This window comes from Platalea leucorodia (genome assembly GCF_965183815.1).
Source record: "Platalea leucorodia genome assembly, chromosome: 25".
NCBI lineage: Eukaryota > Metazoa > Chordata > Aves > Pelecaniformes > Threskiornithidae > Platalea > Platalea leucorodia.
This window is the reverse complement of record NC_138847.1, coordinates 2,479,104-2,548,358: the sequence shown is the minus strand read 5'-3', so window position 1 is coordinate 2,548,358 and position 69,255 is coordinate 2,479,104. Positions and strand designations below refer to the sequence as shown.

The 69,255-nt window shown below is 59.3% G+C and overlaps 3 protein-coding genes across 3 annotated transcripts in view; 1 reads left to right on the top strand and 2 right to left on the bottom strand.

Moving 5' to 3' along the window:
- Window positions 1-5,694: 5,694 nt before the first annotated feature.
- LOC309600806 (alpha-tectorin-like) lies at window positions 5,695-10,221 on the bottom strand. The gene is made up of 8 exons (XM_082333394.1): window positions 10,146-10,221; window positions 9,415-9,459; window positions 9,268-9,303; window positions 8,769-8,899; window positions 8,013-8,294; window positions 6,604-6,741; window positions 5,962-6,152; window positions 5,695-5,859 (listed from the first exon to the last, which is right to left on the bottom strand). Exons 2-8 carry the CDS (start codon window positions 9,449-9,451, stop codon window positions 5,856-5,858), a joined length of 819 nt encoding a protein of 272 aa, XP_082189520.1. The 5' UTR covers window positions 9,452-9,459; window positions 10,146-10,221; the 3' UTR covers window positions 5,695-5,855.
- Window positions 10,222-16,503: 6,282 nt separating this feature from the next.
- FCGBP (Fc gamma binding protein) lies at window positions 16,504-43,117 on the top strand (the record flags this gene model as incomplete). The annotated part of the gene is made up of 19 exons (XM_082333390.1): window positions 16,504-17,596; window positions 17,699-18,030; window positions 18,269-18,839; window positions 20,049-20,650; window positions 21,088-21,655; window positions 22,343-22,929; window positions 23,419-23,986; window positions 24,474-24,673; window positions 25,197-25,338; window positions 25,848-26,179; window positions 27,511-28,084; window positions 28,793-29,391; window positions 30,114-30,678; window positions 31,569-32,170; window positions 33,307-33,820; window positions 37,016-37,215; window positions 38,767-39,141; window positions 39,795-40,079; window positions 42,937-43,117. 19 exons carry the CDS (start codon window positions 16,504-16,506, stop codon window positions 42,937-42,939), a joined length of 8,712 nt encoding a protein of 2,903 aa, XP_082189516.1. The 3' UTR covers window positions 42,940-43,117.
- An 18,302-nt stretch (window positions 43,118-61,419) lies between these two features.
- The window catches only part of LOC309600802 (leucine-rich repeat LGI family member 4-like), a gene marked incomplete at both ends in the record, with an annotated part of 11,653 nt that continues 3,817 nt past the window's right edge, over window positions 61,420-69,255 (bottom strand). Inside the window, 7 exon segments of the mRNA XM_082333389.1 lie at window positions 61,420-61,722; window positions 63,340-63,848; window positions 65,620-65,784; window positions 66,757-66,860; window positions 66,862-66,927; window positions 67,765-67,836; window positions 69,205-69,255. The exon segment at window positions 69,205-69,255 is cut by the window's right edge and continues 21 nt beyond it. Coding sequence (XP_082189515.1) covers window positions 61,420-61,722; window positions 63,340-63,848; window positions 65,620-65,784; window positions 66,757-66,860; window positions 66,862-66,927; window positions 67,765-67,836; window positions 69,205-69,255 — 1,270 coding nt within the window.

Sequence of the window (69,255 nt, the reverse complement as noted above, 5' to 3'; positions counted from 1 at the left end):
CTAAATTGTGGTGTGTGTGTGTTGTGTGTGTTGTGTCGTGTCGGAGCGTGGTGTGGGCACAGCGTTTTGGGGGTGTTTGCACTAAATTGTGGTGTGTGTGTGTTGTGTGTGTTGTGTGTTGTGTGTGTTGTGTCGTGTCGGAGCGTGGTGTGGGTGCAACGTCTTGGGGGTGTTTGTGCCAAGTTGTGTGTTGTGGGTGTGTTGTGTGTTGTGGGGGTGTTGTGTGTTGTGTCATGTCGGAGCGTGGTGTGGGCGTAACATTTCGGGGGTGTTTGTGCCAAGTTGTGTGTTGTGGGTGTGTTGTGTGTTGTGGGGGTGTTGTGTGTTGTGGGGGTGTTGTGTGTTGTGGGGGTGTTGTGTCAGAGCGTGGTGTGGGCGAAGTGTTTTGGGGGTGTTTGCCAAGTTGTGTGTTGTGGGGGTGTTGTGTGTTGTGTCGTGTCGGAGCGTGGTGTGGGTGCAACGTCTTGGGGGTGTTTGTGCCAAGTTGTGTGTTGTGGGTGTGTTGTGTGTTGTGGGTGTGTTGTGTGTTGTGGGTGTGTTGTGTGTTGTGGGTGTGTTGTGTCAGAGCGTGGTGTGGGTGCAGCGTTTTGGGGGTGTTTGTGCCAAGTTGTGTGTTGTGGGGGTGTTGTGGGGGTGTTGTGTGTTGTGTCGTGTCGGAGCGTGGTGTGGGCACAACGTTTCGGGGCTGTTTGTGCCAAGTTGTGTGTTGTGGGTGTTGTGTTTGCGCACAGTAGCGTGTGTTGTGCGCACACCCGGGCGTGCGCGCGCGGGTTGTGTCGCTTGCGTTGTGGTTGGCGTTGTGTACGTGTGTTGTGCGCGCACGCGGCGGGTGTTGGGTGTTGTCCTGTGGTGCGTGTAGCGTTGTGTGTTGTGTTGCATTGCACACGTGTGCTGTGCACGGTGTGTGCACACCTAGCGTGTGTTGTGTGTTGCGTTGCACACGTGTTGTGCGTTGTGCACGTTGTGTGCACACCCAGCGCCTGTTGTGTTGCATGTCACACGTGTTGTGTGCTGTGCACGTTGTGTGCACACCTAGCGTGTTGTGTGTTGCGTTGCACACGTGTTGTGCACGTTGTGTGCACACCCAGCGCGTGTTGTGTTGCTGCACACACGTTGTGCGCTGTGCACACCCAGCGCGTGCTGTGTGTTGCGTTACACGCGTGCCGTGCATTGTGCACACCTAGCGCGGGTTGTGTTGCTGCACATGTGTGTTGTGCACTGTGCACGTTGTGTGCATGCCTAGCGTGTGTTGTGTGTTGCGTTGCACACGTGTTGTGCACACCTAACGTGTATTGTGTTGCACTGCACACGTGTTGTGTGTTGTGCACGTTGTGTGCACACCTAGTGTGTTGTGTGTTGCGTTGCACACGTGTGTTGTGTTGCATTGTGTGCACACCTGGCGTGTTGTGTGTTGCGTTGCACACGTGTTGTGCACACGCGTGTTGTGTTGCATTGCACACGTGGTTGTGCACATTGTGTGCATGCCTAGCGTGTGTTGTGTGTTGCGTTGCACGCGCGTTGTGCGTTGTGCACGTTGTGTGCACACCTGGCGTGTTGTGTGTTGCGTTGCACACGTGTGTTGTGTTGCATTGTGTGCACACCTGGCGTGTTGCGTGTTGCGTTGCACACGTGCGTTGTGCACGTTGTGTGCACACCTGGCGTGTTGCGTGTTGCGTTGCACACGTGTCGTGCACACCTGGCGTGCTGAGTGTTGCGTTACACGCGTGTTGTGCACTGTGCACACCCAGCGCGTGTTGTGTTGCTGCACACACATGTTGTGCGCTGTGCACACCCAGCGCGTGTTGTGTGTTGCTGCACGCGTGTGTTGTGCACATTGTGTGCACACCCAGTGCGTGTTGTGTTGCTGCACACGTGTGTTGTGCATTGTGCACGTTGTGTGCACACGTAGCGTGTGTTGTGTGTTGCGTTGCACACGTGTTGTGCACACCTACTGTGTTGTGTTGCATTGCATACGTGGTTGTGCACGTTGTGTGCATGCCTAGCGTGTGTTGTGTGTTGTGTTGCACACGTGTTGTGCACGCCTAACGTGCATTGTGTTGCACTGCACACGTGTTGTGCATTGTGCACATTGTGTGCACACCTAGCGTGTTGTGTGTTGCGTTGCACACGTGTGTTGTGTTGCGTTGTGTGCACACCTGGCGTGTTGTGTGTTGTGTTGCACACGTGTTGTGCATTGTGCACGTTGTGTGCACACCTGGCGTGTTGCGTGTTGCGTTGCACACGTGTGTTGTGTTGCGTTGTGTGCACACCTGGCGTGTTGCGTGTTGCGTTGCACACGTGTTGTGCACACCTGGCGTGCTGAGTGTTGCGTTACACACGTGTTGTGCGCTGTGCACACCCAGCGCCTGTTGTGTTGTGTTACACGCGTGTTGTGCGCTGTGCACACCCAGCGCGTGTTGTGTTGCTGCACACGTGTTGTGCACGTTGTGTGCACACCGAGCGTGTTGCATGTTGCGTTGCACACGTTGCGTGTTGTGCACGTTGTGTGCACACCCAGTGTGTGTTGTGTTGCATTGCACACGTGTTGTGCACGTTGTGTGCACACCTAGCATGTTGTGTGTTGCGTTGCACACGTGTTGTGTGTTGTGCACGTTGTGTGCACACCTAGCCTGTGTTGTGTGTTGCGTTGCACACGTGTTGTGCGTTGTGCACATTGTGTGCACACCTGGCGTGTTGCGTGTTGCGTTGCACACGTGTTGTGCACACCCAGCATGTGTTGAGTGTTGCATTACGCGCGTCATGCGTTGTGCACACCCAGCGTGTTGTGTTGCTGCACACGTGTTGTGCACGTTGTGTGCACACCTAGCCTGTGTTGCGTGTTGCGTTGCACACGTGTTGTGTGTTGTGCACACCCAGCGCCTGTTGTGTTGCAGCACACGCGTGTTGTGCGCTGTGAACGTTGTGCACACCTAGCGTGTTGTGTGTTGCAGCACACGTGTTGTGCGTTGTGCACGTTGTGTGCACACCTAGCGTGTTGCGTGTTCCGTTGCACACGTGTTGTGTGTTGTGCACGTTATGTGCACGCCTAGCGTGTTGCGTGTTGCGTTGCACACGTGTGTTGTGTTGCGTTGTGTGCACACCTAGCATGTTGTGTGTTGCGTTGCACACGTTTTGCGTTGTGCACGTTGTGTGCACCCCCAGTGCGTGTTGCGTGTTGCGTTGCACACGTGTCGTGCACACCTGGCGTGCTGAGTGTTGCGTTGCACACGTGTTGTGCACTGTGCACACCCAGCGCGTGTTGTGTTGCTGCACACGTGTTGTGCATGTTGTGTGCACACCGAGCGTGTTGCATGTTGCGTTGCACACGTTGCGTGTTGTGCACGTTGTGTGCACACCTAGCGTGTGTTGTGTGTTGCGTTGCACACGTGTTGTGCACACCTAACGTGTATTGTGTTGCACTGCACACGTGTTGTGTGTTGTGCACGTTGTGTGCACACCTAGTGTGTTGTGTGTTGCGTTGCACACGTGTGTTGTGTTGCATTGTGTGCACACCTGGCGTGTTGTGTGTTGCGTTGCACACGTGTTGTGCACACGCGTGTTGTGTTGCATTGCACACGTGGTTGTGCACATTGTGTGCATGCCTAGCGTGTGTTGTGTGTTGCGTTGCACGCGCGTTGTGCGTTGTGCACGTTGTGTGCACACCTGGCGTGTTGTGTGTTGCGTTGCACACGTGTGTTGTGTTGCATTGTGTGCACACCTGGCGTGTTGTGTGTTGTGTTGCACACGTGTGTTGTGCACGTTGTGTGCACACCTAGCATGTTGTGTGTTGCGTTGCACACGTGTTGTGCGTTGTGCACGTTGTGTGCACCCCCAGCGCGTGTTGCGTGTTGCGTTGCACACGTGTTGTGCACACCTGGCGTGCTGAGTGTTGCGTTACACACGTGTTGTGCGCTGTGCACACCCAGCGCGTGTTGTGTTGCTGCACACACATGTTGTGCGCTGTGCACACCCAGCGCGTGTCGTGTGTTGTGCACACCCAGCGCCTGTTGTGTTGCAGCACACGTGTGTTGTGCGCTGTGAACGTTGTGCACACCTAGCGTGTTGTGTGTTGCACGTCACACGTGTTGTGTGTTGTGCACGTTGCGTGCACCCCCAGCGCGTGTTGCGTGTTGCGTTGCACACGTGTGTTGTGCGTTGTGCCCGTTGCGTGCACCCCCAGCGCGTGTTGAGCGTTGCGTTGCCCGCCTGTCGCACGGCCCGCGGAGGCGCGTTGCGCGCACAGCGCGGTAGCCCGTAGCCCCGCGCGCGCACGGGTGCTGCTCGCCTGCTGCGCGCCCCCCGCGCGTCGCTGCTCATTTCCCCGCGCAAAACCCTTCTCCTCGGGGAAAAATTCCCCCTTTGTGGCGTTTTTAGGTGATTTTTTTCCCCGAAAAAATGGGATTTTTCCCCAAAATTCATCACTTGGGCTCTTGGCCCAACCCAGACCTCACGGCCCTGGAGGAAAACACCCCAAAAATGGGAAAAAATCCGGGATTACGACAAATAAAACGAGGTCGGCGCATTTAAAACCCATTTTTTGGCATTTTGGGGGTTGGTTTTGGTTGGTTTTTTTCCACCAGAGCCGGGTTTTGTCGCAAAACCACGTGACTTTTTTTGCAGGAAGCCGCGCTTGCGAGCGGAAATTCTCCCTCTGATGCTCCCAGAGCAAAAAAAAATCCTAAATTTCTGCAAAAAAGGGGAAAAACCCCCGCAAGTGCGTGACGTAGAGCACGAGAAATCATAAATTTAAACACGGAGTGCAAAAAAATCACGCACGCGGGGGCAAAAAAAAAAAAAAAATTCATGCACGGAGTGCAAAAAAACCCAGAAATTTGTGCTCATAAAGGGTAAAAAATGAGAAATTTATGCACAGGGAGGGCAAAAATTATAAATTTGTGCACATCGTGCAAAAAAAATCATCACTTCTTGCACGCAGAGGGCGAAAAATCCTAAATTTGTGCAAATGGGACAAAAAAATGTTTGCACGGAGGCTGCAAAAAATTAAAATTCATGCACGGCGACAAAAAAATTAATAAATTTAGGTAGAGAGAAGGCAAAAAATCATCAATTCTTGCACGCAGAGGGCAAAAAATCATGAATTTGTGCACAAAGGCAGCAAACTTTCATAAATTTGTGCGTGCAGAAGGCAAAACTTCATAAATTTGTACAGAGGAAAAAAAAAATTGGAAATTTACAGGCAGAGGGGCGAAAAAATTCATGAATATAGGCACAGAGAATGCAAAACAAATTCGGCCGCCGAGGGCAATAAATCCTAAATTTGCGCACGCAGAAAAAAAGCATAAATGCGCGCGGAGAGGCGTTAAAAAAAATCGCAAATTTGTGCCCGTAGAGTGCAAAAATTCACTAATTCCTGAAGACGCAGGCGAAAAAAATCAGAAATTTAGGCCCGCAGGGGGCAAAATTCAGAAATTCACATCGGGCAGACCAAAAAAATCATAAATTCATGGGTGCGGAGGGCACTAAATCATAAATTCGCGTATACAGACACAAACCCCCCGTATATTTGTGTGCGCGGAGGGTCAAAATTGGTAAATTCATGCAGGCGGAATGCAAAAACCCCACAAATTCATGCACAAAGCGGCCCAAAATTGATGAATTTACGGACGTCTGGTCCCACCGCCCCCCGAAAGCAGACGGACGGACGCGAGGACCGAAGACGCGGGAGCCGCCATGTCTCAGCTGCAATTTTATTGCTCTGGGAGAGGTCGATGGGTCCCGTTGTGCGACCCCGCCCTACGCACGTGACGGGGGGACGACGGGGACGACGGGGACGACGGGGACGATGGGGACGATGGGGACGATGGGGACGGTTCCTCTGCCCCAGACGCCTCGATTTATCTGCGGGAAGGAACCAAGAACTCAAGAGGAGGAAACGGTTTCCCACCTAATTCTCAATTCTCCCTTTTTTCCTAGGTTTTCACCCCAAAAACCCCAACTTACAACCAGCAGTTCTTGCTGTCGACCACCTTGGGCATCTCAGTGGGGACCCCCGTCACCTTAAAGTCATCGACCTGGAAGACCCAACGCCCCGGGACGTTGACGTTGGAGGTCTTGGTGATGTTGATGATGGCTTCGGTCTGGGAACCGGGGATGTTGTAGAAGTTGGTTTCATCTCCGCTGTTGAAGCCGGCCTGGAAAGAGGGGTCAAAATGGAGGATTCGGAGGGATTCATGGAGTGGGACAACCTCCTACTGGTGGGGGGGGGTGTCCCCAAAAAGCTGTGGGCCAACCGCCAACCTTCCTCATCGTTGTCCCCAGAAGATGGTGCGGGACAACCTTCTACCGTGAGTGAACTTGGTGGTTTCCCCCCAAAAACCTTGTGGGCCAACCTCCAACCTTCCTCACCGTTGTCCTGAGAAAATGGTACGGGACAACCTCCTACCGTGAGTGAACGTGGCGTTTTCCCCCCATGGTGGGCCACCATCCTCCACCCTTTGTCTTCTACAAAAACCCCATGGGCCGAAGTCCTACCTTCGGCAAACCTGGTGTTGTCCCAAAAAAAACCCCATTTCGGGTCAACCTTCCTCCCAAATTCCTCAACTCCATCCCATGTCCCTCTGCTTTTCCTGCAGCCCCACGTACGTGGGCCGGGGTGCCTCCGAGCCCCGTTTCGACGTCACCGCCGCTTGCCCCCCCCGTAGTCCACTGGATGTCCCAATAGTTGAGGATGATGAAGGAGGTCTTGGTGTTGGTGGTCAGGGTGGCTTGGAAGGTGTTCCCCTGCGAAAAGGAAAGAGGAGAAGACACCATCGGTGGTGGGATGAGCAGATCTGGATGGGATTTAGCCCTGAGAGCTGCACACGGGTGTAGACTCCTTGCCCAGAGCTGTGCAAGGAAGCCATCTTGGTCAGGCATGGTCCATCCAGGCTGGTTTTTTTGGTGTCTACCTTCAGACGAGTACTTTTGGTGCTCTACCGCAGCCTCTTTCTCTGCGCGAGGTGGCCAGAGGAGCAGCGCGGTGGAAAAGCTGGCTTTCAACCCAGAAAAAAAACCCCCGTAAATTAATTGGGGAGTAAAGGTTTGGATGTGACACCTGCACGTCAGCGCCTAGGGACAGTCGAGGAGCTCCATGGGGTTTTGTGTACCCATCCAGGGCATGGATGGGTCAGGGAGGCCAACGAACGGGTCGTGAAGGCCAGGAACGGAACACGAAGGCCAAGGAAGAGGTCACGAAGGCCAACAAATACATTGTAAGGCCAACAAATGGGTCATGAGGCCAACAAATGGGTTGCAAAGGCCAATGAATGGGTCAGGAAGGCCAATGAGTGGGTCAGGAAGGCCAATGAGTGGGTCAGGAAGGCCAACAAAAGAGTTGCAGGGCCAACAAATGGGTCATGAGGCCAACAAATGGGTCAGGAAGGCCAATGAGTGGGTCAGGAAGGCCAACAAAAGAGTTGCAGGGCCAACAAATGGGTCATGAGGCCAACAAATGGGTCAGGAAGGCCAATGAGTGGGTCAGGAAGGCCAATGAGTGGGTCAGGAAGGCCAGCAAATACATTGTAAGGCCAGCAAATGGGTCATGAGGCCAGCAAATGGGTCATGAGGCCAGCAAATGGGTTGCGAAGGCCAACGAGTGGGTCAGGAAGGCCAACGAATGGGTCAGGAAGGCCAACGAATGGAATGTATGGCCAGCAAATACATTGTAAGGCCAACAAATGGGTCATGAGGCCAACAAATGGGTTGCGAAGGCCCACGAGTGGGTCAGGAAGGCCAACACGTGGGTCGTAAGGCCAACGCGTGGGTGGCGAGAGCGAGTGAAGGGGTTGCGAGGGCCAAGAAATCGAGCACCTGCAGCAGAGCTCTGGCTTTGGCTTGGCTCGATCCTCGGTCCTCAAATCGAGGACGGATTCGAGGCCACGATTTCGTTTTGCTCTCCACAACGCGTTGGCCCGTGGCCGCGCGCTCGTCTCTGCACCGTGTCAGGGTGGGTTAAATTGATTTTCCCCGTGCGTGACCTTATCTGGCCTTCGAGTCCTGACTGTGGACCTTACCTTATTGGTGGTAGAGCCGTAGTAGGCCACGTGGTCCCAGGTAGCCACGAAAGCCCATGTGGCGGTGTAGGGGATCGTGGGGAAGTATTCGTTGATGTTCTTGGTGATGCGTGCCAGCAGGGTCGGGTTGGTGGTCTCTCGGTAGAAGACATCCCCTCCCAGTACATTGTTGACGTCCGCCCAGTACGGGGCCACGAAGGGGCGTCCGTCAGCCAAGGGGAAGGGGTCGGGGGTGTATTGGTTGACTCGGGTGTCGAAGGAAATCACGCCGTTGTTGTTCACCTGTAAAAGACACCGGGTCAACCCCGATACGGCGACAGCCTGTGTCGGAAGCCCTGTCACGGGGTCAACACCTTGACTTGGTGTCACCTGGAGATGGACACGGGATCCAGATGCAGTCTTCCCACCGACTTCTGCATCTCTACGACCATATCGGAGGTGTTTAGGTCACTATTGCATCTACGGCTCTATCAAAAAGAGGGTGGCGATGGGATATAACACCCTAAATTTGGCCACGCACCTCCCAACCGCTGCTCCCGAAGGGTGCAGGTCTCCTCCCAAGCCCCACCAACCGTACGAGGACGCTTTGATGCACCAAAAAAATAAAATCCTATTAAGGCAACCGGGTCAATCCCATGGACGAGGAGATTTTGTTGGGGGGCAGGTGACAAAATGGACTGGAAAAAGGAGCAAAAGGAGGGGAAATCAGAAAACGGAGCGACCCGCAAGGAAGAGACGGAATTTTGGCTCACGTACGTAAAGGGTTTTGTACTCTTTGCTGTAGAAGGTGAAGGTGACGGCGAGGGAGACCTTCTCCGATGACCCATCATCAAGTTTGGGGTTCTTATGGTCATGCTGGTCCGGACCGTAGGGGTAGAGCAGGGATGCTGCAGGAAGGCAGAGGGTGAGGTATCGGGGGGACCCCCCCCAAACCCTCCCGACCGTGCGCATTTTGGGGTGAAACCCACCGGCTTTGGGATTCCTGAGTTTAAACGGGGCCTCTTTGCCCTGGGGTTACCTACAAATGGGGTTGGGGTGTCCAACGCTTGGGGTGAAAGTGGGGCTGAAGGGAATCGCCCCACGGGGTGTACGCAAATTTGAGGACAAACAACGCGAAAATAGAACATCTGATTTCCGTAGGCCCACAATGTAGCCGTGAAGAAGCTCTGCTCCCTCCCCACTTCCCAAACCAAAGCAGAAACCACCCCGTTTTGGGTGGAAATACCGTCTATTAATGCAAGACTCCGCAACCCACCTTTTTCTTGTGTCAGTTGGGCGTCCATCACAGCTCCTGGAGAAGAGACGGGGGGGAAATATGAACCCAGGAACAACCATCACCCCTGACTTTTCCATCTAACAGCATCCTCAGAAGAAAACCGTCTTGGTTTTTTCTTTAACCTACCTAACATCAGGAGCAGGAAAGCGAAGGAGAGCTTCATCCCGGCTCCTGCAAAATCATAAAAATTCCGTAAAAATGAAAAAAACCCCAAACAACAAAGTGATGAAGCAGCTCAGCGATGCTCTGGAGGTGAAAAATTTCTCATTAAAATACCTGCCAGGCTCTTTTCACGGCATTTTTGCCCCATGGTGCGGTGGGGATGAATTATTTTGACCCTTTTGGAAAGAATTGCATGACTGGGAAAGTTTTTCTTTTTACTGTGGACCGAGAGTGGAGAAAAATCAGATTTTCCGAGTGTATTTTAACCCTTTATTCATCCCATTTTGCCCCAACCTGGGGACTGAACCCAGGGGTCCTGCCTATGGGAATCCCCCCGCCTCCTCCCGGAGCAAAGCTAGGCATAAATTGGAGGAGTTTTGGTGAAAAACAACCCCACCGAATTGTTTTCCTGGCTGGAAAGAGAGAAACTGAGGCAGGAGGGAGGATGCACGATGCGAGCGGGGTGATTTGATGAGCACCTACGCGTACGTTTTGCAAAAGAAACTCCGGATCCGGAGCAGCGCGACCCTTTGCACCGAATCGGGTGTTTTTCCAGGAGCGTTTCTGTTCGATTCGTGCAATTTTAAGCCGTTTGAAGAGAGAGCGACTGCCCGAATTCACGCAATTTGAAGCAATTTGGAGAGGGAGGATTTGAAGGAGCGACGGCCGTTCGCGGCGGAAAGAAAAGCTCTTACCTTGATATCTCGCTGCGGGCCGATTTCCCCAGGGAAAGGCAAGAAGAGGAGAAAAGAGGCACCGACACGAGCTCAACCACCAAGAAATGGTTTTGCTGTTGCATCCTGCCCCTTCTTTTAACCCGCGGCCCTCCCGGCCCCCCTCCACCGTGAAAAAAAAAACCCGTAAACACAGTGGAATCCGCCAACTTTCTCCCCCAGCAAAAGCGGCGTGGATCCGTGGTCTTCCGAAGTCTCCGGAGAGGCAAATTTCAGGACACGGGAGACATTTGGCTCCTCCTGATGTTTTCGGAATCCCAGATAAGGTTTTGGCAAGGAGACAGATGGCAGATGCAGGAGGGGGCTTGCAGTTCTCAGGAATTCCCCAAAGAGATTTGACTAATTACTGTCAAAAAAAAAAAAAAAACCACCCGGAGGCAGCGACCAGGGGGTCACTGGGCAAAATGTGCTGCGAGCGCGGCGTTTCCAGCGGTCGGAGGGAATCTGGGGGGAGGTTTCGGCGGTGGGGGGGAAGAGCGAAAGGCTCGGAAGGGTGATGGGGCGCAGCTGGGGACGTCGCGCGTGCGGCGGGGTTTATTCGTCCGAAGGCATTTGCAAAGAAATAGTCAATGAGGTGAGCAGGGATGGCTGGGGGTTCTACACAGGTTGCAATGACCGCTGGGGTCCTACACCCATCGCAACGACCCCCCTGGGGGTCCTACACCCATCGCAATGACCCCTGGGGTCCTACACCCGTCGCAACGACCCCTGGGGTCCCACACCCGTCGCAACGACCCCTGGGGGTCCTACACCCGTCGCAACGACCCCTGGGGGTCCTACACCCGTCGCAACAACCCCTGGGGTCCTACACCCATCGCAATGACCCCTGGGGGTCCTACACCCGTTGCAACGTCCTCTGGGGGTCCTACACACAACACAACAACCCCTGGGGGTCCTACACCCATTGCAACATCTTCTGTGGATCCTGCACCCATCGCAACGTCCCCTGCAGATCCTGCACCCATCGCAACGTCCCCTGCGGATCTAGCACCCACTGTGATGTCCCCTGGGGTCCTACACCCGTCGCAACGACCTCTGGGGGTCCTACACCCGTTGCAACGACCTCTGGGGGTCCTACACCCACTGCAACATCTTCTGTGGATCCTGCACCCATCGCAACGTCCCCTGTGGATCCTGCACCCACTGCAACATCTCCTATGGATCCTGCACCCATCGCAATGTCCCCTGTGGATCCTGCACCCACTGCAACATCTCCTATGGATCCTGCACCCATCACAACGTCCCCTGTGGATCCTGCACCCACTGCAACATCTCCTATGGATCCTGCACCCATCGCAATGTCCCCTGTGGGTCCTGCACCCATCTCAATGTCCCCTGTGGATCCCGCACCCCTCGCAATGTCCCCTGTGGATACTGCACCCGTCACAATGTCCCCTGTGGATCCTGCACCCACTGCAAAGTCCCCTGTGGACCCTGCACCCATCACAACGTCCCCTGTGGATCCTGCACCCACTGCAACATCTCCTATGGATCCTGCACCCATCACAACATCCCCTGTGGATCCTGCACCCACTGCAACATCTCCTACGGATCCTGCACCCATCACAACGTCCCCTGTGGATCCTGCACCCACTGCAACATCTCCTATGGATCCTGCACCCATCACAACGTCCCCTGTGGATCCTGCACCCACTGCAACATCTCCTATGGATCCCGCACCCATCACAACGTCCCCTGTGGATCCTGCACCCATCACAATGTCCCCTGTGGATCCTGCACCCACTGCAACATCTCCTATGGATCCCGCACCCATCACAACGTCCCCTGTGGATCCTGCACCCATCACAATGTCCCCTGTGGATCCTGCACCCACTGCAACATCTCCTATGGATCCTGCACCCATCACAACGTCCCCTGTGGATCCTGCACCCACTGCAACATCTCCTATGGATCCTGCACCCATCTCAATGTCCCCTGTGGATCCCGCACCCCTCGCAATGTCCCCTGTGGATCCTGCACCCACTGCAAAGTCCCCTGTGGATCCAGCACCCGTCACAACGTCCCCTGTGGACCCTGCACCCATCGCAACGTTTCTCGTGGATCCTGCACCCATCGCCCCCTCCTCAGCAGACTTTCTGCGAGGGAACCGCTGCAGGTGAAGGAAAGCAGCTGCACGTTTTCATCTCCTGGCTCCGCCACGCGCACCAGAAACTCCACTTCTCAGGAACTCCGGGGGCAGTTTCGCAACCTGACCTCCTCCGACTGGGCCAGGACTCGGCAGCCCCTACCCCATCCCCTTTCCACGCCATTCTGCTGAATCAGCCCAAATCGGCCCTTTTTGGAGCCAATTCCTTCTCCCGCTGCTCCCAGGGGGGAGCTCTGCGAGGAGCTTCTCAGGAAAACAGAGATAAGCCCCATCTGGTTATAAAAAGCGAGATTTTGGGATCGACCGTGCAGTTTTTTTTCCCCATCCATCCTCACGTGTCCATGGGCTTCGGGGAGAGCAAAGAGAGACGCTGAGGCAGAAAGGAGCCTGCCGGTAAGTGGTGCGGGGCTGGGCTCTTCCGTCGCTTTTTTTTATCCCTTGTATTTTCGAGCTTGAGCCCAGGTTTATCCCATCTGAGCAAACCAAGGTGTCGATGATGCCTTCACCCACCAAGCAGGAGCCCCAGGTGGGTTAAATCGACTATAAAACTATATAAGAAAGGGATTTTTTTTTCTCTCCCAAGCCCAGGTTGAGTTGGTTTTGGGGAAACTCGTGCCGTAAATCTTCTTTGGGTGCAACGATCTGGTTCTTAACCCCAACAGATGTTGAGTGATGGTGGGGGACCAGCATCTCTGAGAACCTCCAGAAGGTGGGAGGGAGGGTTGTCCTAGCCATTCGGTCTTTTTTTTTTTAGACCTGAATTTTGGTAATTTGGGGGGGGGGGATTTCATCCTTGGGAGGTTACCGGGAGGGTTTGATGGAAAAATGGGGGAAGGATGGGGTCTTTGAGGTGGCATCAGGAAGGGCTTGGGGATTTTTGGGGTGCATGGGGACAGATGGGGTGGCATTGGGCCACCGGGGTCGAGCAGAATATAGCCCCAACCCAAAATGAGCTGCGAGAGGTTTCCATGGGGCAGGAAAAAAAGCTTTCGGGACAATTTTGGGCCAATTTTGGGCCAAGAAGGGAAGGACGGGGTCTTCAAGGTGGCATCAGGGAGGATTTGGGGGTTGTTGGGGTGCACGGGGACAGTTGGGGTGGCATTGGGTGGCCGGGGTCGAGCAGAATTCAGCCCCAACCCAAAATCAGCTGCGAGAGGTTTCCATGGGGCAGGAAAAAAAGCTTTGGGGACAATTTTGGGCCAGGTGGGGATGTCTGGGCTCCTCCTCATCCTCGCGTGGCTTTTTTTGCCTCCCAAAAAGTGCATTTTTCATAGTTTTTTGGGGCTTTTTACCCCCAGCGATGGCGACGGGGAGGACGTGGCGGCTCCCAGCCTGGCTTCTTCTCTTCTGTGGTGAGCAACAACCCAACCCCATTCCCTCCCTCCCCCCAAAAATCCCAAATTTCCCAGCTTTGGGGGTTATTTTAGGGTTTTCTGCTGTCAAAAATCCTTATTTCCTCTTGATTTGTTTCTCCGAAAAGTTCCCTTATTCCCTCGTTTTCCCCCGGCAAAAAGATTTGGGGATGGCTTTGCCTTTTCACCAAAAATCTCTCATCCCCTGATTTTTTTTTTGCACCGAAAATCCCTTATCCCCTGCTTTTTTTTTAGCAAAGAGCCCTTCTCACCTTTTTTCCCCCAGAAAAAAAGCCCTTATTTCTTAATTTTTTAAAGAAAAATGCACTTGTTCCCTGTTTGGGTTTTTTTTTAAGGTAAAAAAATTAATTCTTATTACCTGTTTGGGGTTTTTTTCCCAGAAAAAAAAGCCTTTATACACTGGGGCTTGCTTTTAGTGGGGGAAAAAGCCCTTATTACCTTCTTTTTTTAAGGAAAAAGCCCTTTTATTTGGCTTTATTTGAAGAAAAACGTCCTTATTCCTTATTTACCCCTTTGCTTTTTAGCTCAGGGAAAAAAGCCGTTATCTGGTTGGGTTTTTTCGCCGGGAAAAAAGTCTTTATTCCCTATTTCTTTCAGAAAAAAAAGCCCTTACCACCTATATATATATTTTCTCCCCCAAAAAAAGTCATTATTACCTGTTTTCTTTCACTCAATCGCCCCTATTACCACTTTTTCCCCCAAAAAAAGCCCTTATTACCTTTTATTTCCAGAAAAAAAGCGCCCTTATCACAATTTCCTTACAAGAAAAAGCCCTTATCCCCCTTTTTTTAGGCAAGAAATTCCTGGGTTTTCACCAACCCTTGCTCTCACCCCTTTATTTTTCAGCAAAAACCCCCTTATTAGCTATTTTCTTCCCGAAAAAACTCAATTTTGGAGGAAAAAAATCCTGATTACCTGTTTTTATTTCCAGCCAAACCGCATTATTCCCTGTTTTTCACCAAAGCGCCCTCATTCCCTCTTTTCTTTAAGGGGAAAAAAAGGCCTAAATTTCTTGCTTTTCCCCCCCAAAAGCCTTTATTACCTGTTTTTTCCTTAAAAAAACCCCTTATCACCTGTTTTTTTGTTGGTTTTTTGTTTGCTCGGTTGGTTTTATTAAGCAAAAAACCCTTATCACTTCTTTGGGTTTTTTATTTTTCCCAGTAGACCTCTAATTTCTTGATTTTTTCCCCCAAAAAGTCCCTGTTACCTCTTTGGTTTGGAGCATAAAGTTCTTATTCCCAGGTTTTTAAGGAAAAAAAACCTTATTTTCTATGGTTTGGGTGGGGTTTTTCCTTAAAAAAAATACGCTCCTCACCTGTTCGTGACCCAAAATGCCATTTTTTTCCCTTGTTTGGGTTTTTTTTAATTATTATAATGAAAATTAAAGCCTATATTACCTATTCATTTTGCGGGTTTTTTGCCTTTCATAGAAAAAAACCTTTTTAACCTGTTTTTGGTTATGTTTGGGCTTATTTTTTAAGAAAAAGCCCTTAATCCCTCGTGGGTTTATAGCGTTAAAAAGCCTGTAATATCGGGTTTTTTTGGTTTGTGGAATTTGGGTTTTTTAATTACCTTATTACCTATTTTTTCAGAGGAAAAAAAAGCCCTTATCACCTGTTTCTCGCTAAAACCCTAATTATTTTTATTTTCCTTTCAGAAAAAGCCCTTATCACCTGTATTTTTTATGAAAAAAACCTTAATATTTTTTTTTTTAGGAAACAGCCACCACCTGGCTGTGTGTTTTCGGAAAAAAAGAGGGGAAAAAAAGAAAAAAAGAGGGGAAAAAAAGAAAAAAAAAGCCCTTTTAACGTCTTTTTTCCTTGGGTTTGTTGGGTTTTTTAAAGAAAAATCCGTATTTCCTAGGAGTTTTTCATCAAAAAACCCTGAAAATTTGGGGTTTTTTCACCAAAAATCCCTTCTTACTCATTTTCTTTTCGGAAAAAGCCCATATTCCCGGCTTTTTTCCCCGTAAAAAACCTCTTTTTATTTCCCTCAGCAACAAAAGCCCTGAGAACCTGGGGTTTAAACCAAAAACCAATTTATTTTTATTTTTATTGGAGGTTTTTCAGGACATTCTACTGCAATTCCTGCGTCCAAAAAACCCCTTTTCCCCCTTTTTTTTTCCCCTGCAGGTTTCATCTGCAAAATGCCCTTATTCCCGATTTTATTTTGGGGGCTTTTCTATTACAATTTCTGCAATAAAACTCCTTTATTATGTGCTTAAAAAAAAAAAACCACACCAAAAAAACCCCCCAAACCCCCAACCCCATGCTTTCTATTGGAATTTCTGCAGCAAAAAAAGCTTTTATTCCCCGATTTTTAGTTTTCGAGGCTTTCCGACTGTACATTTCCGCAAGAAAAAAACCCAAATTTATTCCCTAATTTCCAATTTTCAGAAATTTCCGTCGCAATTTCCGCAGCAGAATTGATTCCCTCACTTCTTCAACAACTTTCTACAGGGTGATTCTGCAGCAAAAAAACCCGTTATTCCTGATTTTTTAATTTTTTCTAGAATATTCTACGGCAGGTTTTTCTCAGCCAAAAAAACCCCGGCATTCCTTGTTTTTTTGCAAAAATTCGTATCGCAAGTTTCTGTACCAAAAAAAAGCAGCTTTATTTCTCGATTTCGCTTATTTTTTTGGCGGAAATTTCTAATATTTGCCAAAAAAAAAACCCGAAATCCCCTTTTTTCCCCTGCTTTTTCCCAGGTTTTTCCACCGCGACATTCCGCGGCAAGGAATTCTTCACCGTCTTCCTCCAGAACGATGACGAAGGCACCCTCCCCAGCATCCAGCTCCTCATCACCGCTTACTCTGACTCCACCAAGGCGACGGTGACAATGAGCGGTGGCACCTTCACCGAAACCGTCACCCTCGGGAAAGACGAAACGGTTTCTGTCCGCGTTCCCGGGACCTTGCATCTCGTCGGCAGCCGCCGTTCGGATAAAACCATCTTGATTGAGTCCACCAAAGACGTCTCCGTCGTCTCCGTCAACTCCAAAAGTTACACCGTGGGTGCCACCGCCATTTTGCCCGTAGATAAGTTGGGCAACAAATATTACGTGGTGACGCCGGAGGGTAGCAAGAAAGAAGGCTTGAAGGAGTTTGTCGTGGCCGCCGGGAAGACTTCGGCCTCCGTTTCCATCAACGTGAAGGGCAAGTTTTATTACAGAGGGAGGAATTACTCCCCTGGGTCGACGCTCCGCGTCTTATTGGACCCCTACCACAGCTTCCAACTGCAAAGCAGCTACGATTTGTCAGGCACCAAGATCACGTCGGACAACGCCGTCGCCGTCCTCAGCGGGCACACCTGCGTGAAGATGCACACGGGCTGCGACTACGTGGTCGAGCAGCTTCTGCCCGTCGACGCGTGGGGGAAAGCCTACGTCGTCCCCCCCAGCCCCTTGCAGAAGGACGCCAACTTCGTCTACGTCGTGGCGGATGAGGAAGCCTCCATCACCTACAAGAAGGGTAATTCGGCTGCCACTAAGGCCATCGCGGCCGGGGAGGTCCACAAGCTTGAGATCGGTGGAAATTCGCCTTTTTACGTGAGCGCTTCGGCTGTGGTTCAGGTGGTTTACTTCTTCACCGGTGCCAAGAAGGGCTCGCTTCGGCAAGACCCCTTCCTACTCAACGTCCCACCCGTCTCCGCCTACTGCACGTCCTACCGGATCAGCAGCCTGGATGGCTACGAGAACCACATGGTCCTCATTGCCCGAAACGCGGACGCCAGCACCACCACCCTCAACCAGAATGCGGGGAGGACCGTGTCCTGGCAAGCGATTCCCGGCACCGACTTCTCCTGGGCCACCGTCACCATGAGCAAACCGACAGAAATCCAGACCGTCGAGCACCAGCGGACAGCCTTTGGGCTCCTGGTCTTCGGCTTCCAGAACTACGCCGGTTACGGTTTCACCGGTCTTTGCGCCACGCGTAAGTAGGACCAACGCATGGTCGCGTCTTGCCAACGGCCAGGTCTTCTCCGTGGTTGCCATCCATGTTTTGGTTTGGTTTTTTTTTTCCCTTTTTCTGCAGCTTCTGCTCCGTCTTCCCCTGAAGACTCGAGCTGCGAGGAGAAGTGCGAGGTGGTGGACAGCTACAGGACGCGCTTCCAAGGCACCTCGACCTGCTGGGCCACCGGCGATCCCCACTACCAAACCTTCGATGGGAAAACCTTCGATTCCATGGGCACGTGCACCTACACCTTGACCAAGACCTGCGATCCGGATCCGACCCTGCCCATCTTCAGCGTCGAGGCCAAAAACGAACACAGGGGTAACCTGAAAGTCTCCTACATCGGCTCCGTGACCGTCCGCGTCTACGATATTATCATCGCTGTGGGCAGGTCCGAGAACGGGATCGTGAAGGTACGCAAGACAAATAATTATCAATATTATGGTATTTCTCTGGAATAATGTGTTTAATGATGATCTTAAGCATCTTTTCCAACCTAAATGATTCTATGATTTGCTGCGCGTGAGTTGGTGACGCTACTGCACGGTCATCTCTTGCAAGAAGACACCTCAAAGCTCAACAAACTCCATTTTTTTGCCCCATGTTTGGTGTTATTTGTCTGTTTTTTCACGTTTTCTTTCTCTCCTCCAGGTGAACAACCAGCGCTCCCACCTCCCCATCTCCCTCGCCCAAGGGAACCTCCAGCTGCAGCAGAAGGGCAAGTCCGTGCTGATTAAAACCAACTTTGGGCTGAAGATTCTCTACGATTGGGATGACCACGTGGTGGTGGAGCTCCCCGGTACGTTCTCCGGCAAAGTGTGCGGGATGTGCGGCAACAACAACGGCGATCCCCAGGATGATTCCCTCATGCCTGATGGCAACCTGGCGCTGGACGCCGTGGAGCTGGCCCGGAGTTGGAAGGTGGCCGATGAGAGCCATCACTGCTGGGACACCTGCAGCGGGGACTGCGGACGTTGCCAATGGGACGAGGCGGCGAAATATAGGGGGGAGACGTCGTGCGGGTTGCTCACCAAACGCGCGGGACCCTTCGGGCGCTGCCACGCCACCGTCAACCCCAACGTCTACCTGAAAAACTGCATCTACGACGTCTGCGTGAACGATGGGCTCCACATGAAGCTGTGCCAAGCCCTCAAAGCCTACGCGGACAGCTGCCAGGAGGCGGGAATCACCGTTTCTGACTGGAGGACGCTGGCACGTTGTCGTGAGTAGCTCCTGGTTGCCAGAAAATCCTCCTCCTGGGTGGGCAGGGTGCTGCGACTTTAAGGTGGGTGTAATTAAGGTGCGATGGGATGGGACTGAGCAAGAAACAGCCATGGAAGGGAAATTGCACCAACGGGGATGTTTGTCTCTTCTTAGCGCTCTTGATCTCGCAAACGAGAGATCCATGGAGACTCCAGCAAGTTGATGGAAACTCCAGAAAGTCTATGTAGAAAGTCCGGAAAGTCCACGTAGAAAGTCTGTGTAGAAACTCCAGAAAGTCCAAGCCCCAAAATTCCAAGCAGAAAGTCCAAAAAGTCTGTGCAGGCTCCCAAAAGTCTCTGCTGAAAGTCCATACAGGCTCCAGAAGCGTGTCCACGCAGAAGGTCCCGGGAGTCCATGGAGACTCCAAAAACCCAATGCAGAAGGTCCCGGGAGTCCATGGAGACTCCAAAAACCCAATGCAGAAGGTCCCGTGAGTCCATGGAGACTCCAAAAAACGCATGCAGAAGGTCCTGGGAGTCCATGGAGACTCCAAAAACCCAATGCAGAAGGTCCCGTGAGTCCATGGAGACTCCAAAAAACGCATGCAGAAGGTCCTGGGAGTCCATGGAGACTCCCAAAAGTCCTAGTGGATAGTCCCAAAAGTCCAAGTGCCAAAAGTCCATGCAGAAGGTCCGTTCAGGAGGTACAGAGTCCTTGGAGACTCTAAAAAGTCTCTGCTGAAAGTCCAGGGAGTCCATGCAGGCTCCAGAAAGTCTGTGCAGAAAGACCAAGTCCCAAAACCCCATGCAGAAGGTCCCGGGAGTCCATGGAGACTCCAAAAAACCCCATGCAGAAGGTCCTGGGAGCCCATGGAGACTCCAAAAACCCCATGCAGAAGGTCCAGGGAGTCCATGGAGACTTCCAAAAGTCCTAGTAAATAGTCCCGAAAGTCCAAGTCCCAAAAGTCCAAGTCCCAAAAGTCCATGCAGAAGGTCCAGAAAGTCCATGGGGACTCCCAAAAGTCCAGGTAGATAGTCCAGAAAGTCTAGGAAGTCCATGCAGACTTCAGAAGATCCACGTAGAGGGTCTGGAAAGTCCATGGGGACTCTAGAAGGTACATGTAGGACTCCAGAAAGCCCACGCAGGTTTCCTTAGCTCTCTGCTGCGCCTTCTGATGGCCAAGGAGCATTATCCCCACCGTGACCGTGGTGTCCCATCCCTTCGACAGCTCTCTCCTGCCCGAAGAACAGCAATTACACCACGTGCGGCACCGCCTGCCCCGCCACCTGCAACAACGGCGCGATGCCCGCTAACTGCGACGCCTCGGCCTGCGTGGAGACCTGCCAGTGCCAGGAGGGCTTCGTGTTAGACGCCAACGAATGCATCCCCCAGCACGAGTGCGGCTGCGTCTTCGAGGGCCTCCTCCACGGCCTCCACGAGGAATTTTGGGGGGACAGCGTCTGCACCAAACGCTGCGTCTGCGACGCGCAATCCCAGAGCGCCGTATGCCGCTGGGCCAGCTGCCGTGCCGGGGAAGAATGCCGGGTGGAGGACGGCATCCGGGATTGTTATCCCAAGAGCTATGAGACCTGCGCAGCGGTCGGTGCCACCCACTACAAGAGCTTTGATGGCGCGGAGTTCATCTTCCAGGGCACGTGCCAGTACCAGTTCGCTGGGTTGTGCGAGAAGAGCCAAGGTCTGGTGGACTTCCAGGTGCTGGTGCAGAACGGCCGCCAGGACGACAAACTTCTGTCCTCCATCGCCCTCGTGACGGTCAAAGTCTACGGCAAAAACATCGTGCTCAGCCAGGAACACCCCGGCAAAATCACGGTGAGTTTAGCAACCGTTTCGTTATTTCATCTCCACGTTCTTCGCTGTCTGCTCCTCACCCCGGCCTCCTTGTCCCATTTCTTCTCTTCCTCCCCTTCTTTTGTTTCCATATTGGAATATTTTCTGCCAACCGCGCTGCTGAGATCCAGAGCGACCAGGTCTCTTTGCCCCATGTTAATCAAGATGAGATTTAATTGCCTAAATATAAGGCTCGCCACCTGAAGCGGGAGATTGGCGCCTTGATATAAGCTGTGGAGCTTCAATTCACCTCAAAGCTGGTGGACATCTGCATTTGGGGCAGATGATGAAATCTAAAAAGGCTTCGTCTACGTAATTTGGGTGCTTTGGCTGGAGCCCGAATCGCAGGTGGCGTGAAAATGCAATTTGCCTTTGCTGTTGGATGCCAAATTTGGGGTTGTTTTTGCTTTTGTCCCCAGATTAATGACCAGTTGGCCAACCTACCGTATCACCACAGAGATAAGAAGGTCTCCATCTACAGAGCCGGGCAGGAGGTGGTGGTGGAGACAAACTTTGGCCTCACCGTCACCTACGACTGGCAAAGCCAAGTCACCGTGACAGTGCCCAGCAGTTACGCAAACGCCGTCTGTGGCCTCTGCGGGAACTACAACGGGAACGTGGGCGATGAGATGATGATGAAGAACGGCCAAGTGACATCAAACCCAGACGCGTTGGGGCACAGCTGGAAGGTGACCGACATCCCGGGTTGCGTGGAGCTGTCGAAGTTGCAATGTTCTGGCATGGTGGCGGCTCTGCAGCACCAGGAGAGCTCCAAGATGGGTTGTGGGATCGTCTCGCAAGTGGGCGGACCCTTCGGAGCTTGCCATGCTCGCGTGGACGCCGTCAAATACTTCCAAAACTGCGTGCATGATTTTTGCCTCTTCCCGGATCAGAAAAACGCGATATGCCTGGTCATCGCCCGCTACACCGCTGCCTGCCAGGCTGCTGGCGTGACTGTCGGGAGCTGGAGGACGGACGATTTCTGCAGTAAGTTGGGCTAACTGGTGGGATTTCTGCTTCGTGAGGGATCACGAGCGTCGAAGGGAACCCCAACCCTAGGCCAAACCCTTGTGGGGACAAACCGGAGGGGGGAATTGCCTCATTTAGCGGTGCTTCATCCCACCCAAAGTCCAGGTTGGTCTCCTCATCTCTTTTTACAGCCCAAGCCCAGAAACAAACCCTTCCAGGGAACTGGATGTCCCATCTGGCTACGATGGGTCAAATAATTTAGCCTTAATAAGCAGCAATTTCTTTGCGTTGGCTAAAACGAGAGCGAGGGTTGATTTGCCTGGATCGCTTAGAGGGCAAAACTCATGTAGATGCCCCAAAAATATTTAAATTAGGGGAGAGGAACCTGCCCTGGAGGTTGATTGGGACCCAACGCCGGAGCAATTCTGTTGCTTGAGGGAACGTCCTCGTTTCAGTGGGGAAAAACAAGTGGTTTGGGGCCTAAAACCCTTACGGACGCCCCTTCCCTCGTCACGTCCGCCGTGAGGAGGAGGTGAGATTTAACCATGAAGGAATTGGGTAAAAAAAAAATAAAAAATAAAAAAAAATAAAAATATGCATCGAGTGAATCTCATCGCCAGGCACAACTATCCCGAATTGCAGGAAAATTGCAGGATCCGGCCTGTAATTTCTTTGCTCCTAAGGAATCTCCGTGTCTCGTGGCAGGTGTTTCGTGTCCCGCAAACAGCCACTACGAGCTCTGCTCCCAGGATTGCGGCCAGACCTGCAGCAGCATCTACACCCCGATGAAATGCTCGGAGCGGTGCAAGGAGGGCTGCGTGTGCGACGAAGGCTTCGTGCTCAGCGGTGACGAGTGCGTCCCCATTTCCCGGTGCGGATGCCTCCATCAGGGCTTCTACTACAAGGCGGATGAGATCTTCTTACCCAGCAAGGAGGAGAAATGTCAGTGCCACGCTGGCGGCGCTGTGGAATGCGAAAAAATTTCTTGCCCCGAAGGCAGCGAAGGGAAAATCATCGATGGTGTCTTCCAATGCACGTCTGCCAGGCTCAGGGCCTGCGTGGCCACCGGTGACCACAACTATATCTCCTTCGATGGGATGGCTTTCAACATCTCGGGCACCTGCTCCTACATCCTCACGGAGACCTGCAACGGTGACGACGTCAAACCATTTGTTGTGAAAATTGAGAAGGACGCCCGGCAGAAGAGGAAGGTCTCCGGCATCCAAACGTTGTCCGTTGAAGTCTACGGGCTCACGTTGACCTTGACACGAGGCAAGAGGGGAGACGTCAAGGTAAGGCGGCGCTTCGTGGTCCACCTCTTTCTGGGCGCAAACGTGCTGGTGACAAAGTCTACGGGCTCACGTTGCCTCTGCCATGAGGCAAGAGGGACGCCGTCGCGGGAGGTCCGCGCGTGGTGGTCCGCCGCTTTTAGGGTGCAAATGCGCTGGCATCAAAGTCTACGGGCTCGCGTTGACTCGGGCGTGAAGCGAGAGCTGCGTGGTCGCGGTAAAGCCGTGTTTTGTTGTCCACCTCTTTTTCGGGTGCGAACATGGGAGGCTAAAAATTGGTTTTGCTTGATGGAGGGAAGACCTCGCTCCTATCTCCAAAACAAAGCCACGCTCGTCCCCACTTTGCCTTCCAGTTTCAAACTGGGAGCCATAAATTCGTTCAAAAGTTGGTTGGAATGTGTTTTCCCCCAAAGTTTTTTGTTCCTGCGTCCGTAGCCGTCTCCTCGTAGCGTCCCTGAGGCTCATGGGAGGATTTCTCTCTCCCTGCCCCAGGTGAACTCCATATCCCACCACCTCCCGGCCATCCTGAGCGAGGGACGGGTCCAGGTGCACCAACACGGGATGGGCGTCCTGCTTCAGACTGACTTCGGCCTCGTCATACGCTATGACCTCATCCATCACGTGATGGTCACGGTCCCGCAGAGCTACCGGGGCCACCTCTGTGGGCTTTGTGGCAACTACAACGGGCAACGCAACGATGATCTCCTCCTCCCCAGCGGCCAACAGGCCCCCAATGCGATGGTTTTTGGTTCTGCTTGGAAAACGCCTGACGTCTCCTGCAGCGATGACTGCTCCAAGTACGACTGCCCCGTCTGCACGGAGGAGAAGAAGATGGTCCTGCAGAAACCCAACTACTGCGGCATCCTCACGGTCTCGAGGGGCCCCTTCGAATCCTGCCACAGCCTCATCGACCCAGCCCCGTATTTCCAAGCCTGCCTCCACGACGTTTGCCTCGCTGAGGGGGACACCCGCGTCCTCTGCCAGAGCATCCAGAGCTACGCCGCCACTTGCCAAGACGCCGGCGTCATCATTGAGGCTTGGAGAAAACCATCCTTCTGCCGTAAGTGGGGGGGACACGGGTGGGAAACGTCCTCCATGGCCGGGAAGTCAAATCTCGTTGGGATTAATTGCAAAATAGGGCTTTACAATTTATTTCGAAGGGACGTTGGGGCCGGGTGGCCGTGCTGACCACCCTAGATGCGTGGGGTGACGCAAACGGTGCCGTTGGGTTGGGAGCTCAGGGTGGGGAGGACGACGATGGCGTGAAAATAATTGCAGCGTTGGGAGAAGCCAACGCGAGGGGGCGCTGAATGCGAAAAGCCACCGGGGGGAAATTTCATTGATGCCGGGGGCAAATGGGGAAAAGCCGACGCCAAGAAAAACGCGCCAGCCGGGTGATTGCGTTGGCTTTTCCCTCTCGTCCCCAACACCGTTGCGTTTTGTGTCAGCGTTCGGGCTCTACCGTCTCCCTGGGGGTGCAACCCCGGGTCGGCACCGCTCTTCCACCCGACGATGGATCTTGGGCTTCTCACCCTTTTTCCTTCCAGCCCTCAGCTGCCCGGCCAACAGCAGCTACTCCCTCTGCACCAACCTCTGCGTCAACAGTTGCCCAGGGCTTGTAGATGCCTCCAAATGCCCCCAAACCTGTGCCGAAGCCTGCCAGTGCGATAAGGGGTACACCTTTGACGGGGACGGCTGCGTGACCGAGGACAAATGCGGATGCTTTGTGGATGGGAGATACTACAAGGTAGGCATCTCCTCGATTTGGGGGGGATTTGTGGGGGTTTTTAACCTTTTCCTCCTGCCTGTCTCGCAGCACGTGGCTCCAAAGGCGACGTGCGCGCGGCCCGAAGCAGAAAAATAACCCTGCAAATCTTCCACTCTTGCCGAGAGATTCTGCGCTTTCGCGTGAAGAAAATCGGGGCATTTCCATCTCTTTTATCGCTTGGCATAACGGCGCTAGCACAGACGTGGGTGCCCAGAGAGTAGCTACGCTTTCCGCAGCTGAAGGCGCTAAATAATAACATATTTTTCCTTCAGAGGAGGTGGACGAGGGCAAAAAGTTGGATTTTCTCTGCGTTTGTTTTTTTTTTCCTTGCGACAAAAGCGATAAATTCCTCGGCCATTTTACATTTTGCATTTTGCAAAGCTGCTTATTCTCTCCAGTAGCCCTCGAGAGATGATTTTTTTTTTCCCCCCTTTTACATATTTTTACGCGTAACGCAGTTCGCTCTTCTCATCGCGACGCTTTGCGACCTCTCGCCCCGCAGCCCCACGAGTCGGTTTTGAAGGGTCACTGCCAGCAGCGTTGCACGTGCGACCCCAGCGAGGGCTTGGCTTGCGGCAGCCACAGCTGCACCGATGACGAAACCTGTGAAATAAAGGACGGGGTCTTGGGTTGCATCAATCACAGTAAGGAAAAACAAAAAAAAATGGGGTGATTTAGAGGTGTGGGCTGAGGTGGAAACCCTCCAAGCAAGAGGGAGATGGAGGCCGCAGGTCCCATCTCCGACCCGAAGAAGGTCCGGGATGCGGGGGGAGGATTTTGGAGAAGCAAAGTGCTTCAGAAAAAAAATGATCCCTTGGCTTCGCGTCTACCCAGATGTCCTCTTTTAACCGCGGTGGCACCTTCCTGAAGGACGGGTGCCATCTTGGGTAGCGATGAACCCCATCTTGACGCTTTTCCAAGCAATGGGTGGGGAAAGACAGCCGAAAAGGGAAAATTTGGGGTTGGCGATGGTTTGTTGGGCTCCGATTCACATCTCGGAGCTGCCAATCTCCTGCCAAAGCCCAAAGGGGAGCAGAGGACACTTGGTGGGACCCCACCACCGGTGAAGACGCTTGGTTTGCATGGTGATACGGGCTCTGCCCCTCACCAGGACATCTCCCGTGGTTTCTCCCATGGTTTCTTCTCCTTCCAGACCCCTGCAAAGCCATTCAGTGCCGGCCCAAGGAGAAGTGTGAGTTGAAGGACGGCCAAGCCAAGTGTGTCCCAACCCTGGTTGCTACCTGCTGGGGTTGGGGAGACCCCCACTACCACACCTTCGACCAGCTCGATTTCGACTTCCAAGGCACCTGCACCTACACCATGGCCGAATCCTGCGGGAACGACAGCAGATTGGTACCCTTCAAGGTGGAGGGCAAGAACGACATCCGCGGCGGGGTGAAATCAGTCTCCTACGTGAGCTTGGCCAACATCAAGGTCTACGGCCAACAAGTCTCCATCCACCGGCGGGAAGTGGGCAAAGTCAGGGTGAGTTGGCCTAAAATGGAGGGAAAACTGGCCTTTCCCCACCTCCTTTTCTTCATCCATCTCTTCCCCACCTCCTTTTTTTTGTCCGTCTCCTCCATCATGTTCGACACCTCTTCCCGCTCCGTCAGGGCCACCATGATTTTTAGCTGAATCAATCAAACTGGAATGGGGATTTTTGAAATGTTGGGATATGCCGGGAATACGCTGCCTTGCCTGGAGCAACCTGAGGTTGGTTTCTGCTCCTTTGGGGAAGCCAAACCCACCAAAGGCGGCTGCAGTAGGTCTCCAAGAAACCTCAAAGCCGGTGGGACGCCCCCCTGGCAGGTTGGCGGTGGCAGCCGGCGCGGGTGAGGCAAAAGCAAAGCTTGACGAAGGCAGTGATGTCGTGAAACTGGAGGGGGTTTGAGGCACGCGGCATTTCTGCAGCCCCTGATGGGGGTTGGCTCCAAGTCTGGAGCTCACGGTGGGCGGTTGCACGCCGTAATGGTGGTTGCACGCTGCAGCAGGTGGTTGCACGCCCTGGGAGCGCTGCGATGCTGATTGCACACGCCGGCGAGTGGTTGCATGCCCTGGGAGCGCTGCGACGCTGATTGCACACGCCGGCGAGTGGTTGCACGCCCTGGGAGCGCTGCAAGGCTGATTGCACGCCCCGGCGAGTGGTTGCGTGCCACAGCGGGTGATTGCACGCCGCAGCGCCATGCTGCGTGCTTGCATCACTGCAGCAGGCAATTGCATGTTGCAGCAGGCAATTACGCTCCTCAGCAGTGCTTGCATGCTGTGGCAGGTGTTGGTCCACCGTCCCAGCAAACATTGCACCCTGCAGTGGGTGATTGCATGTTGCAGCATTGCCGTAGCGGCAATTGCATGCTGCAGCGGGTGACTGCATGCTGCAGGATCACCGCAGCAGCGATGGCACATCAAGCAGTGGTTCCGCGGCCTCAGCATCGCTGCAGCAGGGGGGTTGCATGCCATAAAGGTGGTCGCCTGTTGCAGCAACATCCCAGCAGTTACCGCGTGCTGCGGTGTGCAGCTGCGGAGACGTGGCATGCCGCTGCAAGTCGATGGCACGGTGCTGCGAGCACGTGCGCGCCACTGCAAAGCAATTGCCCGCCGCTGCATCACCACAGCAAGGCAGCGGCGTGCTGCAGCACCCTGGTAGCAATTGCCCACCGCGGCAGGCCATCGCATGCCGCGGCGAGGCGATCGCGCGCCGCAGCGAGCAACGGCCGGGGAAGCGATGGCGGGGTGATCGCGTGCCGCAGCCGAGGCGGTTGCACGCCCCGAGCCGGTGCACGTGCATCAGGCTCCCATTTGGTGCTCCTCACCCGCAGGTGGACGGCGTGGTGACGCTGCTGCCGGTGAGCCTGGAGGATGGCAAGATTCAGGTCTTCCAGAGCGGGCTGACCGCCGTGCTGGAGACGGATTTTGGGCTCCGGGTTACGTACGACTGGAACTGGCATTTGGTCATCGACCTCCCCAGCAGCTACTACAAACACACCTGCGGCCTCTGCGGCAACTTCAACCTCAAACCCGAGGACGACGTCCCCCAGCGCGGCAGCGACGTCGCCGCCGTGGTGGCCTGGGCTGAAGGCTGGAAGGTCCTTGAAGACGATGACCCGTTTTGTTGGGATTATTGCGAAGGCAACTGCCCGGTGTGCGAGGAAGAGAAAAAGGAGCTGTACGGGGGCAACCAGTACTGCGGGCTCATAAAAAAAACCTTCCAAGGGCCCTTCAAGGCTTGCCACGACGTCGTCAAGCCCCGGGATTTCTACCGCAACTGCCTCTACGACGTGTGCATCAACGATGGAGCGAAGAAAATCCTCTGCCAGGTGCTGGAGGCTTACGCGTCCACCTGCAAGAAGAACGGGGCCGTCGTGCATGACTGGAGGACGCCCTCGGGCTGCCGTAAGCAAGGGGTTTCCTCCTCGGTTTACGTGGCGGGGTGGTTTTTGCAAAGAAGGGGAATATCTAGCATGGGATGATGCATGCAAAACGCTCGGCGCGTTTGCATGGTGCAAGATCCCTCCCCGGGACGTTGCATGCAGAGCGCTCGGCGCATTTGCACGGTGCAAGATCCCTCCCCGGGACATCGCATGTGAAGCACTCGGCGTGTTTGCACGGTGCAAGATCCCTCCCCGGGACGTTGCGTGCGAAGCGCTCGGTGCGTTTGCACGGTGCAATATCCATCCCCAGGATGGTGCATGTGAAGCACTTAGCGTGTTTGCATGGTGCAAGATCCCTCCCCGGGACTTTGCGTGCGAAGCGCTCGGCGCGTTTGCATGGTGCAATATCCATCCCCAGGATGGTGCATGTGAAGCACTCGGTGCGTTTGCACGGTGCAAGATCCCTCCCCGGGACGTTGCGTGCAAAGCGCTCAGTGCATTTGCACGGTGCAAGATCCCTCCCCGGGACGTTGTGTGCAGAGCACTCGGTGCATTTGCACGGTGCAAGATCCCTCCCCGGGACGTTGTGTGCAGAGCACTCGGTGCATTTGCACGGTGCAAGATCCCTCCCCGGGACGTTGCATGCAAAGCGCTCGGTGCATGAACTCCGCGATACCCGCGTGATGCTGCTGCATCCTCCCTCTCTAATCACCCCGTTTCCTCCCGGCAGCGTTACCCTGCCCTGAAAACAGCCACTACGAAGCCTGCGGCAACGCCTGCCCGGCCACGTGCACCAACCGGAACGCGCCGGACGCTTGCACCCAGCCCTGCGTGGAGACCTGCGCCTGCAACGAGGGCTACGTCCTCAGCGGTGGCCAGTGCGTGGCGGTGGCCAAATGTGGCTGCACCCACAACGGTCGCTACTACCCTCCCGGCGAGGAGTTTTGGGGCGATGAGAACTGCCGATCTCAGTGCAGGTGTGACCCGGATTTGGGCATGGTGGTGTGCAAGGAAGCCGGTTGCAAGTTGAACGAGAACTGCGTCACGGTGAAGGGCGTGCGGCGGTGCGTGGCCAAGAGCCGCTCCGTCTGCGTGGCCACCGGCGACCCCCATTACACCACCTTCGACGGGCGCCGCTATGATTTCATGGGCACCTGCGTCTACCAGTTGGCTGCCCTCTGCTCCGACGACCCCACCCTCGTCCCCTTCACCGTCACCGTGGAGAACAACCAGCGGGGCAACCGCGTCGTCTCCTACACCAAGGAGGTCACCTTGAAGGTCTACAACATGACCCTCAGCCTCAGCCAGGAGCACCCCCAGAAGCTCAGGGTAGGGGAGAATGAGGGGCTGGGTGGGCCGTGAGGTCCTTGCATGGTGTCCTGCTGGGTTGCAAGGTCACGGCGTGGCATCTGGGTGGGCTGCAAGGTCCTTGCGTGGTGTCCTACTGGGCTGCAAGGTCCTTGCGTGGTGTCCTACTGGGCTGCAAGGTCCTTGCGTGGTGTTTAGGTGGGCTGCAAGCTCATTGCGTGCTGTTTAGGTGGGCTGCAAGCTCATTGCAAGGCAATTGGTTGGGCTGCAAGGTCCTTGCATGGTGTTCGGCTGGGCTGCAAGGTCCTTGCGTGGCGTTTAGGAGGGCTGCAAGGTCCTTGTATGGTGTTTAGGTGGGTTGCAAGGTCATTGCATGGCATCGGGTTGGGTTGCAAGGTCCTTGCATGGTTTCCTACTGGGTTGCAAGGTCCTTGTATGGTGTTTAGGTGGGCTGCAAGGTCATTGCATGGCATCGGGTTGGGTCGCAAAGCCGTTGCATGGTGTCCTACTGGGTTGCAAGCTCATTGCAAGGCAATTGGTTGGGCTGCAAGGTCCTTGCGTGGCGTTTAGGTGGGCTGCAAGCTCGTTGCATGATGCCTGGTTGGTCTGCAAGGTCGTTGCTTGGCATCTGGGTGCATTTCGAGGTTGCATGGCACACGGTGGAGTTGCAAGCTCGTTGCATGGCGTCTTGGTGGGCTTCGACGTTGTTGCGTGGCATCGTGCAACCCCCGTTGCCCTTCCAGGTCAACGGGATCCTGGTGAACCTGCCCTTCGACCACGGCAACAAGCTCCACGCCTACCTCAGCGGCTTCCACGGCTTCATCAAGACCGACTTTGAGGTCATCGTCACCTTCGACTGGTACAGCTACGCCAGAGTCATCCTCCCCGACACCTACTCGCGGGCCGTCTGCGGCCTCTGCGGCAACGCCGACGGCGACCCCCAGAACGACTTCGCTTTGCCCAACGGGCAGCAGGCCACCAAGGAAATCCAATTTGGCGATGCCTGGAAGGTGGCCGACGTCCCCGGTTGTTGGGCCGGTTGCACCGAAGATTGCAAAGTTTGCACCGAAGCGGAGAAACGTGTCTACCGGGGCGACAAACACTGCGGGCTCCTGGTGAAGAAGAAAGGACCCTTCGCCGCTTGCCACGCCGTCATCGACCCCGCCCCCTACTTCGAAAATTGTCTCTTCGACACGTGCCTCTACGAGGGGCATCAGGAAACCGTCTGCCACTCCATCAGCGACTACGTCACCGCCTGCCAGAGGAAGGGCATCCACGTCCGGCAGTGGCGCACCGCCGCCTTCTGCAGTACGTGGGGCTCGGGGCGGGGTTTGCACGCACGGAGGCGGTTGGGTTTGCTCGTGCAATGCTTTTTTGCTTGCACTAAGGGTTTGGGGCTTGCATGCTTTTGCATTTGCACGAAAGGCTCGGGGCTTGCACGCACGAAGGCTGTCTAGCTTGCACAAACGTGGTTGGGCTTGCACGCACAAAGAGTTTGGGGCTTGCACACGTGAAGGGTTTGCAGGCACAAAGGCTTTCTAGTTTGCACGCAGGCTTTTGGGCTTGCACAAAGGTGGTTGGGCTTGCATGCATGAAGGCTTTCGAGTTTGTACAGAGGGTTTGGGGTTTGCACGCACGAAGGCTGTCTGGTTTGCACAGAGGCTTTGGGGTTTGCACGCACAAAGGTGGCTGGGGTTTGCACGCACGAAGGTCTGGTTTGCACAGAGGGTTTGGGGTTTGCACGCACGAAGGTGGCTGGGGTTTGCACGCACAAAGGTCTGGTTTGCACAGAGGGTTTGGGGTTTGCACGCACGAAGGTGGCTGGGGTTTGCACGCACGAAGGCTGTCTGGTTTGCACAGAGGGTTTGGGGTTTGCACGCACGAAGGTGGCTGGGGTTTGCACGCACGAAGGTCTGGTTTGCACAGAGGCTTTGGGGTTTGCACGCACGAAGGTCTGCTTTGCACAGAGGCTTTGGGGTTTGCACGCACGAAGGTGGCTGGGGCTTGCACGCACGAAGGTCTGGTTTGCACAGAGGGTTTGGGGTTTGCACGCACGAAGGTCTGCTTTGCACAGAGGCTTTGGGGTTTGCACGCACAGAGGCTGTCTGGTTTGCACGGGAGATTCCGGGCTTCCACGTGCAAAGGGTTTGGAGCTCTGCAACCCTCCCGCTGCTGATTGCCACCCCCCCACCCTGCAGGCCCCATCTGCCTCCCGAACCAGCACTACGAGCTCTGCGGCCCAGCCTGCCCGGCCACGTGCAGGGGCCAAGCAGAAACGGAGGAATGCGAGCAAAACGCCCCTTGCACCGAAGGTTGCTTCTGCGACGACGGCTTCTTGCTGAGCGGCGACCGCTGCGTCCCCCTGGCCCAGTGCGGCTGCTTGCACGAGGGTCGCTACTACAAAATCGGCGAGGAGTTTTTCTCTTGCCCGCGTTGCAGCGAGCGTTGCACTTGCAAAGGAGCCGGGGAGGTGGATTGCAAGCCGGCGGGTTGCACCACGGGCGAGATGTGCATGGTGCAAGACGGGGTGCAAGGGTGCTACCCCCAGGAATGCGGGCGCTGCCAGGTGCTGGGAGCGGTTTCCTACAGCACCTTCAACGGGCGCTTGTTGCATTTCGCCGGCACCTGCACCTACACGCTGGCGGCGGCGGAGGCCGGCAGCCCCGAGGACGCGCTGGTGCCCTTCGCGGTGGAGATGGAGAAGGAGAAGGGCGAGGAGGGACCCGTCATCCGCCGGCTGCTGGTCACCGTGCAGGGAGTCACCATCGGCCTGGCCCGGGGCGGCCGGTGGGAGGTGACGGTAAGCGGGGCTGCTTTGGGGCGCAAAAACCGCGTTGGGGTGCGAAGCGCGGGGTGCAAACTCCTCCGTAGGTTGCAAATGCTACTTTGGGGTGCACAGCGAGAGGTGCAAAGCCTGCTTTGGGGTGCACAGCAGGATGTGCAAACCCTGCTCCAGGTTGCAAACTCCGCTTTGGGGTGCAAACTCTGCTTTGGGGTGCACAGCAGGACGTGCAAACCTGACGTTGGGGTGCAAAGCAGGACGTGCAAATGCTGCTTTGGGATGCAAACCCCACTTTGGGGTGCACAGCAGGACGTGCAAAGCCTGCTTTGAGCTGCAAACCCCACTTTGGGGTGCACAGCAGAACATGCAAACCCTGCTTTGGGGTGCAGACTCCACTTTAGGGTGCAAAGCAGGACGTGCAAACGCTGCTCCAGGTTGCAAACTCTGCTTTGGGGTGCAAACTCCGCTTTGGGGTGCAAAGCAGGACATGCAAACCCTGCTTTGGGGTGCAGAGTTCACTTTAGGGTGCACAGCAGGACGTGCAAACCCTGTTCCAGGTTGCAAACTCCGCTTTGGGATGCACAGCAGGACGTGCAAACGCTGCTCTGGGGTGCAAACTCCGCTTTGGGGTGCACAGCAGGATCTGCAAACCTGATGTTGGGGTGCAAACCTGACGTTGGGGTGCAAAGCAGGAGGTGCAAACCCTGCTCCAGGTTGCAAACTCCACTTTGGGGTGCAAAGCAGGACGTGCAAACCCTGCTTTGGGGTGCAGAGTTCACTTTAGGGTGCACAGCAGGACGTGCAAACCCTGCTCCAGGTTGCAAACTCCGCTTTGGGGTGCACAGCAGGAGGTGCAAACCCTGCTCCAGGTTGCAAACTCCACTTTGGGGTGCAAAGCACGGCATGCAAACTCCACTTTGGGGTGCACAGCAGGACATGCAAACGCTGCCTTGGGGTGCAAACTCTGCTTTGGGGTGCAAAGCAGGACGTGCAAACCCTGCTTTGGGGTGCAGAGTTCACTTTAGGGTGCACAGCAGGACGTGCAAACCCTGCTCCAGGTTGCAAACTCCGCTTTGGGGTGCAAACTCTGCTTTGGGGTGCACAGCAGGCTGTTTCGGGGTGCAACCCCCCTTGTTCTCCCCGTCTCCCCGCAGGTGGACGGCGAGCGGCAGCTCCTGCCGCTGGTGCTGGCCGGGGGGGCCGTGACGGTGTCGCAGGAGGGCACCTACCGGGTGCTGCTGGTGCAGGGGGGGCCCAAGCTCCTCTACGACGGCGACGCCTACGCGCTGCTCACCCTCCCCGCCGCCTACCGCCGCCACACCACCGGCCTCTGCGGTGACTTCAGCGGCGACGCCGGCAATGACCTCATCGACCCCGATGAACTGGGGGCCGCATCGGGCACCCTCACGGATACCTGCACCCATGGGCCCAAACCTCCCGTCTGCCCCTCGGCCAATCCGGGCCCCTGCGGGGTGCTGTCGGAGGCGACGGGACCCTTCGCCGGGTGTCACAGGGTGGTGACGCCCCAGGAGCACGTGGATGCGTGCGTGCAGGAGCAATGCGTCCGGCCGGACGCCGCGGCCTTGTGTCGCAGCTTGCAGGCCTACGCCGCTGCTTGCCAGGCCGCCGGCGGGCAGTTCCAGGAGTGGCGGACGGCTGCGAAGTGCCGTGAGTTGGGGGATTGCAGGGGGGGTTGCATGCAGCAGGTTTGCATTTCTGCAAGGGTTGCATGCAGCTGCTTTTCAGTTTTGCAAAGGTTGCAAGGAGGGAAGTGGTTGCATGCGGCGGGATTGCATTTCTGCAAGGAGGGAAGTGGTTGCATGCACCAGCTTTGTGTTTCTGCAAGGAGAGAAGTGGCTGCATGTGGCAGGTTTGCACTTCTGCAAGGGGGCAGCGGTTGCACGCAGCTGCTCTTTAGTTTTGCAAAGGTTGCAAGAAGGAAAGTGGTTGCATGCGGCGGGATTGCATTTCTGCAAGGAAGGAAGTGGCTGCATGCACCAGCTTTGTGTTTCTGCAAGGAGGGAAGTGGTTGCATGCAGCAGATTTGCATTTCTGCAAGGGTTGCATGCAGCTGCTTTTCGGTTTTGCAAAGGTTGCAAGGAGGGAAGTGGTTGCATGCGGCGGGATTGCATTTCTGCAAGGAGGGAAGTGGCTGCATGCACCAGCTTTGTGTTTCTGCAAGGAGGGAAGTGGTTGCATGCAGCAGACTTGCATTTCTGCAAGGGTTGCATGCAGCTGCTTTTCGGTTTTGCAAAGGTTGCAAGGAGGGAAGTGGTTGCATGCGGCGGGATTGCATTTCTGCAAGGAGGGAAGTGGTTGCATGCACCAGCTTTGTATTTCTGCAAGGAGAGAAGTGGCTGCATGCGGCAGGTTTGCACTTCTGCAAGGGGGCAGCGGTTGCACGCAGCTGCTCTTTAGTTTTGCAAAGGTTGCAAGAAGGAAAGTGGTTGCATGCGGCGGGATTGCATTTCTGCAAGGAGGGAAGTGGTTGCATGCACCAGCTTTGTGTTTCTGCAAGGAGAGAAGTGGCTGCATGTAGCAGGTTTGCATTTCTGCAAGGGGGCAGCGGTTGCACGCAGCTGCTCTTTAGTTTTGCAAAGGTTGCAAGAAGGAAAGTGGTTGCATGCGGCGGGATTGCATTTCTGCAAGGAAGGAAGTGGCTGCATGCACCAGCTTTGTGTTTCTGCAAGGAGGGAAGTGGTTGCATGCAGCAGGTTTGCATTTCTGCAAGGGTTGCATGCAGCTGCTTTTCGGTTTTGCAAAGGTTGCAAGGAGGGAAGTGGTTGCATGCGGCGGGATTGCATTTCTGCAAGGAGGGAAGTGGTTGCATGCAGCAGCTTTGTGTTTCTGCAAGGAGGGAAGTGGTTGCATGCAGCAGATTTGCATTTCTGCAAGGGTTGCATGCAGCTGCTTTTCGGTTTTGCAAAGGTTGCAAGGAGGGAAGTGGTTGCATGCGGCGGGATTGCATTTCTGCAAGGAGGGAAGTGGTTGCATGCAGCAGCTTTGTATTTCTGCAAGGAGAGAAGTGGCTGCATGCGGCAGGTTTGCATTTCTGCAAGGGGGCAGCGGTTGCACGCAGCTGCTCTTTAGTTTTGCAAAGGTTGCAAGAAGGAAAGTGGTTGCATGCGGCGGGATTGCATTTCTGCAAGGAGGGAAGTGGCTGCATGCACCAGCTTTGTGTTTCTGCAAGGAGGGAAGTGGTTGCATGCAGCAGACTTGCATTTCTGCAAGGGTTGCATGCAGCTGCTTTTCGGTTTTGCAAAGGTTGCAAGGAGGGAAGTGGTTGCATGCGGCGGGATTGCATTTCTGCAAGGAGGGAAGTGGTTGCATGCACCAGCTTTGTATTTCTGCAAGGAGAGAAGTGGCTGCATGCGGCAGGTTTGCACTTCTGCAAGGGGGCAGCGGTTGCACGCAGCTGCTCTTTAGTTTTGCAAAGGTTGCAAGAAGGAAAGTGGTTGCATGCGGCGGGATTGCATTTCTGCAAGGAGGGAAGTGGTTGCATGCACCAGCTTTGTGTTTCTGCAAGGAGAGAAGTGGCTGCATGTAGCAGGTTTGCATTTCTGCAAGGGGGCAGCGGTTGCACGCAGCTGCTCTTTAGTTTTGCAAAGGTTGCAAGAAGGAAAGTGGTTGCATGCGGCGGGATTGCATTTCTGCAAGGAAGGAAGTGGCTGCATGCACCAGCTTTGTGTTTCTGCAAGGAGGGAAGTGGTTGCATGCAGCAGGTTTGCATTTCTGCAAGGGTTGCATGCAGCTGCTTTTCGGTTTTGCAAAGGTTGCAAGGAGGGAAGTGGTTGCATGCGGCGGGATTGCATTTCTGCAAGGAGGGAAGTGGTTGCATGCAGCAGCTTTGTGTTTCTGCAAGGAGGGAAGTGGTTGCATGCAGCAGATTTGCATTTCTGCAAGGGTTGCATGCAGCTGCTTTTCGGTTTTGCAAAGGTTGCAAGGAGGGAAGTGGTTGCATGCGGCGGGATTGCATTTCTGCAAGGAGGGAAGTGGTTGCATGCAGCAGCTTTGTATTTCTGCAAGGAGAGAAGTGGCTGCATGCGGCAGGTTTGCATTTCTGCAAGGGGGCAGCGGTTGCACGCAGCTGCTCTTTAGTTTTGCAAAGGTTGCAAGAAGGAAAGTGGTTGCATGCGGCGGGATTGCATTTCTGCAAGGAGGGAAGTGGCTGCATGCACCAGCTTTGTATTTCTGCAAGGGAAAGCAGTTGCATGCAGCTGCTCTTCGGTTTTGCAAAGGTTGCAAGGAGGAAAGTGGCTGCATGCAGCGGGTTTGAGTTTCTGCAAGGAGAAAGCAGTTGCATGCAGTGGGTTTGCATTTCTGCAATAAAGTGGTTGCACGCAGAAGGGTTTGTGTTTCTGCAAGAAGGAAAGCGGTTGCACGCAGTGGGTTTGCATTTCTGCAAGGGAGGGAAGCGGTTGCATGCAGCTGCTCTTGATTTGCAAAGGTTGCAAGAAGGAAAGCGGTTGCACGCAGCGGGTTTGCATTTCTGCAATTTCAGTTTTGAGTTTCTGCAATTTTTTTTTTTTTTTTTTTAAATTTCTGCAAGGGGGAAAGAGTTTCCTGCGGCGCTGGCTTAGTTCCTGCAAATTTTTGGCAAGGGGGACGGTGGTTGCATGCAAAACTTGGGTTTGCTTTGCGTTTTTTTTTATTTCCCCCCGGGGAAAGCCAGCGGCGCCAGTTCGGGGAGGGGGATTTTTTGTGCTGGGGGAAGTGGCTGGCGTGCAACCTCCGCCTTTGCGCAATATTTGCTCTTGCGGCGACTTCTGCAACGTGCCGTTTTCTTTTTGCGCCCTCGCAAAAGGGGAAAATAAAGAGCAAATAGCAAAGGCGCCGCTTTTCTCTCTGCTTGTCGCCCGCCAGCCCTCTCCTGCCCCGCCAACAGCCACTACGAGCTCTGCACCCGCACCTGCGACCACACCTGCGCCAGCCTCTCCGCCAGCACCCGCTGCACCACCAAGTGCTTCGAGGGCTGCCAGTGCGACGAGGGCTTCCTCTTCAACGGCAACAAGTGCGTCAGCATGGACCTCTGCGGCTGCCTGCACCACGGCCGCTACTTCGAGGTGGGTGCTGCCGGGGGGGCTCGCACCCTTGCAAGGGGAGCGTTGCATCCTCGCACGCCCCACGGGCGCTCTTGCATCCTTGCAGGGGGAGCGTTGCATCCTTGCAGGGGGAGCGTTGCATCCTTGCACGCCCCGTGGGCACTCGCACCCTTGCAAGGGGAGCGTTGCATCCTTGCACGCCTCATGGGTGCTTGCATCCTTGCAAGGGGAGTGTTGCATCCTTGCACGCCTCATGGGCGCTTGCATCCTTGCAAGGGGAGCGTTGCATCCTTGCAAGGGGAGCGTTGCATCCTTGCATGCCACACAGGTGATTGCATCCTTGCAAGGGGAGCGTCGCATCCTTGCACGCCCCACAGGCACTCTCGCCCTTGCAAGGGGAGCGTCGCATCCTTGCACGCCCCACGGGCACTCGCACCCTTGCAAGGGGAGCGTTGCATCCTTGCATGCCCCACGGGCGCTCGCATCCTTGCAAGGGAAGCATTGCATCCTTGCAGGGGGAGCGTTGCACCCTTGCACGCCCCACGGGTGCTTGCGTCCTTGCAAGGGGAGTGTTGCATCCTTGCAAGGGGAGCGTCGCATCCTTGCACGCCCCACAGGCGATTTGCATCCTTGCAAGGGGAGCGTCGCATCCTTGCACACCCCACAGGCGATTTGCATCCTTGCAAGGGGAGCGTCGCATCCTTGCACGCCCCATGGGTGCTCCCGTCCTTGCAAGGGGAGTGTTGCATCCTTGCACGCCACACAGGTGCTCGCGTCCTTGCAAGGGGAGCGTCGCACCCTTGCACGCCTCAGGGGTGCTTGCATCCTTGCAAGGGAAGCGTCGCACCCTTGCAAGGGGAGCATCACACCCTTGCACGCCCCACGGGCACTCGCATCCTTGCAACTCTGCAAGACACCAGTTGCGCACGACCTTTTTTCCTTCTTGCAACCTTTGCAAGGGGAAGCCCCTTGCATGCAGCCGTGTTTTTCTTTTGCAATCCTTGCAAGGGGAAAGCCGCTTGCACGCAGCATTTCTGTGCACATTTGCAATCCTTGCAAGGAGGACACGGGTTGCACGCAGCATTTCTTCACCTTCTGCACCTTTGCAAGGGCATGCAGCATTTCTGTGCACATTTGCAGCCTTTGCAAGGAGGACGTGGGTTGCACGCAGTGTTTCTTTGCCTTTGCAAGGGGAAAACTGCTTGCGTGCAGCATTTCTGTGCACATTTGCAGCCTTTGCAAGGAGGACGTGGGTTGCACGCAGCAGTTCTTTGCCTTCTGCACCTTTGCAAGGGCATGCAGCAGTTCCGTGCACGTTTGCAATCCTTGCAAGGAGGACGGGGGTTGCACGCAGCGTTTCTTCGCCGTCTGCACATTTGCAAGGGGAAAACCGCTTGCACGCAGCATTTCTGTGCACGTTTGCAGCCTTTGCAAGGAGGACGTGGGTTGCACGCAGCGTTTCTTTGCCTTTGCAAGGGGAAAACCCGTTGCACGCAGCGTTTGTCCCCGGTTTTGCAATCTTCGCAAGGGGAAACCTGTTGAGCGCGGCGGTTTTATCGCCCCCCTCCGCAGATCGCCGAGACCGTCCTCTCCCCCGACTGCAGCCAGAGGTGCACGTGCCAGGCGGCGGGCGGCATGCGGTGCAGTCCGGCCGGCTGCTCCTTCGGCCAAACCTGCGGCCTCAAGAACGGCGTCCGGGGTTGCGTGGAGCAACCGGGACGTTGTAGTTTAGCTCCCGCCTCTCGTTTCGTCTCCTTCGACGGAGCCACCGCTGCCACCACGGTCACCGGCGTCTACGTGCTGACCGCCCTGTGTGACCCTCAGCGTTCCCGCTGGTTCCGGCTCTTGGTTGATGTTTGGGAGGACCAAGACCGACCGGCCGTGGTGGCCCTTCACCTCTTCAACTCCCAGCCTTTCCTCACCATCAAGAGGGACAAGAAGGTCTGGGTAGGTTGTCCCCACCCCATAAAGTCCCTTAATTTTAACCAAAAGCCATCTTTTTTTCCACCAATATATTGCAAAGTCCGTCAGCATCGCGCAACGGAAGCGCCTGGGTGGGCTGTCCTTCCTCCCACCGTCGTCGTGAGATGGCCACCCGCTGAGTCATTCCTTCCTTTTGACCAAAACCGCCTTCTTTCCTACTGGTTTCATGCAAGCGAGGCACCCATGGGTGTCATCCTCCATCCCACCGCCATCGAGAGACGGCCGTGCATCTGCTCAACCCGTTTATATTGACTAAAATCGCCTTTTTTTTTCCCCAGTAATTTAATAAATTTAATTTCCCCGGTAATTTAATATAAAGGGAGCACCCATGGGTGCCCTCCTTCCCCCCAGACCCCTCTCCCACCCCCATGGAGGGCACCCAGGTGTCCAGGTCCTCATCCCACCTCCATCCCACGTATCCCCCCACCCCGGGGCGCTTCACTCCATCTCTCTGTACCTAAAATGGAGAGATTTCACCCCAATTTGGGTTCCACCACTATGGAGAAGGTCGGGGGTGGAGAACGGACCGATTTTTCCAGCTTTTTCACCCCAATTTTGAATTGATTTCAACGTCGCGTCGCATGGGGCCGGGTTCTCCCTATCGCTGTCTTCTCCAGGTCAATGGGGTCCCAGCCACCCTCCCTCTGGAGCTCTCCACCACCTTGACCGTCACCGAGAGCCAAGGAACCATCTGGATCACCCAAAAACCCGAATTAATCATCGGCCTCAGCCCCACCGGGGAGGTGACGGTGACGGTGACCAAGGACCTGAGCCAACACCTCTGCGGCCTCTGCGGCAACTACGACGGGAACGCGGCCAACGACCTCCGAGGGCCCGATGGGAAATTGTTAGGGGACGTGGCGGCGGCGGCCAAGGCCTGGAGAGCACCCGACTTCACCCACGTGAGTGTCCCCGGGAGGTGACGACATTTGGGTCTTGGTTTGGGTGCTCTTTGTCATCTTTCGTGTCTTCCGTTGCGTCCCTCGGTGCCACCGCCGTCAAGAAATGTCCGCCGATTGGTCCCAGCCCTTCAGATTAACCAAAATTGCCCTTTTTTCCCCCCCGATTTGGTCCCAGGAGAGCGTTGTCCATCGTCCCACCATCATCAGATCTTCATCCATCAGCCCATCCCTTCAGATTAACCAAAATGGCCTTTTTTCCCCACCAATTTCATGCAAGAGAAGCCCCCACGGGTGCCAGCCTTCGTATTAACCAAAATAGTCCTTTTTCCTCTCAAATCGGGCCCAAAAATCACCTGCAAGGAACCAATGGGTTCGTTGTCGGACCCCGTCATCACGTGTGGAAAAAGAGGGGGAAAGGAGCCCAAAATGGGGGGAAAGGAGCCCAAAATGGGGGGAAAGGAGCCCAAAATGGGGGGAAAGGAGCCCAAAATGGGGGGAAAGGAGCCCAAAATGGGGGGAAAAACCTGAAACGGGGGGGAAAAACCTGAAACGGGGGGAAAAACCTGAAACGGGGGGAAAAACCTGAAACGGGGGGAAAAACTGAAACGGGGGGAAAAACTGAAACGGGGGGAAAAACTGAAACGGGGGAAACCCAAAAATGAGGAGAAAAACCTGAAAGGAGGGGGAAAGAGCCTAAAAGAGGGGGAAAGACCCCGAAATGAGGGGGGAAGGAGCCCAAAACAAGGAGAAAAGAGGCCAAAATGAGGGGAAAAACCCGAAAAAAGGGGGAAAGAGCCCGAAGCAAGGGGAAAAACCCAAAAAGAGGAGGAAAGAGCCCAAAAAGAGGAGGAAAGAGCCCAAAAAGAGGAGAAAAACCCCAAAAGAGGGGGAAAGAGCCCAAAATGAGGAGAAAAGACCCCGAAATGAGGGGGGAAGGAGCCCAAAAAGAGGAGAAAAGACCCCGAAATGAGGGGGGAAGGAGCCCAAAACAAGGAGAAAAGAGGCCAAAATGAGGGGAAAAACCCGAAACAAGGGGGAAAGAGCCCGAAGCAAGGGGAAAAACCCAAAAAGAGGAGGAAAGAGCCCAAAAAGAGGAGAAAAGAGCCCAAAATGAGGAGAAAAACCCGAAAAGAGGGGAAATGAGCCGAAAATGAGGGGAAAAGAGCCCGGAACGAGGAGAAAAAAACCCAAATAAGGGGAAAGCGCCTGAAACGAGGGGGGAGAGAGCCCAAAAAGAGGAGAAGACCCCCAAAAGAGGGGGAGGGAGCCCGAAACGAGGAGAAAACCCCAAAACGAGGGGAAAGAGCTCAAAATGAGGGGAAAAACCCCAAAAGAAGGGGGAAAACCCCAAAAATAGGGGGAAAGAGCCCAAAAAATAGGGGGAAAGAGCCCAAAATGAGGGCAAATGAGCCCAAAATGAGAGCAAACGAGCCCAAAAAGAGGGGAAAAAAACCCAAATGAGGGGGAAAGGAGCCCAAAAAGAGGGGGGAAAACCCGAAAAGAGGGGGAAACGAGCCCAAAATGAGGGGAAAAGAGCCCAGAACGAGGAGAAAAACCCCAAACGGAGGAGAAAAAAACCCAAATAAGGGGAAAGCGCCTGAAAGGAGGGGGGAAAAGAGGGGCAAAGAGCCCCAAAAGAGGGAAAAGGAGCCCAAAAAGAGGGGGAAAAGAGCCCAAAAAGAGGGGAAAGAGCCCAAAAGAGGAGAAAAGAGCCCGAAACTAAGAGGAAAAACCCCAAACTGAGGAGAAAAACCCCCAAAATGAGGGGAAGGAGCCCAAAACGAGGGGAAACAAGCCCAAAAAGGGGGGAAAGAGCCCAAAAGCGAGGGGAAACGAGCCCAAAACGAGCCCCAAAAGAGGGGAAACGAGTTCAAAAAGAGGGGGAAAGAGCCCAAAAAGAGGGGGAAAACCCAAAACAAGGGGAAACGAGCCCAAATCAATGGGGGAAAACCCAAAAAGAGGGGGAAAAGAGCCTAAAATGAGGGGGAAAACCCAAAATGAGGGGGAAAAGAGCCCAAAATGAGGGGGTAAGACCCCCAAACTGAGGAGAAAAACCCCCAAACTGAGGAGAAAAACCCCCAAAATGAGGGGAAGGATCCCAAAACGAGGGGAAACGAGCCCAAAAAGGGGGGAAAGAGCCCAAAATGACGGGAAAAGAGCCCAAAATGAGGGGGTAAGAGCCCGAAACTAAGAGAAAAACCCCCAAACTGAGGAGAAAAACCCCCAAAACGAGGGGGAAGGAGCCCAAAACGAGGGGGAAGGAGCCCAAAAAGGGGGGAAAGAACCCAAAAGCAAGGGGAAACGAGCCCAAAACGAGCCCCAAAAGAGGGGAAACGAGTTCAAAAAGAGGGGGAAAACCCAAAACAAGGGGAAACGAGCCCAAAACAATGGGGGAAAACCCAAAAAGAGGGGGAAAAGAGCCCAAAATGAGGGGGTAAGAGCCTGAAACTAAGAGAAAAACCCCCAAACTGAGGAGAAAAACCCCCAAAATGAGGGGAAGGAGCCCAAAACGAGGGGAAATGAGCCCAAAAAGGGGGGAAAGAGCCCAAAATGAGGGCGGAAGAGCCCAAAATGAGGGGAAACGAGCCCAAAAAGGGGGGAAAGAGCCCAAAATGAGGGGAAGGAGCCCCAAACGAGGGGAAACGAGCCCCAAACGAGGGGAAACGAGCCCAAAAAGGGGGGAAAGAGCCCAAAAAGGGGGGAAAGAGCCCAAAATGAGGGGGGAAGAGCCCCAAACGAGGGGAAACGAGCCCAAAATGAGGGGAAAAACCCCCAAAAGAGGGGAAATGAACCCAAAAAGAGGAGACCCCCCCCCCAAATTGGGGGCTTAACCCTCTCTCTTCTCTTCCCCCCCCAGTGAGGCGGAGCGCCGGCCTTGGGCGACGGGCAGGCGGCCGCCGCGCCTCATCGCTGAGGTCATCGCGGCCCCAAGCGAAGCGTATCCGGCCCAAACCCCCGCTTCCCGCCAAAATGGGGCTTTCCTCTCCAAAAACACCCCAAAACAGGGGAAACCGCCGCTTTTATTGCAATAAAAAAAATCGCTAAAATGGAAAAGCGTGGGAAGGGGGGGGGAGGGGCGGGGGGCCCGATCCCTGGGTGCCCCCGGGGGGGGTGTGGGGTGCCCTGGGTGCCCCTGCCAGCCCTCGCTCGCCCCGGGGCGTTTCTTGCCCCCCTCCCCCATCCCCTTTCGGTCAATATTTCCCGTCACGGCCTCGCCCGCGGGGCCCGGACGCCTGGGTCCCCTGGGGGGGTGGGGGTGGGGGGCACCCGGATGCCAGGGGTGGGGGTGGGGGTGGGGAGGAAGCTCCCGGATCCCCTGCGGGCATCCCCTCTCCAGTCCCTCCCAGTATATTGTAGTCCCTTCCCTCTCGTGTGTCCCTCAGTGTCCCCAGTCCCTCCCCAGTTTGTCCCAGTCGCCTCCAGTGTGCCCCCCAGTACGTCCCAGTCCCCACCAGTACATCCCAGTCCCCTCCAGTGTGTCCCTCAGTGTCCCCAGTCCCCCCCAGTACATCCCAGTCTCCTCCAGTTTGTCCCAGTCCCCTCCAGTGTGCCTCTCAGTGTCCCCAGTTCCTCCCCAGTTGGTCCCAGTCCCTTCCAGTGTGCCTCTCAGTGTCCTCAGTCCCCCCCAGTGTACCCCCCAGTCCCTTCCAGTACAACCCAGTCACCCCCAGTTTGTCCCAATACCCTCCAGTGTGCCCCCCAGTCCCTCCCAGTACGTCCCAGTCCCTTCCAGTCTCCTGCAGTTTATCCTAGTCCCCCCCAGTGTCCCCCAGTTTGTCCCAGTCCCCTCCAGTGTGCCCCCCAGTCCATTCCAGTCTCCCACAGTTTATCCCAGTGTGCCCCCCAGTCCCCCCTAGTTTGTCCCCATCCCCTTCAGTGTGCCCCTCAGTGTCTCCAGTCCCTTCCAGTCTCCCCCAGTTTATTGCAGTCCCCTCCAGTATGCCCCCCAGTGTCCCCAGTGCATCCCAGCTCCCCTAGTGTCCCCATTTCTCCCCAGTATGTCCCACTCTCCCCAAATGTGTCCCCCAGTGTCTCCCCAGTCTCTTCCCGTGTCCCCCCCCCCCCCGTGTCCCAGTCCCTCCCCCACTGTCTCCCCCAGTATCCCCCACAGTGCTCGCAATCCCTCCCAGTTTGTCTCAGTCCCCCCCGGTGCCAACCAGTCCTCCCCCACTGTCTCCCCCAGTATCCCCCACAGTGCTTGCAATCCCTCCCAGTTTGTCCCAGTCCCCCCCGGTGCATCCCTGTCCCCCCCCAGTGTCCCTCCCGGCATTCCCAGTCCCCCCCAGCATGTCCCAGTCCCCCCCAGTGTCCCCCCACAGGACCCACAGTCCATCCCAGTCCATCCCAGTTCCCCCCCAGTGGTGCTGTGGGCAGAGGCGGAAGTGCCCGAGGCCCTGGGAGGTGCCACCTGCCCCCCCCCCCCCCGCCCTGTCCCCAGCCCTGTCCCCTCCCTGGGGATAAAGTGGCTCCAGCCACGTTGCGGGCACAGACTGGCACCATGGGACCCCGGTGAGTGTGGGGACACTGGGGACACTGGGGGGGGACACAGGGACATGAGGGACATTGAGGGACATAGGGGACATGAGGGACATTGAGGGACATAGGGGACATGAGGGACATTGAGGGACATGGGGGGACATGGGGACATTGAGGGACATGATGACATGGGGGGACACAGGGACATGGGGACATTGAGGGACATGGGGACATGGGGGACATTGGGGACACAGGGACATGGGGGACATTGAGGGACATGGGGACATGGGGGACATTGGGGACACAGGGACATGGGGGACATTGAGGGACATGGGGGGACACGGACATGGGGACATGGGGAATATTGAGGGACACAGGGACATGGGGACATTGGGGACATGGGGGGACACAGGGACATGGGGACATTGAGGGATATGGGGACATGGGGGACATGGGGGGACACAGGGACATGGGGACATTGAGGGGTACAGGGACATGGGGACATTGGGGAACATGGGGGACACTGGGGGACCTGGGGGACATCTGGACACATGGGGACATGGGGTCCTGGGGGACACAGGGACATGGGGACATTGAGGGATATGGGGACATGGGGGACATGGGGGGACACAGGGACATGGGGACATTGAGGGGTACAGGGACATGGGGACATTGGGGAACATGGGGGACACTGGGGGACCTGGGGGACATCTGGACACATGGGGACATTGGGGGACATGGGGTCCTGGGGGACACAGGGACATGGTGGGGCATGGGGACACGTGGACAGGGACGTGCAGGGGACACGTGCATGGGGACAAGGATGCTCATGGGGACGGAGGCAGGGGACATGGGCATGGGGACAGGGACACCCATGGGGTCTCTGCAGGGGACAGGGACACCCATGGGGACAGGGACACCCATGGGGATGGGGACACCCAGGGGACACATGCGTGGGGAAAAGGACACCCATGGGGACACCCAGGGTCACGTCCATGGGGACAGGGACACCCATGGGGACAAGGACACCCAGGGGACACATGGTTGGGGACAGGGACACCCATGGGGACAGGGACACCCAGGGGACACGTGGGTGGGGACAGGGACACCCAGGGGACACGTGGTTGGGGACAGGGACACCCATGGGGACAAGGACACCCAGGGGACACATGTGTGGGGACAGGGACACCCATGGGGACAAGGACACCCAGGGGACACGTGGTTGGGGACAGGGACACCCATGGGGACGGGGACACCCAGGGGACACGTGGGTGGGGACAGGGACACCCATGGGGACGGGGACACCCAGGGGACACGTGGGTGGGGACAGGGACACCCATGGGGACAAGGACACCCAGGGGACACGTGGTTGGGGACAGGGACACCCATGGGGACGGGGACACCCAGGGGACACGTGGGTGGGGACAGGGACACCCATGGGGACGGGGACACCCAGGGGACACGTGGGTGGGGACAGGGACACCCATGGGGACAAGGACACCCAGGGGACACGTGGTTGGGGACAGGGACACCCATGGGGACAAGGACACCCAGGGGACACGTGTGGGGACAGGGACACCCATGGGGACGGGGACACCCAGGGGACACGTGGGTGGGGACAGGGACACCCATGGGGACAGGGACACCCAGGGGACACGTGGGTGGGGACAGGGACACCCATGGGGACAAGGACACCCAGGGGGATGGGGACACCCATGGGCACCCCTCCCCCCCGTCCCCCCAGGCCTGGGCAGATGAAGGCTCCCTCCGTTCTCCTCCTCCTCCTCCTCGGCCACGTGGATGAGTGGGGACCCTTGGGGACATGGGGGGCACCCTTGGGACCCCCGGGTGAGTGGGGACACTGTGGGGCCATGGGGGGCACCCATGGGACCCCCGGGTGAGTGGGGACCCTTGGGGACATGGGGGGCACCCATGGGATCCCTGGGTGAGTGGGGACCCTTGGGGACATGGGGGGCACCCATGGGACCCCCGGGTGAGTGGGGACACCCTGGGGCCATGGGGGGCACCCATGGGATCCCTGGGTGAGTGGGGACCCTTGGGGACATGGGGGGCACCCATGGGACCCCCGGCTGAGTGGGGACACCCTGGGGCCATGGGGGGCACCCATGGGACCCCCGGGTGAGTGGGGACACCCTGGGGCCATGGGGGCTTCTGGGTGACGGGTGCCCCCGCAGGTGGGGTGCTCTACCCCTACGGGCCGGCGGCTGGGGACGAGGCCACCCCCCATGAAGACGACGGGATGAGCCCCGAGATCCCCCTCCAGGAGACCTTCTCCTTCTACGGCCAACCCCACCGCTCCCTCTACGTGGGTCCCGGGCCCCACGGCACGGAGGGGCAGGGGGTGCTGGGGGTTGGGGCGCTCAGGGTGCTATGGCTTGGGGACACCATGGCTGGGGACACTATGAGTTGGGTGGCACTGTGGTTGGGACACCGTGGGCTGGAGACACCATGGGTGGAGCCACCATGGGTTGGGGACACCATCGTTGGGTGACACCATGGTTGGGTGACACCATGGGTGGAGACACCATGGTTGGGTGACACCATGGGTTGGGGACACCATGGTTGGGTGACACCATGGGTGGAGACACCATGGGTGGAGACACCATGGTTGGGTGACACCATGGGCTGGGGATGTCATGGGTTGGGGCCACCATGGTTGGGTGACACCATGGGTGGAGCCACCATGGGTTGGGGACACCATGGTTGGGTGACACCATGGGTTGGGGGCCACCATGGGTTGGAGACACCATGGTTGGGTGACACCATGGGTTGGGGGCCACCATGGGTTGGGGACACCATGGTTGGGTGACACCATGGGTTGGGGGCCACCATGGGTTGGGGACACCATGGTTGGGTGACACCATGGGTGGAGCCACCATGGGTTGGGGCCACCATGGGTTGGGTGACACCATGGGTTGGGGGCCACCATGGGTTGGGGCCACCATGGTTGGGTGACACCATGGGTTGGGGGCCACCATGGGTTGGGGACACCATGGTTGGGGGACACCATGGGTGGAGACACTGTGGTTGGGTGACACCGTGGGCTGGGGATGTCATGGGTTGGGGCCACCATGGTTGGGTGACACCATGGGTTGGGGGCCACCATAGGTTGGGGACACGATGGGTTTGGGCCACCATGGTTGAAGACACCATGGGTTGGGGTCACGATGGGTTGGGGCCACCATGGTTGGGTGACACCATGGGTTGGGGCCACCATGGGTTGGGGACACGATGGGTTTGGGCCACCATGGTTGAAGACACCATGGGTTGGGGACACGATGGGTTGGGGGCTACCAGGGGTTGGGGGCCACCAAAGTTGAACAGACCATGGTTGGGGCTCCATGGGTAGGTGACACCATGATTAGAGGCCACCACGGTTGGGGGTCAAGATGACTGGGGCCACCATGGATTGGAGACGTCATGGTTGGGGCCACCATGATTGGGGCCACCATGGCTTGGAGACGTCATGGTTGGGGCCACCATGGTTGGGGGTTAATGGGGTTGGGGCCACCACGCCTGGAGATACCATGACTGGGATCACTGTGGTTGAAGACACATCACTGCGGGGGGCCACCACGGCTGGGGCCACCACGGTTGAGGGCCACCAGGGGTGACGGCCACGCAGCGTGGGTGGATCACCGTGGGGTGACGGTTGCCTCCTACAGGTGAACAACAACGGAGTGGTGTCATTTGGGACGGGGGTCCCCGAGTTCACCCCCCAACCCTTCCCGCTGCCCGGCCACCGCCCCTTCGTGGCCCCATACTGGGCCGACGTGGACACCAGACTGGGAGGAGATGTCTTCTACCGGCAGAGCCGGGAGCCGGAGCTGCTGGCCCGCCTGGCTCGTGACCTGGCCGTCGCTGTCACCCCCCCCGCCCCCGCCCCTCGGCCCACCTGGGCCTTCGTGGCCACCTGGCATCGCGTCTCCTTCTTCGGGGCCGCCTCCAACAAGGTGGGGACGCGGGGGTCAACCATCTCGCCCCCCTCCCCCGCCCCCAACCAGCCCTGGTGGCCTCCAGTCGTGGTGGCACCACCCCATGCGGGGGTGGGGGACGTGGGGACGGGCCCCGAGGACGCGGGGACAAAGGGAGAGGGAGGGACATGGAGGGGGTCACTCGATAGAGGGGTGGAGATGGGGCGGGGGGACGTTGGGGACACGGGGGGACACGGGGGGACTCGGGGGACATGGGGGACATGGGGGGACACGGGGGGACATGGGGGGACACGGGGGTACATGGAGGGACACGGGGGGACACGGGGGGACATGGGGGGACACGGGGGTACATGGAGGGACACGGGGGGACACGGGGGGACACAGGGGACACAGGGGGACACGGGGGGACAGAGGGGGGACATGGGGGGACACGGGGGACACAGGGGTACATGGGGGGACACAGGGGACACAGGGGGACACGGGGGGACAGAGGGGGGACATGGGGGGACACAGGGGGACATGGGGGACATGGGGGGACACAGGGGGACACAGGGGGACACAGGGGGACATGGGAGACATGGGGGGACACAAGGGGACACAGGGGGATACAGGGGGACATGGGGGACATGGGGGACATGGGGGACACGGGGGGATGTTGGGGACACAGGGGGACACAGGGGTACATGGGGGGACACAAGGGGACACGGGGGGACATGGGGGGACATGGGGGGACTTGGGGGACATGGGGGACACGGGGGGACGTTGGGGACACAGGGGGACACAGGGGTACATGGGGGGACACGGGGGGACATGGGGGGACACGGGGGACATGGGGGGACATGGGGGACACAGGGGGACACAGGGACACACAGGGACACACGGGGATGGTGAACGGGGCCACGGGGAGGACACAGGGACGGGCCCAGAAGGTGGCCACGTTGTGGAGGACACCTGGGGACGTCGGGGGACAAGGGCCACTGGGACGGAGCCACGGAGCCGGGGGATGGGGGGGGGGGGGGGTCACGGTGACATCACGGTGACATCATCACACCTTCTGCCCCCCTAGGTGAACACCTTCCAGGCCGTGCTGGCCACCGACGGGGCCACCTCCTTCGTCCTGCTCAACTACGGCGCCATCCAATGGACCACGGGCATCTCCAACCAGGGGGACCCCCACAGCGGCCTGGGGGGGACCCCGGCCCAGGTGGGGGGGCAGCGGGGGGAGCCCCCCGAGGGGAGGGGCTCGGGGGGCGGGGTTAAGGGGGTTTGGGGCGGGGTTAAGGGGATTTGGGGCGGGGTTAAGGGGATTGGGGCGGGGTTAAGGGGGTTTGGGGCGGGGTTAAGGGGATTGGGGTGGAAATAAGGGGATCGGGGCGGGGTTAAGGGGATTTGGGGCGGGGTTAAGGGGATTTGGGGCGGGGTTAAGGGGATTTGGGGTGGGGTTAAGGGGGTTGGGGCGGGGTTAAGGGGATCAGGGTGGGGTTAAGGGGGTTTGGGGTGGAATTAAGTGGATTTGGGGGGGGTTAAGGGGATTTGGGGTGGAATTAAGTGGATTTGGGCAGAGTTAAGGGGATTTGGGCAGAGTTAAGGGGGTTTGGGCAGAGTTAAGGGGGATTGGGGAGGAATTAAGTGGAATAAAGGCGGCATTAAGTGGATTTAAGGTGGAATTAGGGAGTTGGGGCAGAATTAAGGGGATTGGGGCAGAGTTAAGGGTATTTTGGGCGGAATTAAGGGGGTCGGGGCCAAACCACGATTCCTCGAACCCCGATGGCTCCTGTCCCCCACCCTCGGGAGGCCCCATCCCCCCACCCTGTCACCCCCCCCCCCCCCCCATCCCCAGGCCGGGTTCAACAGCGGGGACGACGTGCACTACTACAACATCCCGGGCTCGCGTTCGCCGGCGGTGCTGCACATCGGCCGCAGAAGCAACGTGGGGGTGCCGGGGCGTTGGATCTTTCGCGTGGACGAGTTCACGGCCACCGAGGGACCCCCCGTCTTCATGGAGACCCCCAACACCCCCTCACCGGCCCCCACCACCCCCTCGCCGGCCCCCACCCCGCGCAGGACCACCGAGGAGAGGGTGTACATCTGCGAGTGGTGAGCGGTTGACCCGGATGCCTGGGTGCTCTTGGCGGTAGGGGGGTGACACCCAGACGCCCAGGTCCCCTAACGCACCCCCCCCTCAACCCCCCTCCCCGCAGAAGGACACGTCACCGCGGAGGACGCGTTACCATGGAAACGCCAATAAAGACTTCACCGAGCGCCGCGCGTGTGTGTGTATGCACGCGGGTGGGCAGCGACGCGCGTGTCACGCGTGTCCTCATCGCCGCCTGTCCCCGTGAAGGGGGGACACGGCGGGGGGGGGGGGGGCAACGGTTGTCAGCGTCGCTGTCCCGGCATGGGGTGACACCGCCTGACGCTGACACCACCACGGGCCCAGTGCCAACAGGCGGAGACCCCCCACACACACCCCCCCTCCACCCCCCCCCGATGCACGCCGGGACACCCAGCAAGGACTGACACGCGCACGCGGTAGCACGCAGCTTGCCGTCGCACCGCCACGCTGTGCTACACCGGGATAACACCTACCACCGTACCGCGCTACACCTGGCCAACACCTGCCTCGCACAGCGGCGCGACATATGCACACCCGGATAACACCCGCTGCCATACGGCGCTACACCGGGACAACACCCGGCTCGCGCACTGGCGTGACATATATACAGCCGGATAACCCCCCCTCTGCCTACTTTCTACACCTGGTTAACACCCGCTACACCGAGAGAACACCCAGCTCAGGCACCGCCGTGCCACCGCGCCAGACTACACCCGGTTAACAGGGCTGGCACACCGCCGCGTTGCATTACACCCACACAACACCCGGCCTGTGCACCCCCACATTGCGCTACACCCCAAGAACACCCGGCTCACGCACCGCCGTGCCGCTGCGCCGCGCTACACCCAGAGAACACCGCGCTACAGCCGGAGGCACGCCGCCACACCGTGCTACAGGTGGAGAATAGCCGGCGCCCACGCCGTGCTGCACCCAGCTGACACCCGGCACCCACGCCATGCTACAGCTGGTGACACCCAGCACCCACACAGCACTACAGCCGGTGACACCCGGCACCCACACCGTGTTACACCCGGCTGACACCCGGCACCCACACCAGGAACACCCCATGGGGTGGGGGGGGCGCAGGGTCACCCGGACGCCTGGGTCCCGGGGTTGGGGGTGTAGTGGGGGTGTCAGGGGCAGAGCCAACAGCCGGACGCCCGCGGCCCCTCCCTGTCAGCCGGTCAGGAATGTGTCGTCCCCCGCTACACCCCGCGAGGGGACCCAGGCGTCCGGGTGTCCCCACCGTAACCCCCCGGGGGCGGCGGGAAAGGCCTCAATGGGACCCTTGTGGGGCGGCAGCCGGGGTCACCGGGGTCAAGGCCGAGGGGCCCCAGGCGTCCGGCTGTGCGGCCGGGTGTGCGTGGGAGAACAAGGCGCCATTGAATCCTCCAAGGGGCACAGGCGGCCGGGTGGGGGAAGGGAGCCAGGCGGCCGGGGGGCACCCAGAGGGGACCCAGGGGTCTGGGGGAGACCCAGGCGTCCAGGGGGGGACCCAGGGGTCTGGGGGGGCACCCAGGGGTGTGGGGGGGGGACCCAGGGGTCTGGGGGGGACCCAGGCGTCCGGGGGGCACCCAGGGGTCTGGGGGGGCACCCAGAGGGCACCCAGGGGTCTGGGGGAGATCCAGGCGTTCAGGGGGGCACCCAGGGGTCTGGGGGGGCACCCAGGAGCCCGGGGGGGAGACCCAGAAGGGATCCAGGCATTTTGGGGGAACCCAGAGGTCTGGGGGGGACCCAGGGGTCTGGGGGGGCACCCAGAGGGGACCCAGGGGTCTGGGGGAGACCCAGGCGTTCAGGGGGGCACCCAGGGGTCTGGGGGGGCACCCAGAGGGCACCCAGGGGTGTGGGGGGGACCCAGGCATCCGGGGGGCACCCAGGGGTCTGAGGGGGCACCCAGGAGCCCGGGGAGGGACCCAGAAGGGATCCAGGCATTTTGGGGGAACCCAGAGGTCTGGGGAGGACCCAGGGGTCTGGGGGGGCACCCATAGGGGACCCAGGAGTCCAGGGGGGCACCCAGGGGTCCGGGGGGGGCACCCAGAGGGGAGCCAGGGGTCTGGGGGTGCACCCAGTGGTCCGGGGGGGGGCACCCAGGGGACCCAGGGGTCTGGGGGGCACCTAGGGGTCCAGGGGGGGGCACCCAGATTGGACGCAGGGGTCCGTGGGGGGCACCCAGGGGTCCGGGGGGAGCACCCATAGGGGACCCAGGGGTCCAGGGGGGGCACCCATAGGGGACCCAAGGGTCTGGGGGGCACCCAGGGGTCCGTGGGGGGCACCCAGGGGTCCAGGGGGGGCGCCCAGGGGTCCGGGGGGTCACCCATAGGGGACCCAGGGGTCTGGGGGAGACCCAGGCGTCCAGGGGGGGACCCAGGGGTCTGGGGGAGCACCCAGAGGGGACCCAGGGGTCTAGGGGGCACCCAGGGGTCCGAGGGGGGCACCCAGGGGTCCAGGGGGGGCATCCAGGGGTCCGGGGGGGGCACCCAGATTGGACCCAGGGGCCTGGGGGCCACCCAGGGGTCTGGGGGGGCACCCGTAGGGGACCCAGGGGTCTGGGGGGCACCCAGGGGTCCAGGGGGGGGCACCCAGATTGGACGCAGGGGTCCGGGGGGAGCACCCGTAGGGGACCCAGGGGTCCGGGGGGGCACCCAGGGGTCCAGGGGGGGCACCCATAGGGGACCCAGGGGTCCGTGGGGGGCACCCAGGGGTCCGGGGGGGGGCACCCATAGGGGACCCAGGGGTCTGGGGGGCACCCAGGGGTCCAGGGGGGGCACCCATAGGGGACCCAGGGGTCCGTGGGGGGCACCCAGGGGTCCGGGGGGGGGCACCCATAGGGGACCCAGGGGTCTGGGGGGCACCCAGGGGTCCAGGGGGGGCACCCATAGGGGACCCAGGGGTCCAGGGGGGGCACCCAGGGGTCCGGGGGGGGGGCACCATAGGGGACCCAGGGGTCCGGGGGGGGCACCCAGGGGTCCGGGGGGTCACCCATAGGGGACCCAGGGGTCCGGGGGGGCACCCAGGGGTCCGGGGGGGCACCCATATTGGACGCAGGGGTCCGTGGGGGGCACCCAGGGGTCCGGGGGGGGCACCCATAGGGGACCCAGGGGTCCAGGGGGGGCACCCAGGGGTCCGGGGGGGCACCCAGGGGTCCGGGGGGGGCACCCATAGGGGACCCAGGGGTCCGGGGGGGCACCCAGGGGTCCGGGGGGAGCACCCATAGGGGACCCAGGGGTCCAGGGGGGGCACCCAGGGGTCCGGGGGGGGGCACCCATAGGGGACCCAGGGGTCCGGGGGGGCACCCAGGGGTCCGGGGGGGGCACCCATAGGGGACCCAGGGGTCTGGGGGGCACCCAGGGGTCCAGGGGGGGCACCCATAGGGGACCCAGGGGTCCGGGGGGGCACCCAGGGGTCCGGGGGGGGGCACCCATAGGGGACCCAGGGGCGCGGGCGCGGCGGCGGCCGACAGCCCCCACCGAGCACCCCAGGGACCCAAGCGCGCGGGTGGGGTGGGTGTGGCTCCCGCCACCTGTGTCCCCGCCCACCTCGGTGTGACCCCGCCCTTCTCAGGTGTAGCCCCGCCCCCTCCTAGGTGTGGTGCCCCCCCCCCCCTCCCCCCCCCATTCCTGTTTTGTCCGTTGCCGGTGTGGGAAGGTGAGTAGGGGCCCCCCGGACGCCTGGGTCCCCTGGGTGGGGGGGTCCCAAAAGGGACCCGGATCGTGTCCCCCCCACCCAAAAGGCACCCAGGGGTCGGGGTCCCCCCACCCAAAAGGGACCCAAAAGGGACCCAGGGGTTGGGGTCGTCTCCCCCCCACCCAAAAGGGACCCAGGGGTCGGGGTCCCCCCCCACCCAAAAGGGACCCAAAAGGGACCCAGGGGTTGGGGTCGTCTCCCCCCCACCCAAAAGGGACCCAGGGGTTGGGGTCGTCTCCCCCCCACCCAAAAGGGACCCAGGCACCCGGATCGTGTCCCCCCACCCAAAAGGGACCCAGGGGTCGGGGTCCCCCCCCACCCAAAAGGGACCCAGGGGTTGGGGTCCCCCCATCCAAAAGGGACCCAAGCATCGGGGTCCCCCCCACCCAAGGGACCAAGGCACCTGGATCGTGTCCCCCTCCCCCCCCAAAAAGGACCCAGGGGTCGGGGTCCCCCCACCCAAAAGGGACCCAAAAGGGACCCAGGGGTTGGGGTCGTCTCAGCCCCCACCCAAAAGGGACCCAGGCACCCGGATCGTGTCCCCCCCAACCAAAAGGGACCCAGGGGTCAGGGTCCCCCCAACCAAAAGGGACCCAGGGGTCGGGGTGTCCCCACCCAAAAGGGACCCAGGCACCCGGATCGTGTCCCCCCCACCCAAAAGGGACCCAGGGGTCAGGGTCCCCCCCACCCAAGGGACCCAGGCACCCGGATCGTGTCCCCCCCACCCAAAAGGGACCCAGGGGTTGGGGTCCCCCCACCCAAGGGACCCAGGCGCCCGGATCGTGTCCCCCCCACCCAAAAGGGACCCAGGGGTCAGGGTCCCCCCCACCCAAAAGGGACCCAGGCGCCCGGATCGTGTCCCCCCCACCCAAAAGGGACCCAGGGGTCGGGGTCCCCCCCCACCCAAAAGGGACCCAGGGGTCGGGGTGTCCCCACCCAAAAGGGACCCAGGCGCCCGGATCGTGTCCCCCCCCCACCCAAAAGGGACCCAGGCACCCGGATCGTGTCCCCCCCACCCAAAAGGGACCCAGGGGTTGGGGTCCCCCCCACCCAAAAGGGACCCAGGCATTGGGGTCCCCCCCACCCAAAAGGGACCCAGGGGTCGGGGTGTCCCCACCCAAAAGGGACCCAGGCGCCCGGATCGTGTCCCCCCCACCCAAAAGGGACCCAGGCGTTGGGGTCCCCCCACCCATGGGCCCTCCCAGTAACGCCCCACTCAGGAATCCGCCGTGACTCACCCTCCCCTCCCCCACCCGGACGCCTGGGAGCGTGGGGGGAGGGGGGGGGCACCCCCACCCCCCGCGGATGCCTGGGTCCTCAGGATTGCCTCCCCTCCCCCCCCAGGGGTCAAAGGTCACAAGATGGTGGGGGGCAGCCTGGGGGTCCTGGTGTTGCTGGCAGGTACTGGGAGGACTGGGGGAGGGGACTGGGAGGGAACTGGGAGTAATTGGGGAGGAACTGGGGGAATTGGGAGTAATTGGGGGGGAGCTGGGAGGGAATTGGGGGGAACTGGGGGAAACTGGGAGGGAACTGGGGGTAGTTGGGGCAGAACTGGGGGAAACTGGGAGGGAACTGGGGGTAGTTGGGACAGAACTGGGAGGGAATTGGGGGGAACTGGGAGGGAACTGGGAGTAGTTGGGGCAGAACTGGGAGGGAATTGGGGGGAACTGGGGGTAGTTGGGGCAGAACTGGGGGAACTGGGAGTAACAGGAGAGGAACTGGGGAATTGGGAGTAATTGAAGGGGAACTGGGGGGAACTGGGAGGGAACTGGGGGTAGTTGGGGCAGAACTGGGGGAATTGGGAGGGAACTGGGAGTAATTGGAGCAGAATTGGGGGAACTGGGAGGGAATTGGGAAGGAACTGGGGAGAACTGGGAGGGAACTGGGGGTAGTTGGGGTAGAACTGGGAGGGAATTGGGGGGAACTGGGAGTAATTGGGGCAGAATTGGGGGAACTGGAAGGGAATTGGGAAGGAACTGGGGAGAACTGGGTGGAACTGGGAAAGCTGGGAGGGAACTGTGGGAAACTGAGGGTAATTTAGGGGGTAACTGGGAGAACTGGGAGGTAACTGAGGGAACTGGGAGGGAACTGGAGGTACTGGGAGTAATTGCGGGGGAACTGGGAGGGAATTGGGGGGGAACTGGGAGGAACTGGGGAAACTGGGAGGTAACTGGGGGGCACTGGGACAGTTGAGCCTCCCCAACTGGTTTTTGCCCCCCCCCCCCCCCCAAGTTTTGTCCCCAGTGAGAGGGAACCCCCTCCCCTCCGGTGAGTGACTGGGACAAACTGGGACAAAGTGGGAGGAGGGGAGGGGCTGTACTGGGACGGGGAGGGGGTTGGATTGGGGGGGGGGGATCATACTGGGAGTGGGGGGTGCATACTGGGAGTGGGGGGGGGGTCATACGGGCAGTGGGGGTGTTATACTGGGAATGGGGGGGTTATACTGGGAGTGGGGAGGGATCATACTGGGAGTGGTGGGAGGTCATAGTGGGATATGGAGGGCTCTTACTGGGAGGGGGGGGTCTTACTGGGAGTGGGGGGGGTCTTAATGGGAATGGGGGGGTCTTACTGGGAGTGGGGAGGAATCATACTGGGAGTGGTGGGAGGTCATAGTGGGATATGGAGGGCTCTTACTGGGAGGGGGGGGTCTTACTGGGAGTGGGGGGGTCTTAATGGGAATGGGGGGGTCTTACTGGGAGTGGGGAGGAATCATACTGGGAGTGGTGGGAGGTCATAGTGGGATATGGAGGGGTCTTACTGGGAATGGGGGGGGTCTTATTGGGAGTGGGGGGGTCATACTGGTAGTGGGGGGGGTCATACTGGGTGTGGGGAGGAGCCATACTGGGAATGGGAGCGATTCATACTGGGAGTGAGGGAGTGTACTGGGAGTAGCGGCGAGGGTCATACTGGGAATGGGAGTGGGTGATACTGGGATATGGGGGGGTCCATACTGGTGCCCCATACTGGTGTCGCATATTCTGACCCCTCCCTCTCCCCACCAGATGCCACCAGTCCCTTCCAGTATGGTGAGTGGGACAGGGGGGTCCCCAAGGGGGGGGTGACAGGGGGGTCCCCACGGGGGTGGCAGGGGGGTCCCCAAGGGGGGGGTGACAGGGGGGTCCCCAAGGGGGGGGTGACGGGGGGGTCCCCAAAGCGGGGAGTGGCGGGGGGGTCCCCAAGGGCAGGGGGTGGCGGGGGGGTCCCCACGGGGGTGACAGGGGGGTGGCGGGGGGGGTCCCCAAGGGGGGTGTGACACGGGGGTCCCCACGGGGGTGACAGGGGGGTGACAGGGGGGTCCCCAAGGGGGGTGTGACAGGGGGGTCCCCAAGGGGGTGACAGGGGGGTGACAGGAGGGTCCCCAAGGGGGGTGTGACAGGGGGTCCCCAAGGGGGTGACAGGGGGGTGACAGGAGGGTCCCCAAGGGGGGTGTGACAGGGGGGTCCCCACGGGGGTGACAGGGGGGTCCCCACTGTGTCCCCCCCAGACTGGCACCGCCTGCGCGTGGCAGGGCTGGTGGTGGCTGCCATCCTCTGCGTCATCGGCATCATCGTCCTCCTCAGTGAGTGTCACCGGGGGGTCCCCGTGTCACCGGGGGGGGGGCTTTGTGTCACCTGGGGGTCCCCAGGTGGCGTTGGAGGGGTCCTTGTGTCACCTGTGTCACTCGGAGGGTCCCCATGTCTCCTGTGTCACCTGGGGGGGGTCCCCGTGTCACCGGGGTGGTCCCCAGGGTGTCCCCTGGGCTCGATGTCCCCTTGGGGGGGGGGGGTGACGTGTCCCCTCCCCAGCACCCGTCACCTCTTGTGTCCCCTGCCAGGTGGGAAGTGCAAGTGCCGGAGCAAAGCCAGGTGGGACGAGAGGGGACATGGGGGGACAGCGGGGACATGGGGGGGACGTATGGACATGGGGGCATGGAGGACACTGGGGACGTGGGGACTTGGGGGGACATGGGGACATGGGGGAAACAGGGGACATGGAGGACATGGGGACTTGGGGGGACATGGGGACGTGGAGGACATGAGGGACATGGGGACATGGGAGGACATGGGGACATGGGGACTTGGGGGGACATGGGGGGGTCATGGGGACATGGGAGGACATAGGGACATTGGGGACATGGGGACATGGGGGAAACGGGGGACATGGAGGACATGGGGGGCATGGATATGTGAGGACATGGGGGGGACATGGAGGGACATGGGGGACATGGGGACATTGGGGACATGGGGGGACATGGGGACTGTGGGGACATTGGGGGGACATTGGGGGGACATTGGGAGGACATGGGGGGACATGGGTATGTGGGGACATTGGGGGACATTGGGAGGACATGGGGGACATGGGGGACATGAGGGACATGGGGAGGTGGGGACATGGGGGGACATGGGGACATTGGGGACATGGGTATGTGGGGACATTGGGGGGACATTGGGAGGACATGGGGGACATGAGGGACATGGGGAGGTGGGGACATGGGGGGACATTGGGGACACATGGGGACACGGGGGATCATGGAGGACATGGGGACATCGGGGTTGTCACAACCCCCCTGACCCCTCCTCCTCCCCCAGCCGCCGCTGTCCCCCTCCGGAGACGTCCCACCTCGTCGGTCCCGGTAAGTCCCCTCCCCCACCCCGGGGGACCCATGTGGCCGGGAGGGGACCCGGGTGGCCCAGAGGGGACCCAGGTGACCCGGAGGGGACCCAGGTGGCCAGGAGGGGACCCAGGCACCCCCTGACCCCCATCTCTCCGCAGGAGCCGCCAGCACGTGTTGAAGTGTCCCCAGGTTGTCCCCAACCCCAGGGGGGGACCCCGGTGTCCGGGTGGCCCCGGTGACACGCGGAGACAGGGAGGGGGGAGGAGCAGGTTTATTTTGGGGCGACCCCCCCCAAAAAAGCCAAGAAAAGGGGAAATTAATAAAAAAATGTTAAAAAAAAGGTAAATTTGGTTATTTGCAGGCAAGGGGTGGCAACTGGGGTGGCATCGGGGGGACAAGGAGGGGACAGGGGGCCAAGGGGCCGACGGTGGCACTAGGGATGGGGTTGGGTGGGTGGTGGCATCTGGAGGTGACGGGGTGGCACGGGGGCGGTGGTGGCCTTGGGGACGTCGGGTAGATGGTGGCAGCAGGAGGTGGCAAGGTGACGTGGGGCCAATGGTGACATCGGGTTGATGGTGGCCTTGGGGACATCGGGTAGATGGTGGCAGCAGGAGGTGGCAAGGTGACGTGAGGGCCAATGGTGACATCGGGTTGACAGTGGCCTTGGGGACATCGGGTAGATGGTGGCAGCAGGAGGTGGCAAGGTGACGTGGGGCCAATGGTGACATTGGGTTGACGGTGGCCTTGGGGACATTGGGTAGATGGTGGCAGCAGGAGGTGACAAGGTAACGTGGGGCCGATGGTGACACTGGGTTGACAGTGGCCTTGGGGACGTCAGGTAGATGGTGGCAGCAGGAGGTGACAAGGTGACATGGGGCCAGTGGTGACATCAGGTTGATGGTGGCCTTGGGGACATCGTGTAGATGGTGGCAGCAGGAGGTGACAAGGTGACGTGAGGGCCAATGGTGACATCGGGTTGATGGTGGCCTTGGGGACATCGGGTAGATGGTGGCAGCAGGAGGTGGCAAGGTGACGTGAGGGCCAATGGTGACATTGGGTTGATGGTGGCCTTGGGGACGTCAGGTAGATGGTGGCAGCAGGAGGTGGCAAGGTGACATGGGGCCAGTGGTGACATCAGGTTGACGGTGGCCTTGGGGACGTCAGGTAGATGGTGGCAGCAGGAGGTGGCACGGGGCCAATGGTGACACTGGGGACAGGGGTGGCATGGGGCTAAGGGTGATGCTGGTGACAATGGTGGATGGGGACAGTGGGAGGGGACAGGAGTGACGTGAGATGTTGGGGACAATGTGGTGCAGATGGTGACACCAGCAGGGGACAAGGTGACGTGGCAGCTGACATCCCCATCTCCACAGCGACGTGGTGGCCAGTGTCCCCCTGTCCCAGGTGCCCACATCCATGGGGACACGGTGACCAGGTGGCCCGTGTCCCTTTGGCACCCAGGTGCACCATGACCTGGTGGCTGATGTCCCCACATCCTTCAGGCCCCCAGGTCCATGGCAAGGTGACACGACAGTTGATGTCTCCGTGTCCCCGTGTCCCTCAGGTGCCACCTCCGTGGTGCCGTGACGGCTGGTGGCCGTGTCCCTCGGGTGTCCAGGTCCACAATGACGTACGGGTTGATGTCCCCATGTCCCTGGTGCCCAGGTCCATGATGAAGTGACAGCTGATGTCCCCATGTCCTTCAAGCACCCAGGTCCACAGCGACATGATGGCCGATGTCCCCGTGTCCCTCAGGCGCCCCAGCTCCACGGTGACATCACGGCCGATGTCCCCGTGTCCCTCAGGCGCCCCAGCTCCATGGTGACATCATGGCCGATGTCCCCACGTCCCTCAGGCACCCCAGCTCCATGGTGACATCACGGCCAATGTCCCCATGTCCCTCAGGCGCCCCAGCTCCACGGTGACATCATGGCCGATGTCCCCATGTCCCTCAGGTGCCCCAGCTCCACGGTGACATCACGGCCGATGTCCCCACGTCCCTCAGGTGCCCCAGCTCCACGGTGACATCATGGCCGATGTCCCCACGTCCCTCAGGCGCCCCAGCTCCACAGTGACATCATGGCCGATGTCCCCACGTCCCTCAGGTGCCCCAGCTCCACGGTGACATCACGGCCGATGTCCCCATGTCCCTCAGGTGCCCCAGCTCCACGGTGACATCACGGCCGATGTCCCCACGTCCCTCAGGTGCCCCAGCTCCACGGTGACATCATGGCCGACGTCCCCACGTCCCTCAGGTGCCCCAGCTCCACGGTGACATCATGGCCGATGTCCCCACGTCCCTCAGGTGCCCCAGCTCCACGGTGACATCATGGCTGACGTCCCCACGTCCCTCAGGTGCCCCAGCTCCACGGTGACATCACGGCCGATGTCCCCACGTCCTTCAGGCCCTCACCTCCATGCCGTGACGGTTGATGTCCCCATGAAGCGCCCAGCCCCGTGACGCTCGCCGTCCCTCGTGTCCCTCAGCCACCGCAACGTGACGCTCGCCGTCCCTCAAGCCCCCAAGTCCACGGTGACGTGCCGGTAGATCTGGGTGGCCCCCTTGAAGCTGGAGGCCACCAGAAAGTGCCGGTGGCCCAGGGAGAGGGGGGCGAAGGCGCGGGGCGTGGGCGTCAGCAGCTCCTGGGTGGGCTCCAGGTGGCCACCGGGACCGAGGCGGTAGACGCGGCTCGGGGCGTAGTCATTGCCCAGGATGACGTAGCGTTGGCCGGCCACCGCCAACGGTTGGAAGACCAAGGAACCCCGCGCCGGTACCTGCTGCACCTCCCGGAACATGGAGCCTTCCCAACGCATCACCTGGACGCAGAGAATCATGGGAAGGGGTGGGGTGGGGGGTGGGTGACAAAGGTTGGGTGGTGGGCATCATGGGAAGGGCCTCCATGGACCCGTGATGCTGGTGGCCCCCCATAAACCACGTGATGGTGACAGACCCCCAAAGACCCATGGTGCTGGTGGCCCCCCATGAACACGTGATGGTGACAGACCCCAACGGACACGGGATGACCTCCATGGACCCATGACGGTGGTGGCCCCCCATAAACACGTGATGGTGGTAGACCCCTAAAGACCCATGATGCTGGTGGCCCCCCATAAACACGTGATGGTGGTAGACCCCTAAAGACCCATGATGCTGGTGGGCCCCCATAAACACGTGATGGTGGTAGACCCCCAAAGACCCATGATGCTGGTGGGCCCCCATAAACACGTGATGGTGGTAGACCCCCAAAGACCCATGATGCTGGTGGGCCCCCATAAACACGTGATGGTGACAGACCCCAACGGACACGGGATGACCTCCATGGACCCATGACGGTGGTGGCCCCCCATAAACACGTGATGGTGGTAGACCCCCAAAGACCCATGATGCTGGTGGGCCCCCATAAACACGTGATGGTGGTAGACCCCCAAAGACCCATGATGCTGGTGGCCCCCCATAAACACGTGATGGTGGTAGACCCCTAAAGACCCATGATGCTGGTGGGCCCCCATAAACACGTGATGGTGGTAGACCCCCAAAGACCCATGATGCTGGTGGCCCCCCATGAACACGTGATGGTGACAGACCCCCAAAGACCCATGATGCTGGTGGCCCCCCATAAACACGTGATGGTGGTAGACCCCCAAAGACCCATGATGCTGGTGGCCCCCCATAAACACGTGATGGTGACAGACCCCAACGGACACGGGATGACCTCCATGGACCCATGACGGTGGTGGCCCCCCATAAACACGTGATGGTGGTAGACCCCTAAAGACCCATGATGCTGGTGGGCCCCCATAAACACGTGATGGTGGTAGACCCCCAAAGACCCATGATGCTGGTGGGCCCCCATAAACACGTGATGGTGGTAGACCCCCAAAGACCCATGATGCTGGTGGCCCCCCATAAACACGTGATGGTGACAGACCCCAACGGACACGGGATGACCTCCATGGACCCATGACGGTGGTGGCCCCCCATAAACACGTGATGGTGGTAGACCCCTAAAGACCCATGATGCTGGTGGGCCCCCATAAACACGTGATGGTGGTAGACCCCCAAAGACCCATGATGCTGGTGGGCCCCCATAAACACGTGATGGTGGTAGACCCCCAAAGACCCATGATGCTGGTGGGCCCCCATAAACACGTGATGGTGACAGACCCCAACGGACACGGGATGACCTCCATGGACCCATGACGGTGGTGGCCCCCCATAAACACGTGATGGTGGTAGACCCCCAAAGACCCATGATGCTGGTGGCCCCCCATAAACACGTGATGGTGGTAGACCCCCAAAGACCCATGATGCTGGTGGCCCCCCATGAACACGTGATGGCGACAGGCCCCATGATGGTGATGAACCCCCGTGGACCCACGAGCTGCTGGCCCCGCCCCAAACACGTGGCCGGCCCCGCCCAGCCCCGCCCTCACCTTGGCGTCCCCCAGGAAGCGGGTCAGGCAGAGGAAGACGTGGCCTCGGAGGCGGAAGTGCTTGGCGGCGTAGACGTCGGGCACGTGGGGGATGTCGGTGTGGGGGGCGAAGGCCGCCCCGCTCCACCGGTAGACCAAGGGTCTCCGCGTGCCGCTGCAGACCACCAAGGCCGGTCGCCCCCCCAGCTCCAGGAACTCCAGGTGGGTGTCCCGGTGCCACGGTCGGAGGGCTTGGTGGGGGTAGAAGCCCCGCCCCCCCCACCGGAAGAGGGTGCTGGTGCCCCCCTTGGAGCTATCGGCCACCCCGAGGTACCAGTGACCTCCGAGACGGGCGCTGGCCACCGCGTGGGGACGGCGTAACCGACCGTTCCCCAACGCCTGCAGCCGGACGAAACGGCTGCCGGGGCCACCGGCCCGGCGCCAGACGGCCGAGCCCCCACCAAGTTGGGCCACCACCACCACCAACGCCCCGCCCAGCTGCAGGGGGTGGCAGGCCACCGGTGACGAACCTGCGGGGACAAGGACATGGGTGGTGTTGGGGGGGGGGGGGGGAGGTGACCATGGAGGGGTGGGGGTGAGGACAGGGTGATGGAGACAACCCTATGGGGACAGTGGGGCTGGGGTGATGGGGACAACTCTATGGGGACATCAGGGACATTGGGGTTGGGGTGATGGGGACAACTCTATGGGGACATCGGGGACAGGGTGATGGGGACAACTCTATGGGGACATTGGGGTTGGGGTGATGGGGACAACTCTATGGGGACATCGGGGACAGGGTGATGGGGACAACTCTTTGGGGACAGGGGACATTGGGGTTGGGGTGATGGGGACAACTCTTTGGGGACATCGGGGACAGGGTGATGGGGACAACTCTTTGGGGACATTGGGGACATTGGGGTTGGGGTGATGGGGACAACTCTATGGGGACATTGGGGACATTGGGGTTGGGGTGATGGGGACAACTCTTTGGGGACATCGGGGACATTGGGGTTGGGGTGATGGGGACAACTCTATGGGGACATTGGGGTTGGGGTGATGGGGACAACTCTATGGGGACATCGGGGACAGGGTGATGGGGACAACTCTTTGGGGACAGGGGACATTGGGGTTGGGGTGATGGGGACAACTCTTTGGGGACATCGGGGACAGGGTGATGGGGACAACTCTATGGGGACATCGGGGACATTGGGGTTGGGGTGATGGGGACAACTCTATGGGGACATCAGGGACAGGGTGATGGGGACAACTCTTTGGGGACATCGGGGACATTGGGGTTGGGGTGATGGGGACAACTCTATGGGGACATCGGGGACAGGGTGATGGGGACAACTCTTTGGGGACATCGGGGACATTGGGTTTGGGGTGATGGGGACAACTCTTTGGGGACATCGGGGACGTTGGGGTTGGGGTGATGGCAATGACCCTATGGGGACAATGGGGACATTGGGGTGATGGCAATGACCCGATGGGGACAATGGGGACATTACGGTTGGGGTGATGATCCTGTGGGGACACTGGGGACATTGGCATTGAGGTGATGGGGACAACTCTATGGGGACATCGGGGACGTTGGGGTTGGGGTGATGGCGATGACCCTATGGGGACGTTAGGGACGTTGGGGACATTGGGGTGATGGCAGTGACCCTATGGGGACATTGGGGACGTTGGGGTTGGGGTGATGGCGATGAACCTATGGGGACATTGGGGACATTGGGGTGATGGGAACAACTATGGGGACATTGGGGTTGAGGTGATGGCAGTGACCCTATGGGGACATCGGGGACGTCGGGGTTGAGGTGATGGCAGTGACCCTATGGGGACACTGGGGTTGGGGTGATGGCAATGACCCTATGGGGACATTGGGGACATTGGGGACATTGGGGTGATGGCCATTTTTGGGGTCCCCCAGGCCATCTGGGAGTGCCAGCATGGGGGTTTGGGGTCCACAAGGGCATTTTTGGTGTCCCTCATGCCATTTTTGAGGTCCCTCAGCCCATTTTTGAGGTCCCTCAGCCCATTTTTGGTGTCCCTCATGCCATTTTTGAGGTCCCTCAGCCCATTTTTGGTGTCCCTCATGCCATTTTTGAGGTCCCTCAGCCCATTTTTGAGGTCCCTCAGCCCATTTTTGGTGTCCCTCATGCCATTTTTGAGGTCCCTCAGCCCATTTTTGAGGTTCCTCAGCCCATTTTTGGACCCCTCCCCGACCATTTTTGGGATCCCCCAGATCTTTTAGGGGTTCCTCCTTACCAAGGTGGGTTTTGGGGTGCTGGGACTCACCGTTGATGATGGTGGGTGCCCGGAAGCGCCCGGCCAACTGGTCCCACTCCAGGAGAGCGCAGGCACCGGCGAAGGGCTGGGCCAGGGCCACCCCTGGGTGCCCCCCCAGGGCGAAGGGCTCGGCCGCCAGCGAGGAGAAGGGCAGCGACTGGAAGGGTCGCAGCTCTGCGGGGGGACCCCCCACCCTGTCACCCACCTGGGTCCCCACCCTGACACCGCGTGCACGCAGGGCAGGGGACCCAGGTGTTGGGGACAGAGGGGACCCAGGTGTCAGGGACAGGGGCACCCAGGTGTCCGGGATGGGGGGACCCAGGACATTTGGGACCAAGGGCACCCAGGCGTTGGGGACCCAGGAGTTGGGGTCAGGGGCACCCAGGTGTCCGGGATGGGGGCACCCAGGTGTTGGGGACAAAGGGGACCCAGGAGTTGGGGACAGGGGCACCCAGGTGTCGGGGACAAAGGGGACCCAGGTGTCCAGGATGGGGGCACCCAGGACATTTGGGACCAAGGGCACCCAGGCGTTGGGGACCCAGGAGTTGGGGTCAGGGGAACCCAGGTGTCCAGGATGGGGGCACCCAGGTGTTGGGGACAAAGGGGACCCAGGTGTCCAGGATGGGGGGGACCCAGGCGTTTGGGACCAAGGGCACCCAGGTGTCGGGGACCGAGGGGACCCAGGAGTTGGAGATGGGGCACCCAGGTGCCCGGGACTGGGGTGACCCAGGATGTTTGGGACTGAGGGCACCCAGGTGTTGGGGACAGGGGCACCCAGGTGTCCAGGATGGGGGCACCCAGGTGTTGGGGACCAAGGGGACCCAGGAGTTGGGACAGGGGCACCCAGGTGTCAGGGACCAAGGGCACCCAGGTGTCGGGGATGGGGGCACCCAGGCGTTTGGGACCAAGGGCACCCAGGAGTTGGGGACAGGGGCACCCAGGTGTCCAGGATGGGGGAACCCAGGCGTTTGGGACCCAGGGCACCCAGGTGTCGGGGAGGGGGGCACCCAGATGTTGGGGATGGGAGCACCCAGGTGTTGGGGAGGGGGGGGACCCAGGCGTTTGGGACCAAGGGCACCCAGATGTTGGGGAGGGGGCACCCCGGTGTTGGGGAGGGGGCACCCCGGTGTCAGGGCCGGGCCGTACCGGAGACGAGGCAGTGGAGGTCGCGGGGCTGGAGCTGGGCCAGGGGGGTGCCCTGGCGCGGGGGGGGCCCCCGGCAGCGCCCCGCTTCGGCGGGGGGGGGTCGCACGGCCCAGCCAGCTCAGCAGCCAGCGCAGGCGGCAGTCGCACTGGAAGGGGTTCCCCCGCAGGTCCCTGCCCCCCCCCTCAGCCGGGCGCCGGGACCCCGGGCCTCCCAGTACCTCCCAGTGCCCCCCAGTAAAGCCCTGCGCCCACCCCGGTGTCACCCACAGCCCCCATGTCCCACTCTGGTCCCTCCCAGTACCTCCCAGTGCCCCCCAGTAAAGCCCCGCGCCCACCTCAGTGTCACCCACAGCCCCCATGGCCCACTCTGGTCCCTCCCAGTACACCCCAGTGCCCCCCAGTAAAGCCCTGCGCCCACCCCGGTGCCACCCATGCCCCCCATGTCCCACTCTGGTCCCTCCCAGTACACCCCAGTGCCCCCCAGTAAAGCCCTGCGCCCACCCCGGTGCCACCCATGCCCCCCATGTCCCATTCTGGTCCCTCCCAGTACCTCCCAGTGCCCCCCAGTAAAGCCTTGTCCCCCCCCATCCCCTCATGTCCCCGTGTCCCCCCATGTCCCCCCATGTCCCCCCCCATGTCCCCCCCCGTGTCCCCCCCGTGTCCCCCCCTGTCCCCCCATGTCCCTCTCGGGTCCCTCCCAGTACCTCCCAGTGCCCCCCAGTAAAGCCCTGTGCCCACCCCGGTGTCACCCACAGCCCCCATGGCCCACTCTGGTCCCTCCCAGTACCTCCCAGTGCCCCCCAGTAAAGCCCTGCGCCCACCCCGGTGTCACCCACAGCCCCCATGTCCCACTCTGGTCCCTCCCAGTACACCCCAGTGCCCCCCAGTAAAGCCCTGCGCCCACCCCGGTGTCACCCACAGCCCCCATGGCCCACTCTGGTCCCTCCCAGTACCTCCCAGTGCCCCCCAGTGCCCCCCAGTAAAGCCCCGTGTCCCCGTGTCACCCACAGCTGGGTCAGCGTCTCCAGCCCCTGGAAGAGGCCCCGGGGCAGCGTCTCCAGGCGGTTGTTGGCCAGGCTCCTGCGGGGACAGGGGGACACGGGGACATGGGGACACAGGGACACGGGGACGTGGGGACACGGGGAAGTGGGGACGTGGGGACACAGGGACACGGGGACGTGGGGACGTGGGGACGTGGGGACATGGGGACAGGGGGACACGGGGACGTGGGGACGTGGGGACATGGGGACGTGGGGACGTGGGGACACAGGGACACGGGGACGTGGGGACGTGGGGACGTGGGGACAGGGGGACATGGGGACGTGGGGACATGGGGACGTGGGGACGTGGGGACACAGGGACACGGGGACACGGGGACGTGGGGACGTGGGGACACGGGGACACGGGGACGTGGGGACATGGGGACGTGGGGACGTGGGGACGTGGGGACACAGGGACACGGGGACGTGGGGACACGGGGACACAGGGACACAGGGATGTGGGGACGTGGGGACACGGGGACACGGGGACGTGGGGACGTGGGGACACGGGGACGTGGGGACACGGGGACACAGGGACACGCGGATGTGGGGACACGGGGACGTGGGGACGTGGGGACACGGGGACGTGGGGACAGGGGGACACGGGGACATGGGGACACGGGGACATGGGGACATGGGGACGTGGGGACACAGGGATGTGGGGATGTGGGGACAGGGGCACACGGGGACGTGGGGACACGGGGACGTGGGGACGTGGGGACGTGGGGACACGGGGACACTTGGCCACGGGGTCCCCAGTGTCTCCAGGGGTGTCCCAGTGTGCCCCAGTGCCCCCCCAGTGTGTCCCAGTGTGCCCCAGGGGTGTCCCCAGTGCCCCCAGTGTGTCCCAGTGTGCCCCAGGGGTGTCCCCAGCGTGCCCCAGTGCCCCCCAGTGGCCCCCCAGTGTGTCCCAGTGTGCCCCAGGGGTGTCCCAGTGTGTCCCAGTGTGCCCCAGTGGCCCCCAGTGCCCCCCCAGTGTGTCCCAGTGTGCCCCAGGGGTGTCCCCAGCATGCCCCAGTGCCCCCCAGTGCCCCCCCAGTGTGTCCCAGTGTGCCGCAGGGGTGTCCCAGTGTGCCCCAGTGCCCCCCCAGTGTGTCCCAGTGTGTCCCAGTGTGCCCCAGGGGTGTCCCAGTGCCCCCCCCGTGCCCCCCCAGTGTCCCCCCAGTGCCCCCCCAGTGTGTCCCAGTGTGCCCCAGTGTGCCCCAGGGGTGTCCCCAGCATGCCCCAGTAACCCCCCAGTGCCCCCCCAGTGTGTCCCAGTGCCCCCCAGTGCCCCCCCAGTGTCCCCCGGGTGTCCCAGGGGTGTTCCAGGGGTGTTCCAGGGTGTCCCCAGTGTGCCCCAGTGCCCCCCCAGTGTGCCCCAGTGCCCCCCAGTGCTCCCAGTGCCCCCAGTGCCCCCGTCACTCACAGGTAGAGCAGCCCCCGCAGCCCCCGCAGCGCCGTGGGGGCGATCGTCCCC

Coding starts and splice junctions, on each gene's coding strand:
- LOC309600806 (XM_082333394.1), bottom strand. CDS start 9,451: ATGAAGCTCTCCTTCGCTTTCCTGCTCCTGATGTTAG. Junction 9,304..9,414: donor TTTCCTGCTCCTGATGTTAG/GTAGGTTAAAGA, acceptor TCTCTTCTCCAG/GAGCTGTGATGGACGCCCAA. Junction 6,153..6,603: donor TCGGAGGCACCCCGGCCCAC/GTACGTGGGGCT, acceptor CCCTCTTTCCAG/GCCGGCTTCAACAGCGGAGA.